Below are 72,089 nucleotides of genomic sequence, written 5' to 3' on the forward strand. Positions count from 1 at the left end.
TTATCATTAAGAAATTTTGCCAAAAGACAGTGTGCAAAACTGCAAATAAATTATCCTAATTTTGGCATCTATCAATCTATAATCAATCTAAATTTCTTATGATTAGAGAAGTGAAGAATTTTGATCAGGCATAACTATGGAATCTATCAGTTCTACATAGGAGAAGTTTAATATTTTTGCTTTAAATAAACACGATTTCAAAGCTCCTTTTCATGCTACAGAATTATAAGTCATTCTTTTAGGAAAATAAAAGGCAATGCAGATACACTTTCATATGAAAATGGAAAAAAAAATCCCCTCAGATTCTGAATATTTTTTTCCCTTGGAGGCCTCAGAGGCTATTGTGACTAGATGACAGCTGGAAAAGTACTATGCAAAAAATTTCTCCTGGGACACCTCAATAAATTTGAATTTCTTTCATGTCCAAGTACTCAAATCACCAGAACTGAAGTTGAGAAGAAACCTTCCACCTGGAGAAAGTGGCTGGCAACTCTGTGTGTGTCAGTGAGAGGGAGGGAAGAAGTGAGAGGATAAAGGTGAGAGACTGGAGAAAGAATTAGGAGGCTCTGACAACGTGCTTTACATATAGCCACACTATTTATTGCCTTAACAAAATTATTTTCTGACCAATAAATTCCATAAAGTCTAATAACATCAATACATATTTACAATGTTACCTTTCTAGCAAGTTCTGCTCTTAGAACTGTAGTGAAACATAGCCTGGGCCACAGGAAATATTCCAGCCCCCTCCACTGAGAGCCACTGAAGAACTGCCTTGCTGGAGGGTGTAAGGAGACAGTGATGGTGCTTCCAGGACCACGATTGCAGAACCACACAATCACCAGGACCTGTGCCCATGCCGGGTTCAATGGGCTAATAGCCCATGGAGAAGGAGTCACCCTTATCAGTCTGGGCATGCAACACACATGGTTGTCCGCAATTATTTTCAGAGGATGGAAGTTCCACATTTTGGCAAGTGGTGAGCCTGCTAAAGATGCATCATAACATGATCCATCTTCAGGAGAGTGGCTGGCATGCAACCCTCATCCAACAAAGAGGGGTTTCTTTCCAGTATACCCTCTTGCTCTCCTCCTGCCAAGTCTAGAAAAAGGGATACATCTCTCTGATGGAGAAACTTGGTGCTGGCCCTAGTGTGCCTCAGGGAGGAGAAGGGAGCAGCAAAAACATCACTCACCCAATTAGAAAGCTGATCACCTAGATAGCAGGTTCCATTGTGTATTTGAAGATCTTGTGTTCTGCAGACTGTTCCATCGTGTAATGTCCAGGTAAATGATCCCTGCTTATGTGACGATGATCTGTACCATGGCACCATGCCTCTTAATGTTGCCATAGTATTTGAAGGCTCAGTTCTCCTATACTTGTGAACTTCGCATCCATCATCTGAACCAGCTGTTCTCAGGAGAATTGATCTCTGTAGTCTGGGCAGGAGCTGTCATTCTGGGGGATCTCCAGGACATACCTGGAGGCTGGCATCCCTGAACATTAATGGGGATCCAAGTCCTATGAGTCTCCCTTCCCAAGCAGCCTTTCCCCCCTCCAAAGCAGATATTTTCACCTGGGGAGCTGTTCTTTATAGTTTGGAGATGAGCTGGGATTCTGAGAAATCTCCAGGCACCACCTGGAGGTTGTCAATCCCAGGACTGGAAATATTCCTTGAGATTTGAAGTTGGGGACTCAACAGGGCATACTGCCTCACAATCACCCTCCAAAGCAGCCATAATCTGGAACTGAGCTACAATGCCACTGATGGGGGGTGGCCTGTGTCCAAGGCAAGGGAGAAGTGGTATGTCTGTGTCCCACCTGGCTGATAGGCTCTGGTCCACCCTTCAGACCAACTGCTACCTAGAGTCCATTGTTTTTTTTACCTCAATGGGCTTAACTGCTAGTATGAAATTCAGTTCCGTCAGGGGCCTTAGCTCCTCCAGGAGCACATTCCAAAAATGCCCTGGCCCTGGTTGAAGCCAGACATACTCCTTTGGGGCCTCCTTTGCTCCTCTCTAAAACTATCTTGTTGGCAACTTTGGCTGTCCATGGTATTCACAGCATTCATCTCCAACACCATAATTCAAAAGTATCTATTCTACTCCTGTCTTCCTTCTTCAGGGTACAGCTTTCACATCCATAGCTTGTCATGGGAAAGACAATGGCGTTGTAGATTCTTCCACATTAAGCTTCCGCATAATTACCTCTGCATAAAAGTTAAAAAGAAAGGGTAATAAGATACACCCTTGTCTCACTCCTTGACTGACCTTGAACCAAGTAGTGTCTCCATATATTGTTCGTACTGTTGCCTCCTGGTTGGTGTACAATGAACTGATGAGGTGGGTTAAGTGGGATGTAAGGCATCCCATAGCTTCTGGTTATCATCACAGTCAAATGCTTTAGAATAATCAATAAATCATCGATAGATGGCCTTTTGATATTCATGGGCTTTTTCAAGAATCCAGCGCAAATTTGCAATGTGGTCTCAGGTGTTGCGACCATGTCGAAAACCAACCTGGACATCCGGTAGCTGAGCATCAATGATTGATTTGATACAGTTCTGGATGATCGCCATTAAGATTTTACTTGTGTGGGAGGTCAGTACCAGCACCTTAAAGCAAATCTAGAATTCAACCAGAAGCCAGTGCAGCTGCCTCAGAACAGGTCGAATAGGGCTCCTCCGTGTTGTATGAGTGAGGAGCTGTGCAGCCACATTATGGACCAGTTGTAGTTTCTGGATCAGTGTCAAGAGAAAGCCTGTGTAGAGTGTGTTACAGAAGTCCAGCTTGGAGATGACTGTCACATGGATTATTGTGGCTAGGTAGTTCCTGGGCTAGACTGTTGGTCAAAAGACAATGAAATGAAACAAAAGAAATTTCTATGCTTCCAACTAGTTTCTGAATGTTACTATTTTGGATGTCAAATTTTAATCCTTTTAACTCTGCTTCCACATATGCGCAGATAGAATTATTGCAAGATCAAGAGTATTGTCATTATATGGTGGTGGTGGAAATTGCTGTCAAGTCACAGCTGAATTATGATGACCCTGTAGGACAGGAGTGGCCAAAGTGTGGCTATCCAGATGTCTCTGGACTACTGGCAGGAGCTCATTGGAATTGGAGTCCATGAACATCTTGAGAGTCATCTTGAGAAAATACAATATAAATGCTAAACATTATTATTATTATAGCTCCGTATACAGAATGGCACATATTCTTCCTTTTCAACATTACTGCACAAATGAAATATTTATGTAGTACCTTCATAGTATGGCTAGAGTAATCTTTATACCCTGCACGGAATAGAAACAGAAGATATCCTTTTGTGTAAGCTTGGAGCAGGCAGCAAGGCTGAACTGGCCAATGATATTTCCTTCTTTCCTCCCTCTCCCCCCACCCCCAGCATGCAAAGCTGCTACAAAATACTCATTGTGGTCAAAGACTTGCATGTTTAGCTGCAACATCTACACTTATTTGACAGAAGTTCTTTGTAGAAATGGCCCTTGGCACAGTTGGTGCAGCCAGATGGGCAACAGGAACAGCAGCTTTTTTGGCAGGAAGTACATTTGCAATTTTTGCATTGGCAGGAATCAGCACAGCTACAAGATCAGCCCCCCACACACACACACACACACACACTGGAATAAACTAATTAGCCTAGTGAATGTCAACAGCGCCCTCTGTTATCTAGGGGCAGTGTAGATAAGGGTCGTGTTTTTTCGCCTTATCTTGTCCCATTATAGTTGGTATATGTGTATATTGTTATTTTTGTATGGGTTTTTATTGGGGGTTTATATGTTGTGACTTGCCTTAAGCCTCTGGGGAGAGGCGAGTAATAAATCTAAATAACAACAACAGCAACAACCAGTAGCACAAGGGCAGTCCTGAGAACCCATGGCGCACAGAGAAAGTTTTGCAGTCCCCGGCAGCAAAGAGCAAGTAGCAGAAGAGCAGCACGATCACCTGTTCCCCAATGATCTTTCCTGTGGGGTGAATTGGTGGGTGATTAAAGGAAGCAGGGACATTTGGATGTAAGATTATGTAAATGTAAATTCTTCTATTGCCAGAATACTTATGATTTGGTTGAGGGAGCCTTTGCCTTATGTGACAAATTCAATTCATTGCTACAAAATCAGATTATAGGAGCAACGACATCTACAATACTCCACCTAGCGCTAATGTTTTCTACTTTCCATCTGTTCAAATGGCTTGCATGAACCCATGACCTAATAAACAGGGGAGGGCAGGGGCATAGAAATCTCTTTGGTTTCTTTATCGCCAAGCAGGGGATGAATATATCTGCAAGAGCATGAGTCACTTCATTTGTGAATGGGCACAAGTGAAGTATGACTCCCATGACAAGCCTTTTGGGAAATTGGAAGAATGAAAAGTGGTGACTATGACCTTCCTATATGACAGCTTCTGACAAGTCTCTGTATAGTGGTTGAAATTCACATTCATTTTACTTCCAGTTCATCGGCAATACGGTATTAAGCAGCACTTGCCCTGTACCAAGTACCCTTATTTCTTGCTAATTTCTATGTAAGTTGGAAACGCTTAAGAATATGCCCCGCTAAGTGTAAGACACTGTGTGCACCCATGAGTGCATCTTGTCTCTGATGTTAGGAAAGGGAAAAGCAAATATTTTTATTTGAAATTTTTAAGTGTCTCTTTTTTATCTTATATAAGTACCATACCAACATCCAGGAAATAAAATCTATTTCCAAGAGATTAATCAGAAATTCAAGTTGTTTTTACAATAAATAATAGAAAATGCAGAAATAATTCAGTGTCATCTTCCATGCTCACCTTCATTTATGACTTAAAAAAAATGCAATACCCAGATGATCTATTATATTAAGAAGTAGCATATAAAAGAGAGTTAGGTGAGGAGTCAGGAGGCTCTATGAAGCTCACAAGGTTTACAATCTGTCTGTTTACTGAACACTTTGCAGGGAGAACAAAAACAAAACAAATTAAGGATGTACAATTATTTAGATTGCCAAGACCTGAAAATCTCAGAAGCATTCTCAAAAACCCCATTGTGCAAATAATGGGATCCCATGCAAACTAGCCAAAGTATATTTGTTTTTACAAACACAAAAAGCCATAGATTTGTACCAGAAGACTGCTTTCCAATTAATGACTCCACAGGCATATAATTGTGGCTCAGGCCTGGAAAGGTTGACATCCACTCAACAGGTTTTTCATAAGTCTAAAATAAAAGCAAGGGAAAGAATGATAATGAAAGAATGAAACAAAAGAAGATGGAAACATTCTCCTGGTTGTAATCTATACATTTACTTCCCCACACCGCAGCTAACAATCACTTTGGAATAATAACTAAGAAATTTCTTTTGCTTTCTATTTTCTGAGTTGTTTTGTGAGTTATCTCCATGAAGAATCATTTTTAAATGACTAATGTCCACAAGACCACTTTCAGAAAATGCCATGGGCAGCTGCTGCTAGACAAGGAAGTTATGTCAAAGGGACCAAGCTACTATTTAAACAATAATGTTGCTGAGGGCACCTGAATTCAAGAGGATGAGTTTCCAGCATTATTTCACTGTCTTCATAAGGTAGTCACTTAGCATTTGCACATATGATGTGCATTCTAGCATTCTAAGCATATTCCAGATTGCTCTGTATGCTACTGACTATGGGGCTTGCCTTGCACTAAGACTTGGACTTTGCTATGCTCTGGTGGGATCTGTCCTTTAAATGTTCCCTGTGCTTAGCACTAATAGGGAGAGGCAGAGAACTCGGCCTTCACAATTTTATACACAGAAAAGGTACTTCTAGTAGAAAATGGGCCTTCAGAGAGGCACAGTAGTAGAAGAACGTGTCATCAAGTTGCAGCTGACCCACGGGGTGACCCTGTCAATGGGACATTCCAGGCAAGAAAAGAGCAGCGGTGGTTTGTTATTGCCTTTCTCTTTATAGTGACCCCAGTCTTCCTTGGTGGTCTCCCATTGACATACTGACCGTGGCCAACCCTGCTCAACTCCCACACACTGACAAGCATCACTTGTAGGAAAAGATCCTTTATTTTTATCTGTCACTGATTCTCACATTTAAGTATCTGCAGATGAAGCCACGCTGAGAATTAAATATGATAATTATTTACTTCATTTCCAAGAGTGTCCTCCATTTTATCCTTACAACAATCCTGTGCTGTAGGTTCTGCTGAAGGTGTGGAAGTAGCACAAGATCACCTAGTAAGCTTCCATAGCAGAGTGGAGTTTTGAAGCCAGATCCTAGTCTGACCAGTGTAACCAGTCTCACCACTTTAACCACTGTACCAGTCTCATCACTGGCTGTTATATTTTCTTTTCAAATTATGTTACAGCTAACATTGTTATTCCACTTTGAGAACCTTAATTACAGTGCCTAAAATTATTTATTTTAAAATCACTACCCTACTTGTTAGCATGCCAGATTGTACAGTTTGTCTGATAAAAGTTTAAATGCACAGTTTAAACGAACCGCAAACATGCCTAATATCTGTGATATAAGCAATGACACTCTCTGTGACCTGATTTTTGCTATCTGAAAAACAGGAAACAATAAAAATTGACAACAGAAATCATCATTTATTATTTCTTTTTATTTTTTACATAGAACAGACAAACAAAGGAGGCTTTGACTCGCAGATGCTTATACCTTGAAACTCTTGTTGAAGTTCTTGTCTCTGAGGTGTCAGTGAACTCATATCTGTTCTAGTGCAGACCAACATGGCAATCCTCTGCATTTTTTTAAACTTAGAAACAGTGTTACCAGTTGCCGAGGAAGTAGGCCACAGTGACGTCATAGGGAATGAAGAGGATTGGCTGTTATGGGTGCTGAAACAAAGATGTTAAAGTCTCTTGATCTGAAGAGTTGAAGGTGTCCTCACAGGCCCTCATCCAGTTGCCAAGTTATTAAAGCTTTATTCCTGAGAACAATTTCCTGAGAGTAAACCACACTGAATAAAACAGAGCTTCTGAGTAGACCTGCTTACAATTACTTTATTAATTATTGATTGATATCGTTACTCATAGTCTACATATTATGAATGTAGTATACAGTAAGCCCCTTTCTCCCTTAGGTATGATCTTAGGTATCCTTTTGTTCCCACAAACTAGTTTTTCTCCCTAGAGTCAGCCCCACTCACTGAATATGGATTGTTATGAGGAAAGGGAATCTAGTTTCTGGCCTCCCCTGTATACATAGAACATTTTGCTCTCTCTATTAAAAATATCTCCCATGGCACATGCTGTTCACTTTATTTACAACCCCACCCATTTCTCAGCATTCATTTAGATTTATTTTCCCTTGTATATCTTGGCTCAACGCAATCAAAGCCAGTACAGGGATGACCATGAACCAAATAAAAGAGGCAGTCATTGACAGAAATGAATGGCGAAAACTTTCCTATAGAATCGCCATGGATCGGACACAACTGAATGGATAACATTATCGTCATCGTCATCATCATCATCATCATTTTAATCACAATAATCTACTGCCACTAAATGAACTGTTAGATATACAGACACCTTTATGTTCATCTGGAACTTTTCTCTTGATTAAACTCCCCCCCCCCTCTGCCCTGGTGATGATTCATGAAATCAAAAGTCTGTTCATGAAAAAGTTATTTGTCCAGAAAAAATCATTCGCAATTAGTACAAGGTGAGCTTTGAAATTAATATCTGAAAGCCTACTCAAATAAAATATTATATCTCAAGTTTCATATTGGTCTTGTCAACTTGTGATTGAATCAACTAGTGCTCTTCTTCCAAGATGTTTCTGCCTTGAATGTTTTGCATTCAAAAGCAGAGTTTTAGGCAGATAAGAGCAAAACTGATATAGTTCTTGAAATTCCTGTTCTATTGTTCATTCAGTAGAATTGTCAATGATAGCTTAACTCTACATTTCTGATATTACTTAAGTATGCTAATTTCATATTATAAAATAAGTATTCTTAATAATTTCTATTAGTATCCCTACTGACGAATTCTTGAAAAGTTTAACCTTTGAAAAAAAGACACCAGGAGCCATGTTTTTGAGGGGGATCTCCCTTTTTAAGCTTCCTTCTGGTGAAAAGGATCAAGTTTATCTTTAGAAGCTTATTTGGTTTTTAAGATTATCCTCACAAGAAGATGATGAGCTCTTCTTTATGATAATAATCTTTTCGTTTCTTAGATGTTCTCTTCTCAAAGAGCATAAGTAGCATTAATCCTCCATTCATTACAAAATGAATACAATGTAATTCAAAATTTAGATGCAAAAGACAACCAGGAAATATTATTTAGATCCAATTTTTAATAGTATGGAATACATACATGAAAAAATGATGAGATAATATTTGAACATTCTTTGATACTTAGTTTGTAATATTTTACTGTTTTCATGTTTATATTAAGTAGAAACTCTTGATCACACCTTTGGAATGCATTGTTCTTAAATTGCAAGTAGGAATCTTAAATCTCATCATATTTTGAGCGTTTTCATATGTTTGAAATTATATTGAAAATGTTCTCTATATGTGCATTTTTACAAATGCACCCAGTCCATCAGGCTGCCCTGTAGATGTCCCCCTGAGGAACTGTTTTCTATAAAAATGATCTTTTGAGCTAGGGGAGGTGAGAATTTTTGCCACCAAGGGGAAGGTTTTATATAGGGTAGCGATCCCCAACCTGTGGGCCACTTGTTTGTCTGTCCAGCAGCCAGCCAATTGCCTTCCATCCCCCACCCCTGACCACCCCTTCCTCCTTCCACTTCACTCCGAGGCTCCGAGGCAGCAGATCCCTGCTATGTGAGAGCTGCACCTGCTGGTGAGTTCCCTTACCTTCCAGCTTGCATCCTTTCCAAGTCCTGGGGGGAGGGAGAGGCCATCCACAGAGTTCTTCCACCACCACCCCAATCTAGCATCCATTGTATTCCTGAATGCAATGGGTTTGACCATTAATATATATATAAATATTTATTCTATGTTATAATCAGTTTTTAAAATGTTGCCTTAATCCTGCTCATAGGATGTGGGAAGCTTGTCCATCTAGCATAGCCCATTTGGCCTGAAAAAAATAATGGCTGTTCTGATGGATTGCAAACACTTTGCAATGCCATCCCATCTAGTCAACCAGAACATTCAGCATGAAAAATTCTCACCTTACAAACACAGTGGGTTCCCTACTCCTACTGAGCTGGGGAAGCTGCATGGATCATGCATCTGTCTTTTCTACTGAATTTCAGATTAGAGTGTGGTCATGCCTGTTTTTATTTTTTGGATTTACACACTTTAACACTTCCATCCAGAAACAATAGTTTAGTCCCGTCAGTTCAAAATATATACCAGGATGATTCTACTGAGTAACACTACTGACTGAATAGATACAAATACAGCACATGCAATGACATGATTTCAAATGATGTAAAACCTGCCAGTGATGTAAAATGATGTAAAACCTGCCATACCTAATCCAAGCATGTTACTAAATTCTGAGGGTTCATCAACAATAACTGATCAGGCAATGACTACACATTGTGCAGACACAGAACTCTTTGAAATGCCGTGCATTTCACACTATACAGAAATTGTTGATGTAAGTCAACAAAAATGGGCATTGTGAACTAGATATGTTTCCTGGTACTAAAAGTTAAGAATGAATGTTTACATTTCTGTCATATCTAGGTATTTCTAGATATCACCTAATAGTCCATGCATGATCAAATGGTGCAGAAATATACCCAGTACTGATGTTTTTCTGCTACCTTTCAGACTTTATATTGTAGAGGGTCAGAAATTAATGTTGTCAAAGAAGTAACAATCGTAATGCCAAGATAGAAGGAGAAATTACTGCAAAATAGTGGTTTGATGGTAACAGAGCCATTAGCTAATTGTCTGGGAGGTGTCAGCTTTATCCTTCTTTGTCAATAAGCTACATTAACTAGAATTCTCATCTTTATTCATTTGCATTGTTTATAGTCTGTCTTTTTCACTTCAGGAACAACTTAGAATGCAGGTTGTGCTTGGAGTTCTCAGCTTCTGTTTTCTTTCCACTTACCCCTTTGCAATTCAACAAGTGAGGGAGGAAAGAATGTAAGTTTGCAGATTATGAGCTGAGAAAAATTCATACTGAGTTAGGCTCAGCTTGTAGTAACTAGTGATTTCCAGATGGGAGGATTATTTCTGAACTCTTCCCCTATTTCCAAAATTCTTTTCCATCATTACTCTTGATGAGTAAGACGGACTAGTCTCAGTGTACCAAGACTCTTGAATGATTTCAACTGAAAGAAGAAACATGTATGCCAGGGACTCTTGCATAGAATAAATGGTGTCCTGAATCTCAGTTTCATTATGTCTATGGGCTCCTCACAGGCCTTTCTTTGCTTACAGGCAACCCTCCAATTTAAAACAGTTTCTCACTAACAAACATAGATCACCCAACACAGACATAAGCCCAGGAAGTAAACAGACCTAGATGCCAACTGTTTACCCTTTAACCTGCATAAGGAAGCAAAGAAAACAAAATCCAAAGTTTTCGACAAGAAGAATTATTTTGGTTCAAGACCAAGTCTCAGTGTTCATTGAGACTTCCCAAGTCAGAAACCTACCTTGCAGTGTAAGTTGTTGTACATGGAGGGTGTAAAGATAGCTAATTTAGTTTGTATTAGTTCCCTCCCTGTATATCCCTTCAAATTTCAGTAACAGACTGCAAATAATTAGCTGCTCTCAGTGAAACATAGATTAAATGCCAGCTAATTTTTAATACAGAATAATGATTATGCAGGAATGCACCAATTAGAAAAGACTATATTCAAATGAATTCTTTTCTGCAAGATTCCAGATGTCACTTTGTACACTATACACATTTCTTCATACAACTGCACCCCTTGCCGATAGAATATAGTCTAAGGTAATTCTTATTCGTTAATGAAGAAGTAATGAAAAAAAGGGGGGGAGAGGAATCAGATAATTAGTGATATAGCCGTGTCACAGAGGAGATTACTCTAATTCCCTTTGTCAAGGAATCTTAATTTTTTTCCATATCTTAAATTCAGCAAACAAAAATATGGGATATTTCCCCCTATTCTTGGCAATGACATTCGTAGTAAGTTTAATTTATAATATTGTACCAAGTATCCACTTCGATACTGTCACTGAGATTATTGAAATGATAGTTCTGCAAGATAATCTATCAATCTGAACTGCAGAGTTTTGGCCAATCTCGTCTATATTAAAATTACCTTCCCTGTAAGAAAGCCATAATTCTTTTCCTTTTTCACACAACTTTGCTTTCTGTTTTGAGTTTTATGAATAATTGCTTCCTGCTGATCAAAAACAAATTATAATGTACTACATATACTGCAATTGATCACTATAAGTTCTAATGTATAAGTAAAAATATGTTTATGTTTCACACTAACGTTGACATCTCTATAATAAGATATCGTACACACCAGATAGCACATTCTCGGCCATGCCAGAGACTGAGTATGCTCCGGTTATATGAGAAATTTGCCACATTAAAAACAGGATGTAATACTAATAAAACGATGTTAGTGTATCTAACTGAAGACTGAGTGGTTAATTTTTTTTACGGCTGTCTATCCATCCACTGTAGATATTCAGGATTGCTTTACTGATCATGAAACTGTGAATGCAGGCTCCTGAAGTACTCAGACTATGAAAACAGAGCTTGCACACTAACTGTAAGGCATCCCTTCTAATTCTAGATAGAGAATAGCTGGGAATAACCCACAGAGAGAAAAAAAGGATTCTGTATCTACCCAGAAGCAGAGTCCATTCCAGTCAGTTTATACAGAGACAAAGATACCATGTAAAACATGAAGTTTAGGGCCAAACCAAATAGTGGCAAACCAGATAGTGGCAACAATCTGGAATGCTGTATAAAGCAGGGAGGAGACTGTAATGTTTAGAATAGACGGAGTATGCTGAACTCTCCTGCATTTCTATTTAACTAGCCCATTTTGTATCCTGCAGTATACACGGTTCTTCCATCCCAATTGCATCCTCACAATAACCTTACATTGAAGATTAGTTGTGAGCTGTATGACAGGCCAAAAATCACCCAGAGCAAGACTTAGTGGGGATCTGAACCTACATCTCTTAGATATTAGGTCAACATGCTAACCATGACTCCCCACTGGATCTTTGATGCTTACCTTCCACATACCGCTGTTGAAGTACTGTTTTCACTTCTGGTATCAAGACAAAAAATGCCAAGGACTGACAGATTGTACAGGCATTAATGACACTCAGGGGGACACAGCTGAATGCCACTATCAACTTCATGCAACATTTGCTCTTTACAAAATTCAGACTACTGCAAATATACCACCCTACTTTACACATCATTGAGGTAGACTTAGGTGCCAGTCTACATTTCGTTTGGCTCTTAAATTGCAGAGCTTGGTGCTGGTATTTGCAAAAGATTTTGCCAGAGGATCTCATGTATTCTGATGGTAGAAATGATAAGATTGATAAGTAGTTGGCTTTGAATTCTTCTTTGTAACTGGGAGCCTCTGAGAGATCTCAGATCTCACTCTCCAGGACCCATTATGCACGGGGGTTTTAGCGCACATTCGGGGTGGAATGGCGGCGACTAAAATCACTGATAACGCATGGAGCCGGCTGCAACCGGCCGCAGCTTCGGTGCATGCCGCCGAAAAAGCCGCGTCAGTGAAACGCGGAAGAAAGCGCAGCTTCCAGGTGACCGGGGCGCAACCAGAAGCGGCGCCCGGATCGCCGTGTGCATAATCGGTTACTCTGGGTTTTGCCGCCATCGCGCCCCGCCCCGTGCATAACCGGTATGCGTCGCGTCTTCCCCCTCCGCGTTTTCCATGTGACCCGAAATCGCCGTTTCGGCGGCCGTGCATAATGGGCCCAGGAGAGGACAGTATCAACCCTCCCCCCCAAAAAAGTTTTATGAAGAGTGAGCATTTTTATTACCTTCTGAATTGCCTTCAGACCAGGTAAGTCAATTAGAGAAGGAACAAAGACAGAGAGTGGGCCATAGGTCTGCTGAAATCCCTCAAAGGGGCTCTGAAACCAAAGGGGGTTCCAGCTCTTTTGCAGGAGAGTCCCAAGGCCAGGAGAGAGGAATGGGTTGAGGCTCGGAGATGAGGCTTGAGAAGACTGGATGGCAAATTTGGATTTTCCTCTGAATAATGTGAACAATGATCAAGAATGATACTATGTGCCTATAAATATTAAACATGCACAATAAAATATGCTTCAGTATTAACCAATATGAGGTTTGTAGAATTTATGCCAGGAAAGGGGAAAGTAATATGAGTACTGTTGAAAGGAACAGTAAATTGGAGGCTGGTCTTACTCCAAATACTAGAAAACAATTGTCCTCAAGCATTAACTAATTTATACTTCTATTCTTATAGATGTTTCGGAGAAAAGTTCAATCGATTTTAATGGGTTTAGAAGCATGCCGAGATACTTCTGCCTGGTTAAATGCTTGAGAAGGAGGGAAGGGTGAAGTCACAGTCCATGACACTCGGGCTCCAGAGACAGTCTTGATCCTTCTTTGTGATGCATAAAATACGCTGCCACATACATCATCCATCAGGGAATGCTGTCACTTGCTCTTGCTGTATTGTATCAGGACTCGGGCTGAAGATACATAGTAATTGTTGGTTTTATGGGATGGGTGGCTGTTTAGGATGACCCCCGCCTATTAAGTCTATTTCCTTCTTCCCAATTTATTTCAAAAAATAAAAAATAAAAGGAACATTAAGAAAATACAATTGATGTAGAAGATGCATTTTACTTGTAGTACTTCCCAAAAAAATTGACCCTAATGAATTTCTTCATGGCCAGTATATATATATATATATATATATATATATATATATATATATATATATATATTATATATATAAAAATCCATTTAATCCATTTAATATGGATTGATATATGACGGTTGTGTTTTTATTATTTCTAAAGAACACAGTGAAGTGAATATTCTGAAAGCATCTTTTCAGCATCTATGCATTTTGCATGTAACAAGCTGTGGATATGTCACAAACAGCTAACTTTAAAAGTGGAAATTTCCAATAGCATTGTGCATTTCTCCAGAGGACTGTTACTTTGATGTGATTTCTGCAATGTATCCACCAAATGTTAGTACAGATTCTCAATCTATACCTTGAATAATCTTGGTGATTAATAATAAGTATCTATAAAAGACAAAACATTCCAGGTTCACAGGTTGGAGAGGGGTTAGTTTTTCTTTCGTGAGAATCATCTTATTAACATATTCATCAAAATAAACAAACACAGTAATTGCTGAAATTGGGTTCGTGGAATATAATAATGTTGTGCCCAGTTAGGTTGAGCCACATACAAATTCATACATTATTTATTGGACTGCAAAAGAACTGCCTGGGATCAAAATAACAACTGCCTACTCATCCTTTGTGCAACATTTACAGTACAGAGCATATAGTGTTTGGATAAAATATGACATTATTTTGAACACGGGAGGTTGAAGGTTCATGGTCATGTTGCCCAGAACCCTACTTAGTTTGTAATATCTATCACAAGCCTTCTTTATTAAGGTAGGAAAACAGCAACTGAGTTCTTTTCTCCCACGTTAATTAACTGAAAGCTCTATGACCATTTGTAGTTTCATTCTGGATCTTTTTCTTACGGGCATCATCAAATGTTAGACATGATATGTAGAAAATAAGTGAACAAGGATGTTATTTTGAATATACATTTAATCTGAAGTATCAGGTCTCAACAATAAAAGATGTTTCAGGATTATTATGAAGGCGTTTCAAACCTCTGTAAAGCTATTTTAGTCTTAGCCTTTGAAACCAATGGGGTTAGACTGGAGGATTTATGAGGGAGCTACAATGGGTTTGGTCCTGCAGAATGGGTTTGACCCACACATTCTTTCGCTGATATCCTACATTCTTGCATGGAACATTTTGCATCAGAAGTGTCCTTATGTCTGAGGAATATGCCAGCTTCCACAGACATATCCAACCTAATGTCTGGATCATCAGGTGAAAATTTACCGAAACTGGAAATGTGAACCTGCTGGTGTGCATATTTGGTGGCTGTGCCTTGTCATGAAGGATTCTTATAATGGGTACATAGGAAATGTAAATACTATTGCTCATGGGAGACAGGATATGGACTGTTACACAATAATGCTGGCTAAAGTATAGAAAATTAATAAGATTAAATTTTGTCATCAGAGCAAAAAAATGTTCTGTCCATGCAGTGGAAGGAGGAAGCAGTACTAAAGAGTGGCTGATTGTCAGCCAAATGGGAAACTATATTAATGCAGGCCACAAATCGAGTTTTTTAATACAATTTTGGTACAAAGCATACAGTGTGAACTCTTTGAGCATAGTTCTTCTAAAGCTAAGTACTTTTCAGCTTAACTCATAACACTAAAATCAAGGAGACTTAAAAGTGCTGGAATTTGTCAGTATCACGCCTGTTATGTTAGTCAGAAACTGATTAGGATGAAATGCTTTGCAGAGAATTAACATACAGTGCTCAACAGGCAAAATCGATTAGGAGTCTGCCATCTGGCAGAAAAGTTTCTGCCATATGTTTTGATCAACCTAGCAAAACAAAGGATTTTATACTGTCACCACCTCCAGTTCTGTTTTATAAATTACATTCCATTTTATTATAAGTATGAAAAAGATTAGGGAAGGCTTCATCTATGACGGCCTGCCTAATTGGAAAACAGGCGCTATATAAAATTTTAAGAGAGGCGTGCAGTGAATAGGGATCGGTTTGAAAACCATTCAACAGCTGTGTGTAACAGGGGTCCAGGAACTGCTATAAATTGTTTATTATGCAGTTCTTTAATTCTTAATAAGTTTTATTCAAATAATTCTTTTATGTTCAACATTCATAGTTTATCCTTGATAATGACCATTGGAGAAATTGGAACACAAGATGGGGAAGGGGAGAGAAAAGGGTGGCAAAATTCTTCTGCAATATTAAAAACAAGCAATATCAAAAATGTATTCAGCAGGAGGGTTTATTTTAAAAACATTATTTCATAAAGAATATATTTTTAAAAAATTAGTTGGGTGTGTGTGTGCATGTGTGTGCGTGTGTGCGTGTGTGTGCGTGTGTGTATAGGTTGCCTGTGGAAAAATAGCATATCAAGTTCAAATGAAATTTAGGAATGTTAATCTCTTTTGCAGCTGCTATTTTTGTTTTATAGTATTGTTACAGCTGTTTTTAATTTCTTTTAAGAAATACTAAACCTTTAGGAGTATTCCCAAGCGAAACACCACAGCACAGATAATTGGTTTCATTGCAATTCAGATTATGAACATCATTTTTCAGTTGTTACTTTCAAACTATGTACATGGCTAAATCTGTAAGCCATTTTCTTCATTTCTGCTACTATTGAAAATGTAGGAAAGGTTAACAAAAAGCCCAGGGAAAACTTCACAGAGTTTTGGTCTATGCCTAATGAGCCGATGTAATGTTTGAAAATATTTATGGATCAATATCCCATGCTGACGATGTATGCATAAACGTATTGCAAAAGCATTACTGATTGTGACACACGTACACAGAGGGCCAAATTCATTAGACTATCATGGGAAATTTTAAATTTACACCTTTGGGCAGCAGCTGTGCTTCCGGACCCCTGGGTTTTGTGCTAAGGGAGAATAATAGAGGATTTGCATTCTCCTTAAAGTGTAAACTTCAGCACCCAGTTATGGCTTTGAGGCTGTAACACATACTCCCTCATCTGTGCCCTCTAACATGGCTATACGATAAAGCAGACCTTGCTTTCATGACACTGTTTGACCATACTGTGTTGTACTCCTAGAAAATCCATGACTAAAGTGCTGTAATCTACATCACAGAATGATCCTCCATGCTACCAAATAAGGATGAGGTGAAATTTCTCAGATTTCATATCCTGCAAAGAATTTGGCTGTCTTGACTGCATACATATCGGGAAGCAAGAAAGAGGTTTATTTTAGGAATCTACAGGAATTCATATCCCTGCTGAAGGAAAAAGAAATACTCAGAGATACGTCCTGGGTGGGTTTCTTTTTTTCTTTTCAAGAACAGGGAAGTTCTTATGCCTAAACACTTAGTCCAAATATTCACCTCTCATTGGACTGCCCAGAAGTCCAGGGTAAATTTTGCTAGTATATAATATTTCATGGTTTGGGAAAAACAAAGAAGGACCAATAGATGGGGTGGGGGATTCTGTTGACTGGCAAGATGGCATAGGGCCAATCAATACGCGACTCAGATCAATATTTAGTAGTAACAAGGCCACAGTTTTTATTGATGCCTACCTTAATGTCTGAAGGTTGGCCTGCCATGTGAAAGAGCAATCCCCCTCCCAGCTGTCCAACTGCTACATGGCTACAAGGGCACCCTGGGTTCCCCATTCTCCCAGCTGGGAGGGTAGGTCCCCTTGACCCCAGAGACCCTTCGTGGGGGGGAGGCTTACAAATGCTTGCCAGGCACCCACCTCATTCAATTATCGCATCATCCTGGCCCCAGGCTCCTGACCTTCCCAGCTGGGTAAGGTTGCACCTGGTTGTGGCCAATCTCTTACAGAGACCCCCCATCCTCAGGGTCCCAGTGTGCAAACTGATCCCTGGATCAAAAGCACTGACTCATGTCCCTTCCCAACACAGCTGTGACAAAACAGAAAGAACCAAACAGCAACATAATAACAGGGTGGGTGTGTGGGTGGGTAGCTCTCTGTCTGGTGACCTGCAGTGAAGAGGGCCAGGCAACTGCACATGGCACTTTAAATAGGCACCTGTGACCCTGCCCCTCACGCCACTGCCGTGCACACCAGCATGCTCCCGCATCTGGGCACAGCCACATTTTCTTGGCCCACCCCTGTGGCGTCAACAGCCGGACCCAGGAAAGTCGCTGCGGGTCTTTCTGCTGCAGTGTGAAAAGAAACATACGTTTTGCTCTACTAACTACTTCCATAGTAGATGGAGAGGAGAAAACACTGCAGTAGCTTCAACTGGTTTCGAATATGGCTGCTGTATTTATTACTGGCTGGGGTTAATTATCATTACTATATCACCCCAATTTTAAAAAATCTGCATTGGTTACTAGTTTAACTCCAGACCGAATAAATGTGCCCAATCAAGCCCTTTACTGTTTGAATCCAGAGCTCTCAAAGGACTACCTCTTGACTATAATTTCCCCCTTTGGCTGTGGGTTCCCTAATTGGATTACTCAGGCACTGTGTCTACAGGACCACCTCTCCCCATATGTTCACCCAAGTGCATTCAGATCAAGTAGTCAGAATCTACTTGGGGTCCCCATCCCCAAAGAAGTAAAACTGGCATCAACCAGGGCTAGGGCTTTTTGGATCTTTCCCCAATCTAATGGAAGGTTCTGCCTTAAGCTTTTCCAGAGGGCCTGCAAGATAAAGCTGTTCTACCATGCCTATGGCTAAAGCCAGGAAATAAGGCTAACAGTTGTTGGTGCTGGAGTTGTCTCCTTGCAAATAAAATGCTGATATTTTGAACCAGCTGCTGAATGGGCATGAGAACAACAACAATGAAAACAACAACAACAACAAATTTATTCTTATAACTTGCCCTTTCCTGTTTGGCCTAGGGCAGGTAGCAACAAATCATAAGCAACTCAATATAACAAACAGGTTAAAACAGTTAATATATTAGATAATTTAGGTTTTAAAGACTGTCAAAGCCACTTGTATACAGTTTTCCCAAGGGTGTTACCTTGCTGAAGAGCTTTTCCTGTTTTGCTGGATGGGTTTCTAGATAGAATTTTCAAGGAAGGAGGAAGGTCAGCATCTTCACAGGCAAACTGGAAACTGAAATTAGGGTTCTATCAAACAAAGTCACAGAGATATTAGGAGAGGATAAGAATGTTACACCACATATATACAATAAAGATACCACAGACTACCTAATAACTGAAGGAGTCATTATAGGTCCTTCTTGGCATCTGTCCTTCAAGCCCAGTTAGGAAGATTGACAGAAGACAGTATGTTCTCTTCTGTTGCCCTTATCTCTGGAATGCCCTTTCATTGAAAGCATACACATCTTACTCTAACTTTTTTTTTTGTTTGGTCAAGGATTTTGCTGAGTGCTTCCCCCACACCTCTTTTGGGTCCTCCCTCCTTCCCTTGCTGGATGCTTTGTGCTGTTAAGGGAAACTTTGGTCCCATGGGACCTCTATGCATTGTCAAGCCCTTCCATTTTCTGCTCAATGTGCGTAGCAAAGGGGACGGACATACGTCTGCTCTGTCACCATACCAAGATGATTGCCAACCCAGTAAGTCAGCAAATAAAGAACAAACAAGGCATTTCCTCAGTGTCTTCCTGAAATGTTCATCTAACAAATACATCTCTAAAAATAAACAAATCATAGCATTCCTTGCAGCAAGCGATCTCTAAAAAAAAGGAGGGTTGTTCTCAGTGCCTGAATATTCTCATATATTTCAGTGGATACATACAGCATTTCTATGGAGCTTTGATTAAGAAAATCCACAACCACTAGATTAGCCTCTCTTCCAGTGCTGGTGGAACTGGTGCTACTGTATGGATCTAAGAGTGCCAAGCAACTAAGTAGATGAAGCTGTGGTTCTTGCCTGTCAAATCTCCTCAAGGGACACAAGCATTTTTTTGAGACTGCCAGAAAAGCTTCTGCTTCCAAACTTCCAAGTTTCCAGTTCTGTTTCATACAGTCTCTACCTGCAGGAGGAGCAAAGTTCCCTATGTACAACAGAAAGCTTCACACACATACAGAAACCCAAGCACACTTAGTTGTTAACTCTGTATGGATGTATACAATTTATGTAGGAAATCTAGTAAAGAACTACCACTCACTTGGAAAGCTTTATTGCATCTGGGATTTGGTTAGGGGCGTGGGGTGTTGGCCTGTATTATTATCAGCTGTGCTCAACTTGGCTATTTTAACACATAATGTTATGCTTTTGATGCTTTCTGAGCAGCAGTGGCTCACGAAAGACACAGTTAATCACAATAGTAACTCCCTGTGCAATGCCAGAGCTCCCTATGTTGGAGTTCCCATGAGGTGACAGAAGAGACATGGGCATGTTATGGCTTAGTTGTTAGCAGTGCCTCGTGTAGCCACAGACCATGATGCCCTGAATACTGCTGTCCATTAATCAAATCAAATATTGTCCAGTGCACAGGTAGCAGCTCTCTTGCATCTTGCCAGTGGTTCATAACAGTTTTCAGTCAGAAAATTGTGTTCTCATTCTTTTTGAGAGTTGTTCAATGGCAACACTCAGAGATTTGCCTCATGCACCTCTGCTGTTCCGAGGTACATAATGCAGATGTGAAACCTACCTCAGCTAGATGGTCATTCCATTTTGAAATCATTCTCCTCACTGGACCATGCCCCTTCAAATGACAAATGGAAGAATATTTCCTCTCTCTCTCTCTCTCTCACACACACACACACACACACACACACAGAGGGAGAGAGAGAGAGAGAGAGGGAGGGAGGGAGGGAGAGGGGGAGAGAGAGAGAGAGAGAGAGAGAGAGAGAGCACATTCCCTGAACAAAACAAAACAAAAACAAGCACCACCATTGCATGTCAGACACTAGAATCCTTCTTCTTGACAGGCTTGTTTTCTGTGTGCTGGAGGAAAAGAAGATGTAGGAAAGACAAACAGATTGAATTAGAAAAAACTCTACAACCTGATTCTTCTGGGGACTTGGCTCTAATTCTATAACGATGGTGTTTTTTTCTCTCTCAGGCCTTTGCAATGCTATTTTTGTAGAGGATCTTGTTAGTCCTGAAAGGTCTCCTGGTCTCATTTTGTAATAACTCCCCTACTCCACCACCCTTCACACACACACACACACACACACACACACACACACACACACTTCTACCCAATGAATTACTTCATCAGTTTGATGAAATGTGTTCTGGCTCATGAAAGCTTATGTCACAATAACTTTGTTAATCTTCAAGGTACCTCAAAACTTGTGTTATTTTAGAGGAAATGGTGCTTCTCAGAGGATGCCAAAAACTGGAAGTTCTGGCATAGCTTAATGATCTGAGGAACAATTACCATCCTCTGTGGTGTTGGTGTAATTTACTTGACTCCAGCTGACCTCAGAGTTTTTTATTCTTGTCATTGGGAAAAAATGGGTTTTGGCTTGCAGGAACCAAAGTGTCATTTCCTAAGAATCCATTATTCTGTTTATAGTTTAACACCTCGTGAAATGGAACAAAATGAATCAGATGGGGCAGAATGTTGTTTTGAAGTCTTTTAATAAAACATAAGTGATATGATATTCTTGTGCATCTGGAATTGTGCACACTGACCAATTTTATTCACTGAAGTGCATAATAAGCTGAAACCATGAATCACACTTTGGTAGCTGAACATGTGAGGTTATGTTGGCATAATGTGTGAAGCGTGCTCTAGCGTCAGTCCGCTCCAGCGGTCTGTTCCTTGAGTCGACTAATGGGGTGTGTCCCAAATTATTTAAATTTATGTGACTAGGAATGATTTGTTCATCAGCATGTGAGTCACTTACAGTTAAAACAGAGAGGCATCTTCCTTTAGATAATTGTTTCCTAGAACATTGATCTCTTAAAATACAGTGTATAAAATAACTGATGTGTATACACATCACATATACACAGAGAGCAGAAAAGCAAAAACACTCTGATATGAAAATAAAGAAACTCAAAGAAATCAAATCCAGTGCATAGAAAAATAGGGTTTTGACTGAGTGAAATCAAGCAAGCTTTCAGACTAAACCTGCAGTACCATAGAGATTTTGGGATTGTCGGCACAGGGAGAGCCCCAAAGGGGATCTTATGGATCAGGATTGCCACTCCCCCTCCCTGCCCAATGGTCCATGACTGATGGTGGACGAAGAACCCGGCAGGGGCTAGCTCTTTAAGGGCTTATTTTCAGGGATAAACTGCATGTTATATTTGTTCAGTTGCTTACAATGGTTTTCCCATTTTCCTTACAGCCTCAGTTTGTAAACGAATGTAACACCAAATGTGATCAAGTAACATGTAGTTGACTCCTTCACTGGTGCTTCAACACTTTTGCCTTGGCTTTTCTCAGTCGATCCTTGAATTTAAGATTCCTTGTGTTATTTAGAAAGCTAATAAGTTCAGTGTAGTGATAAGAATGTTGGATTAAGGTCCAAACCAGATATTACATCTGTCATAAATTGGGATTCTTCTAAAACAACTATGCCAAAAATGATGATGGGGAATCAATGTTTCTAATTTCTAATTGCACTGCACCCTGACCTGGATAGCCCAGACTAGCTTGATCTCATCAGATCTCAGAAGCTAAGCAGATTTCTTCTTCTTTTTATCCTTTAACTGGTGATTGGTGGAGCAAGTTATCCTCTCACCCAATACGCTGCCGTAGGTGCTGCTAGATTTTTGGCCTTGTTTATGTTTCCACTCTTGGCGATTGGTGGCAGTAGTTTTGGCCATATGGAGAGTCAATCCCTGCTTTCTAAGGTCTTCCTCTAAGTCATGTTTTCAGAGTTGTCTCTGGGAAGTATTTGGATGGTTGCAACACAGAGGCAGGCAATGGCAAAGCACTTCTGAGCACCTCTTGCCTTGAAAACCCCACAGGGTTGCCATATGTTGGCTGTGATTTTGCAGCAAAATGAATAATAATAAATATTAATTGCACCAGGTTTGCAGCATGAGAGTGAGGAGAGTCCCATGTTGTTTCAGGTCAAGAAAAAAGTGGAGAGAAAGACTGAAGGGGCCTCCTCTCCAATACCATCGTTCCAAGCTATGTAAACATCAGAGACAGACAGGGGAAATCCTGACCGGGCTCCTACCAGATGTCAAGTCTAATGTGGGCCTAATACTGGGGCAACCCTGGTTCTAATCCCCACTTACTCATGAAGTTCACTGGGTGACTGAGAAGGGTGACCTTCTTTTTCAGCCTAACATGGAAGAAGAAAGGGCATGTATACTATCAAATTCTTCTGAGTAAGGATGGCATAAAAACACAACAGGTAGATTTATATTCAACAGCCTGCTGGACTTGTACCAATGCTTTAACACCACCATTTCTCCTTATTTGCAGTGTAAATTGGTCCAACTCAAACCCATATTAAGGACAATTGTTGTCTGCACACGGAAATACCCTTAAAGTAGCCTGTGTAAATAACATTGATAGAAAACAATTTAGCAGTATACAAAGCACAATGTTTCACAGAGCAGAAAAGAATAATAGTATACTGTCAAATTATTATGCAAGATAGTTATATCTGGTACAATACTGGAGTATTAAATAAATGTGCCATATCAGTTGCAAAGTGCACAACTTTTCAGTGTGTTGCCCTTAAAACACCTATGAGCATTAATCACAGAAGACTCTCTCACAAACACACACACACACGGATATATTTTTAAGGAAAGCATGAAAAATTGCATGTCTTCTTTTCCTATGGCGCAGCGCTGGAGTTCAGAAATATATTTTAAAAATGCATAGCCTGCAACATCCTATGTTTGATGTGGCTTGCAATAATCTTTAATATGAATTGTTTCTGTATACTTCATTGTAGAGGAAATTCTAGGGACATACTTCATAGGTCTTTGGAGAAGGCAGCTAACATAATGCAAAGATGATACTCCCAATACATGTTTGCCTTAAAAAACTACAGTGGAGGAGAGAACATTTACCTCTCTTATAGCATCTCTTGGTGTCCAAGCATGGGGCAGGGAAAGGAATATGCTTTGCCACGGCTGAGAAACATGGGTTGAGCAGCCAGGACTGCAATGGCATTCGCTTGTATGTACAGGATGGAATCATACAAAAATGTTAATGTGTGAGAAGATGAGGCTGTGTTGCAGGCCCAGAGAACTATTCCTTGAGCCTTGCCTCCTAACTTCATTCTGCAAATGACCCACTAGGCTTTTTCTAAAACTGATTGTACTCCAGCCAGTCAGGAGGCTGGAAGAAGCCAAGCTGCAGGAGAGAAAGCCAGTGAAACTGTCAGGGGGAGACACTTGCTTAAGACTGATGGGCTGTGGCTCAAACCAACAGTGTAATCTGAAGCAGAATTCTACAGTATGAATCTCATCGAAAGCTGAACCCCAAATCAAAGTCTGTTTTATCCTATGAAATCTAAAATATAAATGTGATTTTTTGAGAATGTGAGTCAAGTGTTATTAGACTCGCCCATTTTTTTTATTAGACCTGTGCATGGGTGTTTCTTTTTCTTTCATTTTTGTTATTAATTCCAAAAGAGACTGTTTGGTTATTGGTTTGTTTTGTGAAGTTTTGTTTCATTATTGTTTCTTTCGGTTTGTTTTGATTGTTCTGTTTTGTTATTATTTCCCATTCGTTTCAGTGGAAGACCCCTCCCGCCCCCCTTTTGTTTTGTGTTTGTGGGCCAATAAAGGTTTGCTGAGTCTGAATCAGTCTCAGGTGTGCACTTTCATTCTTTTTCGTCCAAATTGGACAAAAACTCAGACAGACTGAACTAATCTCCTGAATCCCACACTGACAAAAGAAAGGGTTTCCTTTTTGGAAGCTATGGAAGGCAGCACTGCTTGACTGACACACCTACAGAAGAACAGGTAGCAAAAATCCTAAACTGTCAATACAGGCAGCACTGAAGGCAGCGACTTCGCTTGGCGAACAGGAGCACAAGGAAGAGACAGACGGAGGAAGCAAGAATCCTCAGGGGAACAAGAAGTGTAAGGCAGCAATAGGCAGCAGAATGAGATTGCTTGGGCAGGGGCAAGAAATCAAAGGTGTGCAGACTGCAGGGGGCAATTTGGCACAGCAGGGCATGCACTGAGAGGAGAGCAGAATGCACAGTCCCACCCATGTCCTTCAGGACTGGAATGCCTCATAAATCTATGTAATCCTAATGGCTACAGTTTGCAGTCAATCAAGAAAGCAAAGAGCCTGCCTTCCTCATTGCCTTATGGAACACTGTGTTCTTTCTATGCCCTTAGTAGGAAAGTGTTTGTCTTGTAAACAGAGTCGGAGCAGGAGTCCGTGGGGGTGGGGGTGGGAGACAGTGGTTAGCAGAGGTGTGATGTCTCTTCCAAGTTTTCCTGGAAGTGACAGCATGCCAGGGCAATTTATTTTAAAAATCTTCTTTCTCTGGTTGGCTGCTGGAGTGTCAGGAGGAAACGCCTTCCAGGAGGAGGCAGCTCTTGTGCCTCCAGCAAGCACATGGCAACACGGCTCATAAAAATGAAACCAGTACAGATAGAGGCAGCAATAATGGAAAGAAACCAGAACAAAATGAAAGAAAATCATGTGTGTGTGTGTGCCCCACCACCACCATTATAGGCTGTTTAGAGGGGGGGGGGTGTTCTCTTTTCATATTAATTAAAATAAGATAATTCTGAACCACCCCATTTTCATAATTAATTCATATTGAAAGAAATTCAAAATTTTACTAGCTAATCTGAGCAACACAATATATATATATACAACATACATTGTATATATATATATATACAATGTATGCTCTCAGTTATTGGATTATCCACAATTGCACATAATGTGCTGAGAGGTGCCAAGTATCATTCCCGCCCCTGGAGTACTTCTTAGCAGTTTTGGAAAGAAGTTGCTCAGTACCAAGGGCCACTCCTTTGCAAGCTCCACATTATTGCAAAGCCAATGATGTCCTGGGCAGGACATCATTCCTGATGTCTCAGCATGCTTGCTGATCATCCCTACCCATTGTGAACAACCAAGAGCCAACCTGGTGTAATGGTTAGGAGCACCGATTTATAATCTGGTGAGCCGGGTTTGATTCCCCACTCCCCCACATGCAGCCAGCTGGGTGAACTTGGGGTTCTACCTGTTCTACCTGAGCAGTAATATCAGGGCTCTCTCAGCCTCACCCACCTCACAGGGTATCTGTTGTAGGGATAGGGAAGGGAAGGGGATTGTAAACCACTTTGAGACTTCTGGTAGAGAAAAGCGGCATATAAGAACCAACTCTTCTCTTTTTCTGTTCTATCCCTGCCAACTAGTTATGGCCTAAATAGTCAAAGATCAGGACAATGAATATTTTCAGTGGCATCACAAAGCAGACAAAAAAAATCTCTCCCCCCGCCAATCTGGAGTAACCTAAAAAAAAATCCTGCTTGGTAATTTCAAAGTAACCAGCTAATCCTACAATATCACACGGGAAGGTGAGGGGGACAGCAGTAGTCCTGACATTGCTGCCCAAAGCCTAATTTGGCAAAAGGGGCCAGGGAAGATGTACGCACAGATGCTAATGTTGTGAATGCCACATTTGTAAAAAGGTATGACCATATGCCTAGAGATAAGCTCTATTGAACAAAATGCATAAGATTCTACTGTATAAATTTCAAACTCTCTGCATTTTCTATTTAGGACTGTGTCTTATAAAGCCCTCTTGAACATGGATCCTCTTCTTTTGTTTTAAATGTCTGTATTGTTGCTACTGAGTACATATTGTTGCAAACTATCTCAAGCCCATATCTGCAAAGAGGCGGCGTACAAATATATTTGTAATAAATAAAGAGATGTTGTGTTAAAACGTCTCATAGCTGAAGCTAAACATCCAGGTTTCCTGTTGCATGTCGACATTTATCTACACTGTGAGACTTTCCTCAAGGCTAGGTCCCACATTACTTTTAGATGACCCATCTGTGACTTAAGATCCATGGAAATGTAATCTAGGGACTGTAATACATGCCTCTCTACCAGATGCTGAGGATTAACAAGGGGTGAGTTTTGCCCTCTTACCCTGCTTGTGAACTTCCCGGAGGCATCTGGTTGGCTACTGACAGTAGACGGAATGCTGAGTGATATGGACCATTGCTTTGACCCAGCATGGCAAATTGTATGTTCTTATGCCTTTTCCCAAGAGCAGACAGATGACCTCCAGACAGACACACTTTCAGAAGTTCATCCTACACTCAGCAACTCTCAGAGAACAATGTGTCTTGCACTTCTTATGTTTCATGTCCATCTGTGTCTTCTAAAACAGCACAGCAAGTGACCTTAATGACCTCTCAGCTAAAAATCCTTTCAAAGCAGCAAACAATGAAACCACAGTATCTTAAGTAGGCATTAAGGTGAATGGAATGTCTATGAAGGATGATTTTACCAAGCATCTATTTTACCTTGGGTTGTGGTTCGATGTTGAGCACATTGGGTATCTGAATATTAAATTTCCAAGCATGTCAGTTACACTAAGCATAGGTTCTATGGGGCACAGATATCTTCCTCTGGGCATGCGAAAAATCCTAAACCAAAGAAGCAGAAAACATTACTCACAAAGATATAATTCTGAAACCACATCATCTCAATCATCTTAATGTTTTCCAGGGCTCAGCTGTATTCAGTCCTGAAGGTTAGAACACTTACATTGGCTGAGGGTAGAGATGCTAAAGAATCATGAACACACTGTTTTAGTTTGAAATTCCCAGCTTCTGAAATGGGGATTTTCCATTTGGGACAAAACTGCAATCATCTCCCCTCAACTATATTAATTTGATAGAATCAGTGCTACTGTGACTGACAGTCAATATTCTATCAGTTGCATGTAAATGATATACAAATGATGCTCAAATGCCATAAAATGATTGATTCAGGAATCACAACAATTGTAATAGGCTAAATAAAAAAGGCTCATAATGACAACACATTAAATTTAAAAGAAACAAAAGAGCATGATCATGTATCGTAAGCTGATTAGAAGTTTTAAGATTTGGTAACCACAGCCAGTTGTTACCCCTTTAGGATTTAGACAGAGGACTTCTTAGTCAAATGGTTCATCTTCATGTGAGATTAGAGTCTGAGTACTTTACATTTTAAAACACCTTATTCTATTTAAGTCTCACTGAAATCACTGGGTCTGTCTCTGAGCTTGTTCAGGGTAGCAGCCTAAAAGTTTAAGGGAAACTGCGCTAAAATGTTTGCACATTTCAAAGAAATGATGTGACAAGTGGTAGCGTTCTGAGGAAAGTGACAGCTGATCAGAGCCTGGAGTTTCTAAATTCTGTTGACAGGACAAAGAAATGAGAGGAAAGATGGTGCGTGCCTTGATTTAACATAATTCTTGGTACAGGCAGGGTTTGAGCATATTGTGGGATGTGGTTCTCTCAGAGGGTTAAGTGCTTTAAATGGATGTGAAATTTGAGCACACTCCTAAAGTGGGAAATCTCTGGAGGGAACTTCATGCATTTTTTATTTCTCAAGTAAAATATAAAAAAAACTCTGAAGTTTGATTCAATATACAGATGTTTTCCTCTTTGATGTTTGAAAAGCTCTGGGAAAACACATCTAACAGCTCTCAGCTGTATTTGTTTAGCTCAGGTAGCTGGAGATTTACGACAACATGCAGTTGAGAGAACAACTGCATTGCGATCGTAATTGTTCTGCAAGAGACTGAGCAGTAATTTCAAGCCAAATAGAGCTTCAAAGTGGAAATTTATCTGTGGCAAACGTGTCTTAGCTTCTATGTTGATAATCGAGAGTACTGATTATTCTCCCCCCCCCCCAACATATTCCAAATCTTGTGAGATTATTTAGTAGTCTAAAGCTTGTACCAAAGGTGTGGAAGAATATCATATGCAATGCTTTCATGTTTGGAGGAAGGAACAGGACATTCTAGTCAAGCGTTGTCAAGTCCACATATTTCCCTACAAGCAAGGATGTATTTCTTTTAAAATAATAGGTTAATTTTTTAAAAAAAAATCTCTTCTAGGCAGTTGTCATTTGGTTGGGTGTTATGCTTAATCCACCTTTTCTGGGACTACTGCCTCTAGCAGTGAATAAAGATTGATAACCCAATCAGGGGGAAAGCACTGAATGAATGAGCATGACTCAGAAACTGCGATAACACATTGCTGTGTCTATAAAGAAACAGCTTCTGAGGGGGAAAAGTATTTCGATTGTATTCTTTTTATGTAAACTCTCAAGCACTGATTTATGGTGGCAACGTGGGGCAGGGGCTGGGATGAGAAGACACTATAAATAAAATGATTAAGCACAGTTGTAGGAAATGGTCTGTGAATAAATCCATGCATGTAGTATCATACACTGTTGTAACATGTTATGTATTTATATCAAAAAGGCAACATAATTAGGTATAACTGTATTGATCAACACACGTTTTTATACCATTTAACATCATTATTTTCTGTGGTACTGGGCCACCATATTCACAAGGTCACACAGAATGTTCACACACCAGAAGGGGTAGCTTTCATAGATTTGTAGAGATCAAGAGTCAAGGAAGTGGCCCAGGATAGGACAGTCAACTATGCTTCTTCTTTAGCGGTGTCTCTAACAGGTAATATAGGTTTAAAAGTTATATGAGAGTTTTATGATGTCTGTAAAGAAGGGACAGCAAGATCTCTTTTTAAGAGAACCTAAAAAAATACTGCATGTGAAAATTTGCTGAGCCACAACATGTAATGTAAAGATCACAAAACCTATATATAAAAGAAGGGTTCTGTCAATGGGAGCTCTGTTTGTCTTCTAGTGGAAGAACAGAGTCCTGTGTCTTTACTCCCCTCATATAAATTGAATAAATGTCACTCCTGTTGAAGAGAAATGAAGAGTAATTGATTTTTCACTATATCTGAGTTCAGTGTAAGTGGGTTTCAATGTACGTGGAGTTGTTTCCTGCTACCAAGCCCATACTTTTTCCAAAACAGACAGATTCTGTTAATAACAGGTCCCTAACCCAAGCACATGAAAGCAATTAAACAGTAATTACACAACTAATTAGAAAGCCTATAAAGATGCAGGCCTGCATCTAAACAACATCATTAACTAGAGACCATAAGCAACATAATTACTTTGTTGCTGTTTAGCTGATTTGGGCTATTGCAGTTGCAGAAGGAGCTCACAAAGATGAACAGGAAATGATAACAACAAACACATTTTATCAGTAGAGATAAAATCATAAGGTGTGTGTGTACTCCATCAACAAAAAGGTAGATTTCCCATCCAAAGCAGTGGACATGGATTAATACACAACAGAGATACTCAGTTTTTAAACTGTTTCACTTCTTAAGGAATTTTATTTTCTTTCCCATTGAGATTGCCTATCTTCCAGTTTGTTTTGCTTTTTTCTTCTTTAAGGGATGTCACAAGCATGGAAAAAGGGGTTGTGTGGTACAGCACACAGAATTCAGCTCAGGAACTAGTACTTGGCTGGCACCAATAATCTAACTAAATGATATGTTAAAAGCAATAGTAAAGTTAAAAGTAAAATAGTAAAGTAAAGGTTAAAAAGGTAAAAGGTGTCTCATTTGCCCACCTAAAGCAGAAAATTACCAACCTCCTGCCACCCTGTCCCACCCCTGAGAAATTGAGGACTAGGAGGAGAATGGCTTCTTCCACATACTGATACTCTAGGGGATTGGATAAACATATGGAGCAGATGTCCATCAGTGGCAGTCACAAGTCTAGATGGAACATGATAGATGGGACTGTGATGCATTCTTGGTGCTTGGGGTCAACAGTGGGAGAGCTTCTGGAGTTCTGGCCCTGCTGATGGACCTCCTGATAGCACCTGTGTTTTGGCCAACGTGTGACACAGAGTGTTGAACTGGATTGGCCATTGGCCTCATCCAACATGGCTTCTCGTATGTTCTTATCAATTTCCTCTACTCCATGTAACCTGCCAGCTATGGTTGGAAACCTTATTCAGAATATCTATGAGATGACCTTCAGCATGTTTTTATTAGTAAATACCATGGGGGCAGAGGGTTAATTTGAACTAGGAGTGTGGCACAATCCTTCACAATATATCTTAAAATATCATACAGCTCCCAAAGCTGCTACTGGGGCAAATACACAAACAGTTGTATGTTCTCTTCAGAGGAGCAAATGGCAGCTCCATAATAATGAAGCAGGGAGCAGGATTTCCACCAACCTCATCTGGATCTGAATTCTGCTATTTACACACACACATAATCCTCAGCTCCTGCAACATATTGTAAAATTAAGCTGTCAGCTTTCTTTCTTTAAAATAATGCTCCAGTCATTCCCGCTGAAATATTAATCCTGTTCAGATGTTATGCTTTGGTATCCAACCAAGCATACTGGGAGTATGTGCCAGTTTTGTATGGTCGCCATTTTGTCTAAATAAGGCACCATGTATATTTTCCAGCTTCACACTACATGAAACTGTGATGTTTGAGGGTTTTTATTTGCACGTACTGAAACTGGAAAATATGTGTGGTACCCAGTGCAGACAAAAAGAGAACTGTTTATTGGAAGCATTGTGGGTAGCACATACTCATGGCATGCATGGTTGGATGCCCCTAAATGTAAGCAGCATAACTGTATAATTTACATCATCACAGACTACAGTACCAAATTTGGATACAGTGGTATAGCAATTTAACATTTTATCAGAAAATACACACAGTGCTGCCTTTATATGTAAGGAGACTCTCCTGTCACATGGGATTACTTCCCTGTATGTCTCCTATGAATTATTCAAAAAGTTCGCGAGGCCTTGCTTCGCAATATTGCAATAGCAGCAGTTCCATTTCAGCTGAGCAAATTCATTACTTCTTTATCTCATTTTTGCCCAGGATCCTTACTTCTCCAGCTCCATCACCCTCAAAAATCCAGAGGTTTCCTGCTTTCTGAACAGACTCCACCCTTCCTCTTTTACTGCCTTCCAGGATACATCCATGATACATCCTGCCTTCCAGGATACATCCTCTGTCACTCTCTTCAGCTCTTTCCTCAGAACCAACTTTTGAACTGAACTTTTTGCCAAACCCTTTGCTCTAACAAAACATACCCTCAGCAATTCTCAGTGCTATCCTAAGAACGCTTTATTGCCCCACATTGACCTTGAGCCACTCATTTTCATAACAGCAATGTGAATGGAAAATGGTGTAACCAGCTCTTAATCCTTAAAATTGCAGAGCAAATAAAAGTTTAAATAAGCAATATCAACACCTAGACCAGTCATCCTCCACCAAGGTGACTAGTATGATTCTCTATGATTCTATGATTCTATGGTTCTATGATTCTAATCCCCGGGTTACTCCAGAGGCTGAGAGGGGTTACTCCAGTTGGGGGGGCAGTGTTAATTTATAGATATATAAAATTAACTAACCTGGGGGGGAGTCAGGGGGACGGAGAAATGTTCTGGTCATCTGTCTGGTCTGCTGTGACCTTGTTGAATTCACATACAATGGAAAATAAACAGGAGGGAAGACCTGAATCTGTTGCACTCTCCCCATTGCCTCCTCCTATTTCCCCTCTCTCAGAATTTCTTCTCACAGTCCTGCTGGCAGAAAAGGGCTGGAGGAAAGTTGTTGCAAGGAAAGGGATTCTGATATTCAAGCAGGAGAAGACTTTGTCCTATACCACAGAGTCTACCCTCCAAAGCAGCCACTTTCTCCAGGAAAATTGAGTTTTGTAGTCTGAAAATGAGCTGTAATTCCAGTAGATCCCCAGGACCAACCTATCCGTAACTAAGAGCTACTACACCTGGATCCAGTGCAAGGACTGTGCACAGCCTGCATAAGGATTCCTTTCTTATCAGGTTTCCCCTTGCCCTGGCAGCCATTTCTGACCCTGGGAGGAAAAAAAAATTAAGGTCTTGCTAGAATTGCCAACCTCCTGGTAGTGCCTGGAGATCTCCCATAGTTACAAGTGATCTTCAAATCATGCACAACATTTTCCCTGAGGAGAATTGCTGCTTTGCATGGCAGGCTTTATGACAGCTTTGTGCAGTGGTTAGGAATACCAACTTCTAATCTGGTGAGCTGGGTTTCATCCCCACTCCTTCTCCACATGCAGCCAGCTGGGTGACCTTGTGCTCGCCAAAGCACTGATGAAGCTGTTCTGACTGAGCAGTGATATCAAGGCTCTCTCAGACTCATCTACCTCACAGGGTGTCTGTTGTTGGGAGAGGAAAGGGAAGGTGATTGTAAGTCGCTTTGAGCCTCCCTCAGGTATTGAAAAGCAGCATATAAGAATTCTTCTTCTTCTTCTTCTTCTTCTTCTTCTTCTTCTTCTTCTTCTTCTTCTTCTTCTTCTTCTTCTTCTTCTTCTTCTTCTTCTTCTTCTTCTTCTTCTTCTATACAGTCCATGATCAGATGTATTTAACTGACCTTTACCCTGGCAACATGAAACTAGCATAAAAAGGCACCCTCCACAGCCAATTAGAAGAGTTCCAAAAAAATTCATCTTGGTTCCCAATAGTGATGGGCTAATCCTGCAATGCCTAAAGGGATGTTGGGTGGACAGCACTCAACAGGAAAAGCCTGCTCTGAGAAGGTGCAGCCAAATAAATCAAAACCAAATATGCCTCATCATTGGCTGAGAATCCATTTTACTTACGCAATGAAGCTTCTTGCCTCCTTCAAATTCTGTTGGGCTAGGGAAAACTGCTCCCCTGCAACAATGCCAGGAATTCTACTCTCATGCTCCTTTATAATATGAACTCTTGTTGGAGTCAACAAGTGCGGTAGTGTGGGCCTGAAATGCACCAGTTGGACCAGATCCATCCTTGTGCATAATTTTAACACAAAGAAAGAAAGAAAGAAAGAAAGAAAGAAAGAAAGAAAGAAAGAAAGAAAGAAAGAAAGAAAGAAAGAAAGAAAGAAAGAAAGAAAGAAAGAAAGAAAGAAAGAAAGAAAGAGCACTCATTGAACAATTTGCACTTGGCAATCAAAATGTGTTTTCGAAACTCAGAAATCCAGCTCAAGTATAAGACATGCCCTGAATTTCTCATGAGCATTGGATCTTCTGCCCTGTTCTTGGTCTATGAAGAATACCGCTGGAAATGACCACCCTCTGGCCTGACAGTTTAAAATTAGTTCCTCTTTCTTCTTTTTACTTATCCAAGGGGCATCAGTCCAGAAAACTAACTGTCTGCCTAATGTCTGGAAGCCCTGGTTTTAAAAGGAATAGTGGCCTTCACGAGTGATTCCACTGTCAACAGCTTCAGTGTTGGGGTGATTTATCTCTATTTTTGTCATGTCTTCTAATAACAAATCTCAGACTCACTGCGTGGTAATTAAATGTTTATTTAAAATATTCAGGAGATCTCAAGAACATATGGGGACTGTAACTACCCTGTCAAAATTACCAGAACTGCTGCCGCATTAAATTATTCATTTATTCAAGGAACAGAATTTTAACAAGGTTTCATATTGCATTTATCTTGATTGCATTAAATCAATACCACCAAACTAAAATCATGTTTTAATTTTTTTATCGAACCTTTGTTGCCAGCAACTTTCTCGCCTTTCTCTTTGCATCAGCAGATACACTGTCATGCAGCAACTCAGCCCTGCAAATAGCACTGCTGATAGCCATAAAAGGACTGAGTTCTGTTTGCAGGTTCTAGCTTAAATGCAGATACCTGATTTTTAAGGGGAGCTTACCAACACTACACAGCAAAAAGATGATTTCCAACAAACGTTTCCTATGTGGATCACCACTTAACAACTTGCTTGCTTTAATCTAACGACATGGAATGTTGGTCCTCTGGCCATGAAGAAGCATTACTATGCCTCTTCCTCCCCAAATAGTTGTGATAGTAGTTTGTGGTTCCACAGGGCCTGCAACATGGAGCTCTTCCTCCATGTCTTTGGTTGAGGCCAAAGATCTGGGGGCCCTTCTACTTTACCGTATTCTGTACTTTGATAGTTGGCACCCTGAGAGTGTTCCCTGAGATGCTGGCTGGGGGCAGGAGGGGGTTGGTTTTCTTTCTATTTATTATTCTTGCCGTCAGACTATGTTAGGGTTTTAATGTTTTATTTGTGGGGATCTTTTATGTTGTTACCAGGCCATGAGCTGACTTGTTTAATAGCGGTGGGTAATACATTGGATAAATTAATTAATTAATAACAGTCATTTCTCCTTATGGTAAGGACATAGACAATTGCTCTCCAGAAGCTAGAAGTAACAAACAATACTTCTTTAGGTAGTTGAGATATAATAGGGTTAAAGGTAAAGGTATCCCTTGTGCAAGCACCAGGTCATGTCTGACCCTTGGGGTGACACCCTCTAGCATTTTCATGGCAGACTCAATACGGGGTGGCTTGCCAGTGCCTTTCCCAGTCATTACCGTTTACCCCCCAGCAAGTTGGGTACGCAGGAAGCCTTAAGCTTCCTTTTCACCTCACAGCAATGATGCTGATCAGAATCTGGGACTCTGTGCTTGATTTTTAAAGAAAAATATACTTTCCCTTTGAACTCCATTTAAAGAATTCCCAGTATCTTATATAGTCCGTTCCTGAGGCTTGCACAATATGGTAATGGCTCGCTCCAACATTAACAGAAGGTATGAATGGCAGGATTTTTAAAAATGTTTAACCTGAAATATTTCTGGAGGCTATCAGGTATAATGGAAACCTTTAAATTGATTGTGATAAAAGTGGAAGAACAATATGGCATCCTGTTAAAAAAAAAAAAGAGCAGGTAATCATTCTGGAAGAAGAAAAAGAGCTGGGTTTTATACCCTGTTTTTCACTACCTGAAGGAGTCTCAAAGAAGTTTACAGTTGCCTTCCTCTCCCCACAACAGGCACCCTGTGGGGTCAGTGAGGCTGAGAGAACACTAAGAGAACTGTGACTGGCCCAAAGTCACCCAGCTAGCTGCATGTGGAAGAACCAAGCCCAGTTCCCCAGATTAGAGTCTTTTGCTCTTAACCTCGTGCTGGCTGTCACTTTGAACTCCATTCATAGGTGGTTTGACAAGCACACAGTTAAGAGGTGTAGAAATATGTCCTTTTGCATAGAACCAAAAAATAGTGAGCCTTTATGCTTCAAACCTTTTCATGGCTAGTGTTCCTAGCTAATGGATTTACAGCATTTTATTCCACTTATGTCGTGGATTCCATAGGATGAAAAGCAAACACACTGTCATGTAGAAACAACAACAAAAGTCATCCTCAATAGAGGATGGCACAATGGAAAAGTAAGAACTAAATGGAAATCTTTGGCATCAAAAGCTGGGGCTGCAAAATATAGTAGCACCCATATATGACTTATTTGGCTGCAAGAAGCAGAACTGCACTGGGTAAAGGCACTGTTGCTTCTTTCAGGATAGCAGGCTGTGACATTTAACATAATAGCTCTGCATCCTTCTTTCCCTGTGGTGGCATAATGCAAAGATCTTCCCCAGGTTTCTCAGGCTGCTTCTGGAGAGCAAAAGGGCCTTTGCTAAAAGGCTCCAATCTGCATAATGACTAGTGCATTGGCTTTATTACTGTAAGTGCTCCTCAGGTGCTTCCCACTAGAAACTTGTCTTGAGTACTCAGGGCTTAGCTCACAAAAGACTATCAAACAGCCATCAACTGTCGGAGATTTCAAGTCACCAGCAACCTGAAACTTAATTGAACCAGTGACCTAAGGGTGAAAGGGTCTGTTTCCCATTATCAGCTCCCTCAGTGATTCAGTCACAGTGTATTTTTCTTCAGTCTACAAAAGTATCAACAGGGCAAATAAAAATGCAGTTGGTTCTTGGCCATTTCACTTCAGGTAGTTCCTGTTAATTTCTCAGCCTCAATGTTCATTATGCTTCGGAATTCAATCACTCCTTCTGCTCTTAGTGTTCAGCCCAGGTGAGGAAGAAACACTTTCCTCCCTCATTCATCTGTACGCTCATTTTAGGATGCTTTACTTCTTATAATTATAAACCTTGCCTTCTGTCCAAGTACTCATGGCATAGGGAAATAAAAGCAACACTGTCATTTGTCCAAGAAAATAAAAGGCACATGCATACACATGCTGAAAACTAGGTAAAATAAAAACAGACACAGTGAATTACCTAGAAAGTTGCATGTGGGTTCAATTCTCTTCCTGGATTCTCATATCAAATATGTAGGTTGAGGGGGGCTCCAGGAGTGACTCATACCATATATTGTCAAGGCAAATGAGTTATGAGCTCCCAATTTCATCATGACCATGGACTTACACACCCAGGGTGACCATGGCTAGCATTAGTAACAGTCTTATGCTCATTGTTACCCACTTGCATGACAACATAGACTGTGTAATACTACTGGACAATCAGAAGTGAGGGGGGCCCACCTTAAGTGCATGCTTAGTTAGGCCTGAACCAGGCTAATGCAGCATAGTTCCTAACTGGCTGACAAGACAATCCTAAGTGGAGATACTTCCTTCTAAATGCACTGAGGTCAATGGGCTCAGAAGAGTATAACTCAGCTTGGGACTGTGCTATGATCCACTTTTTTTGTTTTTGATTCACATGTAGTGATTGTTGGCAGAGTTTAAATAGACCAAAGAGTAAATCAATGGTTAAAGAATATATAGTGTATTGAGAATTGAAACAATTTTGTAAGGAGAGAGTCCTAGCAGTCTACCTGACTGTTTTTCATCACCTGAAAGCAAATAGGGAGGAAGTGCATTTAAAAGAGCAGGAAGTCACCAGCTAAGCCAATCAGGACAAAGGAAGAAATTACTTGAAAAACACCAGGAAGTTTATAATTTAAATATGCTATCTATACATCTCTTCAAATGTTCCCTGTAAGATAGTACTCATATCCTTCTGAATCATGCACACTACAGATTTTGCATATTCTAACAGTAGTAACATGATTTCTCCTCCCCCTTAAAAGATGCTTGAGTATGCAGTGATTGGGATTGGAGACATGGAAGCCAGTGTAAGGAAAAGCTTCTGCAATTCCAGTCCTATCCTGCTGATGGAGCTTTCATCATTCATTTATTTATACTTATATTTATTGACTGCCACTCCTGGCATACCCAACCAATTTAACAAGGTCCCAGATGGTGGAAAACTACTATTTACAGGACCCTCCTTCAATCCCATACATGTACAACCGTCCCCCCATGTACTACCGTCAGCCCTCCAGGCGGTAGCTTCCACGAGCATCCGGGCCAACAGCTTTTCCATATGTCCGTGAGGGGAGGGAACCAATCTTCCTGACCTGGTCTCAGCCAAACGCCTGGTGGAAAAGCTCCATTGTACAGGCACTGCGGAATGTTGACAATTCTGTCAGGGCCCCTAGCTCTTCAGAGAGCTCATTCCACCAGGTTGAGGCCAGGACCAAAAAGGCCCTGGCAGCTGCATCATTCACTTCAACCATTCTATAATTACAGTAATTGTGTGAAGTAGGATACACTGAGCATGTGTGACTGGCCCCAGATCAGCCAGCAAATTTCCATGGCAGAACCCAGGTCTCCTTGACATACTAACCACTACACCGCCATGTCTCCATCATACATATCCATAACATATAATTGGACACTTGCTAAATAGCTTCATGTTTGCCATCACTCTTTCAGACTCCACCCTCCTCTCCCAGAAGTATGTGGATAACACCAGCCTGTCTTGCAGGTCTGGTGTACACATGACTGAAAAATTAATGTTTGTGGATCACTTCGAACACTCTGAAGTGCTCTATAACCAACTATTGTTGCTGTATAGAGAACTGTGGTCTCAATGTGACGTTATGTAAGCAAACATCATCATCCCAAAGAAATATGTCAGTATTCCTGAAGAAGTTGTCCATGTTGATAAGGGTCACAATATATATATTTTTAATGAAATGTTTGCAGTCATAATGGAAATACTGCTAGAAAGAAAACCAGCAACCAATCCCATTCTTGAGGGACTTTCACAAACATCATACGGAAAACAAATTCGGCGACGCTCTCAGTGTTGCTTCTTTCAGTCCTTTCTGGAGAAGTCATATGGGGATGGCCACAATCCAAACTTCGTAAATTACTGTTGCATTCATAAAAGCTGCAAAGAGCAAAGGGTTGACCACTGACAGTATTTCTATATTATATGGGAATGTAATGATGGGTTGGTATTAAAGCAATTTTACTTGGACTAAGAAGGGGAGAGCAATATGTTTTGTGGCAGGGAGGGGGGAATACTTTCTGAAAAACTCAGGCAATAACTTTTGGGAAAGTGGACTGGCTTGATGATAATTTGGAGGCCCCGCAAAATGGCACAAACATGTTTTACATTCATACTGCGGGAAGGAAGGAAGCTTTGCTCTTATTTTGTTTTTAGTTAACAGCGTTCTCACCTAGCCACATATGGCAGGAGGGTGCCAAGATGCTATCACACTGGCAATGTGATTTCCAAATGGTTGGATCACATAGCCAGCAACAAAGGATGCTCTGAAACAAAATGGCATCAAAGCAGCTGGCAGAGGTGATGCAAAACTGACTGGAAACTACAACATTACGAGTGTCATCAAAAAATGCTTTCCCCTGAGATTTCAGCTCAGCCCTATTTTCCTCAAAGTTATTCTCACTTGCTTCCACATAGATATGTTTAGTATTATAGTGGAGGAATGAAGAATTACATTTGAAAAATCTATCAAAGATCACTTGCTTTTTAGTGGTCTTCAAGATATTCTGCTACATTTAAGGGATGGGGCTGAAGCTCAGTGAAAGAGCTTGTGCTGTGTTTGTAGAAAGTTCCAAGATCATTCCATCTCACCCCCAGTTAAGAAGAATCAGATAGTAAGTGGTGGAATGGACCAGTTCCTGAGACCATGGGAAGCCACTGCCAGTTAGGGAAGTCAAAGTCAAACTTTATTGCGCTGGGCCATAGGCCATCGCAAGATCAGATAACAGTAAAATTGTTAAAAACAAATGCAGAATAGAGACCCTGATAGTCCACTGGCCTGACTCAGTGTAGGGCAGCTGGGGGTATTCTCCATCAGTCAATACTGCATTTACTGTCATGATGCATACAATGCAGCAAGATTTCAGGGTTTGGGGATCTCACTGATTTCAATACAATTTCAGTACACACTTACATTTCTCCCATTCAAATCAGTGGGTGCTAATTTTGGTCGTCATGAAAATCAAGTACCCCTGCATACTTAGTAAGGTGGGATGGTGGCACCCTTAAGTTCCTTGTATATTCTAATAGAAAAAGAGTTGGTTTTTATACGCCACTTCTTTCTAAGGAGTTTCAGAGCAGCTTACAATTGCCTTGCCTTCCTCTCCCCACAACAAACACCTAGTGACATAGGTAGGGCCAAGAGAGTTCTGAGTGTGAAACCATATTAAGTTCTCTAGATTAGAGTCCACAGCTTGTAATCACTACACCACATGCAGCTGCATGTGTTCTCTAGATTAGAGTCCACAGCTTGTAATCACTACACCACAGTGGCAAAGTTGGCTACATCTAAGGATACTTCAATCCATCGACTAGAACTGTGAATAGACAAGAAGGATCTTTCTATAAACTTGAAAAACTTCAGGGTTGCAGAAAATGCTGTGAAAACTATATTGGGAGTTTTTTTTAAAAAAACCCAAATGGTAAAAGGAGTGTATGTTGCTTTAAGGAATAGAAACTCTCAGTGGCAGCTGCTAGGCAACCAAAGTATTCTAGGCTTGGTTTCACACAATAAAGGCAGCTGGAGGGGGCATGGCCTTTTTCCTTGAGGGGGGGGGGTGGACTTTGAGAGAAGACTCATCAGTGTCAGGCTTGGAAATAACCACTGCATGACTTCAAATGACATGAATTGCATGACTAACCTTGGCTGGGCTGCTTACTATTGTTCAACAGCAGACATCCTATTAAAGCTCCAATAGTTACAGCTCCAATGTAGGATCTGGAAGTCCCAGGTCTGAATACCCATCTTGCTGTAGAAACTCAAAAGGTGATTTTGGACTGCTATGCCTGTGGACTTGGTCCAGCATCAGCACTGTACAGCTGAACCATAGTTTTCCTAGGTAGAAGATGGAGACAGATGGGCAGATAAATGTAGGTGGGGCAGATAAATGTACATGGGAAGAGAGAAGGATCAGGAAAAGATGAGAGACTATGGGGGTTTTCAGGGAGGGGAAGAGGAAAATGAGAGGCCCCCTGCAAGTTCAGGTTACCACTTCTCAGTTCTATTTAATGCCTTGTCTCAATACCCTTGTGGTGCAAATTAATTGTGCATCCTATAAATACTTGCAGCTCATGTTTTCCTAGCATTTTATTCCGAGAGATCAGTTCTTGCTTATCAACTTTTGTGGTTTTATACAGTCTCTGTTATTGTTTTCATCATACTTCTCCATTGTCTACCTTTAAATGACATAGTCATTTCTTCCAATGACGATAGTGGACAATTTTCTATTGATTTATATAGAATGATTGTGTCATGCATTGTTAGCAACACAAATAATTATTGATGCACATATGATATGTTTTGTCACCACTTCCTTCTTTGCTGCTTTCAGATATTGATGGAGTAATGAACTGAATGAAATATCCATACATGTCAGATAAGGTCAGAAGCACTGAGCATTTCTTCTGTTATATCTGTTGATAAAAAGAGAGCATAAACAATTGGAAATTAATTTATTTTGACTTTACACAATGCTAGCAAAGAAGAACATGCAAAACTAAGAAGGAGGAGTAAAGAGATCAAGAATCCTGGTTGGTTTCCGTACTTGAAGTTTCACACCAGGCTTCAGGCTGGAGTTTGAGCTGGTGCAGGTTGCCCTGGCTCTTCCTGCTCCTGCATGGGGGAGCATTTGGCCTGGAACACCTTGTCCACCCTAGATTTGTGCTCCTGTGTGGGAGCCAGGGCAGTGAAGTTCCCAGTTCAGAAATAGTTCTGAGCTGAAGGAGACTTCAAGGTAGTGAAACTCTGTAATTTGTAATTTCCTAACCTAAGCAGTATATCCTATATTTTAAGATCTGGTAGGGCATGTACAGAGAGAGGAACAGAGGATTTCCATTTTTGCCAAGAGTTGTGCCATCCCTGTCCATTTTTTGTCTTCTCGCTAACAGTTTCATTCTTTAAACATTTCTAGTTATTATTGTTTCCATCTGCAGCATTGCCTACTGTTCGGAGTGTTAGACTTGGAATGGGCATATCCAAGTTCCAATCCCCATCCTGCTATGGAAATTTGTTTGATGAACTTGGGCTAGTCATTGTTTTTCTGCTTCATATAACTCATAGGGTTGTGCTGGGACTGAAATTATAGAGGGCTGAATTCTGCTTCCCTGAGCTTCCTGGAGGACAAGTGGGATAAAAATATATTAATTAAACGAATACAATTGTTTTCATTATTACATCTGTTTTTATTTTCTATTGAATCATTAGGAAATATATTTTCAGCTATCATTTATGTTCACTAACTTGGCAGGAAGTGTACTCTTCATTCAGTGGACCTTCCCTACACAATATTAGACCCACATGTGGTGCACAAGGAAAACAGGCAGCAGTAAAACTAAACAGAGAGTGAATGGGACCCGTGAGCCGAAGAAAACAGACAGTAGACTTCCCTGACTGATGGAAACATGGGGGGAGGGGGGGGGGAGCAAGCAAACACAGCCTCTTTTCCATGGCTGAATCTGCTTAACTATGAATATCAGGTCAGCCTGTTCACATTTCTCCTGATTCTTGCTCCTCCCTTTGGACTCTCTAAACATATAGAGGGAAATATTGAAATAAAAGTTATTCATTGTTATTATTCTACTAATATGAGAATGGGGCTTTTCGAGTCTCCCCCTCACCCCAATTCATTGTGAAACTCCTCCCTTGAAATACATTCTCCAGAGATTTCTTCCACTCACTCTGCTGCTATGGTGAAAAATGTATTTAGGGAAAGGAAAAGGGATAGTGTTGGAATGCAATAGCAAGGTGGACTTCATGGAAAACAGTCTCTCCAGTGGCTTTCCACAAGTATCGTTGCATGCACAAATAAAAAGTGAGGCTTATTTTTAGTAGTCACTTAGAAAAAGATATGTAAATCAGGCCCAACTGGGGAGACTTTGGCCCAGTACACACATCCATCTTACTCCAGATTTTCAAAGCAGCAAGCCTTTAGTCTTGAATTTGGATTATGTGGCCACCTTACACACCATTATTTTTCTCCTGGTTTATTTATTCTGCAGCTACACCTTTAAAAATGCACTTTTCTAAATTGGGGTGGGATGTCACTTGTGCTATGTGGGGGGTTGGTGTCCCCAAAAAAGTACACATTTGCCCTATTGCCGCTGTATAGTAGAATCCAGAAAGCATCTTCTATTTCAATCCTCACAGTTCAGGTTTTGTGCATGCATCTTAGTATTAGTTCATTCAGTAAAAGGAAACAGAAATGAATTCAGGTAAAGGAGGAAACTCCAATTTTGAAACTGTCCAGACTTTTTTGAAACTGGCAAGCAGCTGTGAAACCCCATTTTCCATATTGCCGGGCACTGGGGGATTCTCGGCTGTGTTATCAGCCACTGTGAAAAATGGGAGTCACGTGATCTCATAAACTGGGGGAACATGTTGAGTGTACAGAATGCACAGTAGAACCCACTGACACTGGCATTGATCAAGTCAATACCAGCAGAGTACTAAACCTCATGCAGCTCCTTATAATCTTTCCTTCATCATGTTAGGTTTTTTTTTAATTCAACAGTTTGAGACTACTGATCATCTCATGTCAGTGGACTCATGATGTTTATTAAAAGAAAAATTTTAAAAATTAAATGAGGAGTAAATGGAGCTTATGCACCAATTAAAGGGGGAAGATGACAGAAGGTGCAGAGTGGGCAGAATGACCTTGAGAAAAGTGGGCATTGACCTGTGGGGGCAGCAAAAGGGTGGAGAGAAAATCTGAGGGAATCTGTGTGCATTTGAATTACCTTTGGCTTGGAAATGAGATAAAGGAAAAATTGGCACAAAAGCATTCTCAGAAAACCCAGGGAAACAGATAAGAAAGCGAATTGAGTTCTGAAAGGAAGAAAATCAATGCAGAATGACAAAGAAAACCTGATGGACATGCATGGTAAAACCAAGAGAAAACACCCATGTATAATAGTAACTGTAGCATCTACAATGTTAGTATCAGAAATATATATGCTGAGGAATAAGCTTTTACCCACTTATAATGACCAGCTTTCTTAAATAAGTAATGCCATGCTTTTAAAATGATTAGTATTATGAATGAGTTTATGCAGACAATATGGACATCAAATATAATAGAAAATTAATTATTAACACTGGACTAAAATCGTTAATAAGCTACACTCACTCTAGGTGACCACATCTGCGTGAACATGTCTATGTGGGGGAAGGGCACGCCATCCTTTAGCTACTTGCTCACTGCCAATATGATAGGGTATTTAAAGGAATTTAGGAGTAACTGTAGGTTATTTCAGCTTCCACGAAATAAAATCCACCCACTGTTGGGCCAGAGTTGACATCCAGTCCTACTCAAGTCACCATCTCAACTCATCTGGAAAAGGTGCCGTCTTATTGAGATGGAAGAATGAAAATGTTGGTCATTTTTGCTTGGGTTTTGTGCTTTTGGACTTTCATGCTATTACCTCACATTCAGGCTTCTCGCCTATTCCCTTATCCAGGCAACAGAATGAAAGGAATGATGAGATTTGGTGAGGGCACAGAGGGAAAACCAAATCCAAAAAAGGAACACAACCCAAACTTTACAGGTAGGAACTCAGAAGTTGAGCTGTACAATAAAATAATGTAAAACTGGTAATTATTGATTGTAGTGCACAATTAAAAACAGAATAAAAACTACATAAAATTATGCAGAACTAACTGCAGATAAGACCAAACGTGTTTCGACCGTACTGGGTCTTCCTCAGTGGTCAGAACTGTAACAATACACTCTATATAAAATGTCTAAACTCATTATAAAGTGTAGCTGAGTGGTTGAATGGGATCTGTAAATTATGGCTCCAACCAATATATGTAAATTTTAGACTTTTTGAAGACCACCTCCTATGGCATATGCCTAGGCTCACCACTCTTCGCTATTATATAGTTCTGTGCTGAGAGTATATCTCATGTGCGTCAGAAAAAAAGTCAAAAAAATTTTTATATAGAATGTATTGTTACAATTCTGACCACTGAATAAGACCCAGTAGGGTCGAAATGCGTTTGGTCTTTGGTCTTATGTGCAGAGGGTACAGAGGGACCTCAGAATTCACAGTTCCAGAATACTGCTGATAGAATAAGTCAGCCAGCCTTTTGCCCAACTGGGACAGCTTCCGTACAAATAGAACATTGATTTAAGAGTATCCCTGTTGGATTCGTCACCTGTAGGGGTGAGATGGGCAGAAGAGCAAGAAGAGGCAGCTGGACTTCCCTTTGAGTCCCAATGGGAACACTCTTTTGGACCGATTATGCACTGGGAACTTTACTGCCCCAGCTCCCGTGCAGGAGCACAAATCGGGGCTGGATGAGGTGCACCAGGCCAAATGCTCCCCCGTGTGGGTGCAGGAAGAGGTAGAGCAACCTGCCACGACTAAAACTCCAGCCTGCAGCCCGGCATGAAACCTCCAGTGCATAAACGGTCTTGCTGGTACAAATAACCTTTGCATTCAATTCACATTCCATTCTAACCTCAATTCTACCCATTTATGCTTCTCACACCAGTGGCAGACTTGACAGATCTGCTGATATAGCAGTGTGCTTCCCATTGGCAATCCCCATTGTCCCCAAAATATCTGACATCGCTGTGTCACTTCTGGGTACCTAAGTGACAAAGGACAGCTCTAGGAATCAAAACTTTATGTTAAAACAGAGCTTGCCAGCATACGCGGAAGTGATGCCACACACAGAACTGTGCTCCAAGTCCTCTCACTGGCTGCCAAGCTCAGCTTGACGACCTAACCAGTGGTCTCCCATTGGCATAGGAGTAATGCAAACAATCTGGAACTGCTGACACAGCGGTAATGATACGCTGGCATTAATCCACAATGCCGGCCTAATTTTGTGTTCTGTCAGTATAGTAAGAGTTTGAGAATGATCCTATTTCCACTAGTATTTATAATTTGAAGATAGAATTGCACTGATAGAATTTTTTTCAAAAAACTTTAAATGCTGATAAGCAGTGAATATGCATCTCTCTTCATTCTCACACTTTTTATCAAAGAGAAAGAGGAACATACCTTCATGAAACATGAACAAAAAAAAAAGAAACATAATAAAACATAACCCCTCCTGAATGGCTTCTCCTGTTAAATTGAACACTGGCATTGCTAGAATGACAAAAGAGGCATCTGCTTGAATATGCAAGGATGAATCTTTATCGGCTTGCTAATAGCCTGAATCACAAAATCAATTTCTGTCTACATAAAAGGATGATAATTCTTCGGCATTAACTACTGTGGAACATCTTCATGCAACTGCTGACAAATTGGTAGTCATTTTCTTTTCTGCAGTGTAATTGTTGATTTTACTACAATTGCTTTGTATCTCTGATAAGAGAGCATATAAAATCTAGAATCCTTTTACTTCTATCTTGAAACATGCAATCATAAGATCAGATAATTTAAGACTAGATTTAAACTTTTTGAATGGCACCCGCAGTATTAATTAAAGCCTGTGATGCTTAATCTAAAACGTTAAAAAGATCAAATATATATTCAGTTCTCCAGATAACTGCAATGTTTTCACATCAAGCTATAATAGAGACCAAAACTGACAGTTAAAGGTTAATAAGAATTAAATATGAGAGAGTGAAAAATGAAATTAAAATAAATTCTATAGGTTATAAATGTATTGTATTGCGTCTTGATGGAAAGCTGAATTGTATGGACCAAAAAAGAAAAGAAAACCCTCACTCAAACGTATCCCAACTGGTCTTCAGTTAAATAAAAGAGGAAGTTAGGCTCACCTTTACCCTCAACTAATTTGCTTTATAAATGATGTTGATGGAGGGATTTTAAACTGATAGGTACCTAAAATATTCTATCCAGTTTCTCGCTCTCCTAGTCCAGAGGTCCAGGGACGAGTTGCAAGGGCTGTCTCTCTCTTATTCACTCACACACCTTCACACAATAACTTTAATTAAATTGATTCAATTAAAGTTATACCAGATCTGCTTAATTTTGGTCACTGAATGCCACCCCAAGTTTTATGGGTCTTTGTGTTGGTCTTTGGAACATATCTATGAAAAGTGACTTCCACAGGTGTTGTCCAGGATCGGGCCTTTGCAGCCTGGGTCCTTCCCCCCTTCCCCCGAGTCCCCAACTCTCGGGATGGCCGTGATGTCAGGGCTTTTTATTACCTTTATGCTGTTAGCTTATAGTGCTGTTTTCGCTGCTGGCTTAGTTCATTAATGCTGATTGGGTGTTTTTTTATTGATTAGGACTGGTGGTTTTCAAGAACTGGTGGTTTTGTTTAGTTTTTGTTTCTGCTTTTGTTGCAAGCCACCCCCAGAGTGTCTTTCTGGACATGGGTCAGAATTAACTTTAAAATAAACAGGACTTTGATATACCCTTTATATCATAGTAGCCTGAGAACAATACTGGAATATAAATCCTCTAGTTACTGTAATAGAAAGAACAGATAAACCAGGTGAGTGTTATTTTTAGATAGATTATGCCTTCTATTTTCTTGGGTATGGTGAAGATAACTATTGCTATGGTAACTGTACATCTATTGAATTACTTTATTAAATGAGTAACAGTGTAGACCTCTTTCTGATTTATATCCCTAGGTGGGATAGGACTAATCCTGGAAACGCACAGCATAAGATTGGCAGAAAGCATTTATATTAGTGCAGTACCCCTATGCACTGGTGAGAGTTATCATCAGATTATCTCTCATGCCTCAGTCAAAGCTGGAAAACAGAATGGATTTGGCAACATTGCAAGGGAAAAGTAAAAGCCTGCCAAAACACTGTGGTCACCCAGAAGTTTGTTTAGCCTGAACAATGATTCAACATAACATTTGGAATAGTTGTGATGCAATTTAAAATAGTCCCCTTTGACTCAACCGGAAGCCCAGTTATAGAGCAAGATAATATCCTTAAAATATTTATATTTGTCTCACTGGTTCTCTATTTTTAAAAAGTAAAATGGGAATGTGACTTTTCAAAGATATCCAGCAAGGATGGAATTATTTCTACTTAGATAATGTATTTTTAAGTTTTATTTTGCAGATTTACACCCTGCCTTTCTTCATTCATAAGGGACACAAAGCAGCTAACAAATTAAAGTACAGAAAATAAAATAACTTCTTAAAAACCATTAACATGAACAGAAACACATCTTTAAAAGAATTAAAACCAGAGCTAAAGTTACATACAAAGACATACAACAAGAACTAAAACAGTGGGCATATGCTTTAATCTTACTTTGTTTCTGATTTTATTGCAAACCACCCATGGAACTTCTTTCTGGACAGGGGTAAAAATAACTTTAAAATAAACAAATTAAACATACATACATATAATAAAATCAGAGTCCAGTAGCACCTTTAAGACCAACAAAGATTTATTCATGGCATCAGCTTTCGAGTGCAAGCACCCTTCGTCAGACTGACAAAGGGTGCTTGCACTCGAAAGCTCACCCCTTGAGTAAATCTTTGTTGGTCTTAAAGTGGACTCTGATTTTATTGTGCTACTTCAGATCAACATGACTACTCATTTGAATACATACATATAGAATCTCCTCTTTGAACCCACAGCCCTGACAAATTAGAGAAAGGTTTTATTGTTCAAGTGTATTCTGAACAGAAACAGTAATATTTAAAGATATGTTAGAGTACTGAGAAACTCTGATACAGCTAATCAAAATAGTTGGGATATATGCATGAAGAAATGTGTATATTCGTTTCTGAATCAATCCAGTGGTTCCTGATACTAAAAACAGTAGCCAATAATTTTAAAAAGTTTGAATAGTATATTTTCCCCTCAAAACAAGTTGTTAATTTGAAAAGAAATTGATTAACTGTATATTTTAAATTGCCCGTTAAACTTGTACTGAAGTGTTATGCACTCAGCAATTTGTCCCTAAACTAAGACTTCATAATTAGCTTATGTAATGCAATTACTTTATACTCAGAGGTGTACTTTACAGAATAGTTCTTAGTGGGTGCAGAATCAACTGAAGTAGAGGTAGATGACAGAGTAAAGGGATTGTGGATCATCCTACTTGGTTCTACTGATGATGTTATCTATTCAGTCATGTCCAACCCTCAGCAATTCTATAGGAAAGTCTTCGCCATACATACAGGAGTCAATGACCGCCTCTTTCATGGTCCATGGTCCATGGTCATCCCTGCATTGGCTTTGATCGTGTCAAGCCAGCATATCCTCGGCGACCACGTTTCCTTTTGCCGCTGACCATGCTGAGCATTAATGATTTCTCCAACAAGTGAGACAGGAGAACTGGGCAGGACTGAGTGGGTAGGAAATAGATGAATCCAACCTACACACTTGCCGAAGGACACCTAGCAAACTTCGTATTAGCTTCAAAACAAGGTATCCAAGACCTCTAACACTTTAAACAGTAATGACAGAGTGGTACTATGATTTCAGACACAATGTGATTCTGTTTTGGACAGAAATAGACAAGGATACTAATATTCTCAATTGGATTTCAGAGATTGAATCTGGAACCTTCTGCATGCAAAGCCATTGCTTTAGCACTGAGTTAGTCCCTTCCCACCTTAGCCTTGCCAGGGCGTGACTGCCATGAACAATTCTCACTGCTGCCACTTGTGTGTGCTTCATGTGGCAGCATGTTTAGGGAGAAGATGAAAGAAGAATTATTTGGCCTAGAGGCCTGAAGCTAACCTTGCAAGACTGCCCAAACAAGAAATGCTAGACACAAATCTTGGAGCACATGGAAATATATCTTGTGTAATTATTTTGCTTGTGACAAATGTGCAGAGTTTTGTTTTCCTGGCTATAGGAGTCATTTTTGACATGAAATGAACCATAAGATCTTCTATAAGGAGCAAAATAATACTGTGAATTAACCAAATGCCACATTATATTTCTGAGAAGGTCTCATTTCCTTAAGATGTGATTATCTGCAATTGACCCTGATGTCATATTATCTGAGCACTGTCACTAACATTATGCTTTGCCATTGCGGTAAATATTTTTGGCTTTGACTGCATGTATTAATTACATCACATGGCAAGTCTCAGTATTAAAGGGGGGGGGAAGCAAGAGCTTATATAAAGAACCCATGCAAAGCTTTAGATAAAAGATACAGAAGTATGGAAGTAAGCTGAGAAGAGTGTTCTTATGAATGCTTTAATTGTTTGGGGGCCAAAGGAAATGAGAGAGGGGGAGAGACCCCAATCTCACTCACTTTTGTTCTTTGATCCACTGATTAACATTTGCAAGCACTAACTCACTTTTCTGATTGAGGCGACTGTTGTCACTTCGTGCTGCTTCCAGAGCCGAGCGCAAAGTTTCCAGCTGTGGATGCAGACAGATCAAAGCTTATGATGGACTCCCTAGAACACAGTCTATCTGGAATACTAATAATAGTCTGTACTACTTGTAAAGAATCAAGTCATTTTTCTCCACTCTTTCAAATAATCAGGGTTTCCTTGTACATGCTATTAATTGATTCAATATGCTAGAAGGAATGTCTGAACTTTTCCCACGCCTTACATTTACCCGTTTATTATAATATACATTAGTCTACCTCCAGAGGTTGTTTTAATTGAAATCAGGTTTATTTTATAAAAATGGATTGATTACAACTTTTCATTTTTGAATGCTGTGTTCTTTGTCTCTCTCTAATACATGGTTGAATTAATATATCTGAAGGTCAGTTTTTGTGCTCATAGTTCAGTAGTACAGTTGAAATCTTCAACAAAACACAGAAGGACTAGGGAAATAGTAGTAGAGGAATACATTATAATTGACCAAAAGTTGCTACCTTTCCCAGTAAAGTAAGGGAACAAATCCTAAGCAAGTAAGTGCCATTTTATTGAATGGGCCTTACTTTCAGTGAAGTGCTCTTTGGATTGCAACCTTTATAACCAGATAATGCCCAGAATCTTTAGACAGGTTCTGTGGCAATTGGTGCAAACATAAATGGACTCCGGGGAATGGTAGAGGACAGGAAGGCCTGGAGGATCATTGTCCATGGGGTCGCGATGGGTCGGACACGATTTCGCACCTAACAACAACAAAGTGGCAATTGGGTACTCCCTCAGGAAGCATAGATACTTGTTAGTAATATGAACTATCAAACAGCTCATTTGCATATGAAGTGTCAAAAAGTTCCTAAAGATGGCTTTCCTTCTTTCCGCTATCTAGACTTCTTCAAAGAGGGTACAATTTTTTTTTTCAACAGGCCTGCTGTTCTTCTCATTTTTATGGATTTGGTGCTTTTCAACCCTGCCTGCAATAATTTGGTTTTAAACTTATACTTGCCTTACTCACAAAACAGTGATTGAAGTTAACCAAAGATTCAATGATTTCAGTGATTGAAATAATTGTAACTTTCCCTTTTTAAAAGGATTTAACATGTAAAATGATATAACAGGAAGAAACTGACACATTAATTTATATTAAGAAATATGTTGCATAGTGCACTATTCCTTTTTAAATTAAACAGATTAAATTTTTATTTCATTTCAATTTCAATTTGCATACATACAAACATAGAATACAAACTATAATAATATGTATTCAAAATCATACATGTACATAGAACTTACCTAAATTTACTTAATTTACTTTCACTTTAATTTATCTTTTCAATATATCTTCATATCTAATAATATTCTATTATAAAGCAGTACTTTGCCTTGAAAACTGCAAGTTTGCCATATGTTAGCCCATCATACCACTCATGATCTGAGCAGGCACGTAGGAAGGCTTCTCCATTCTGAAACCAAAGAGAGAGCTAGGAGTCTGCCTTTATTCTAATTTTTACTAACTAACACTAGCCAAAGCTTCACAAAATAGTGATGGCAAGATTCACCAGGTCAGATATGAAGAAACACACTAATCTCCCCCCCCACACACACACAGAAAGAAGGTGTCCACTTTCTCCATTGTTTCCAAAGGATTAAAGTCAAACCAGAGAATCTTTGTAACAGAAATTGAAGGGGGGCATTTTTTGCAAGCCCAGTAGAACCAGTGCAATTACAGGGTGCCCAGCAGAACCCAGTGCCATTACAGAAATGCTAGCTGATATCAAGAACAGAAATACAGTCCAAGCAGGGAAGACAGGGTGGAAGTCCAGCAGAACCAGTGCATTGTACACGTCCAAGAAAACCCTGTGCCATTGTTGCATTGCCAGCTGATGTCAAGCACAAAAGCACAGTTCAAGCAAGGGGTGGTTAGAAGCTCAGCAAAACAAGTGTAATGGTTACTATATTTTGAAAAACAAAAAAGAGGACTTATTTCATTACTGATTACATCAAAAAGCTAATCACTATGAAAAATCTCATTTTAAATACCCTTAGTATTTAAGTAATAGTCACTGAGGGAATATAGGGCAAAAAAGGCTCAGTCTTCCAATTCAAAAAAGAGATCTAGTCTATATTTGGTCCAAAACAGTCCCACTAAATTTGTTGGGTATAGGAGGAAAAGCCCTATGCACTATCACCACGAGTATTGCTATAGTAGGGCATATGAAATAATCTGGATCTACCAAGTGACAATATATGAATTTTACCAAACTATATGTAAAATTTTAAAAGTATCAACTTTTCACTCCCAAATGACAGCAGGTTCTTGAAACAAAGGCATCTCTGAATGTGAACTCTTTTTTTTTTAAGAAGTTAAAAATAGCCAAAATAAATCTCTGTAAAACTAATGTAATTTCTTTCTCACATGGTTCAAAATACTAGGATGAACTAGTGACATCTAAAAGTTTGGAGTGCAACAAATGTCCTAATATTATGCATAAAAGCCTCTTACAGTATTAGTGTGGGTAATATATAATGGAAGAGACAATATATATCTAATTAAAATCAAATCAAAATAATACCCTCTTTACTCTTCTGAGAGCCATCTGTTATGCATATTAATGTTATATAATAGATTACACTAATGCTGCAGAAGCAATTTACTTTTTCTGAAGTATCTTTAAAACATTACCATGTATTATTAAACCAGACACAATTCATTTCTAGTTGCTTTCATAATTATGTGAAATTAAAAAAGGGGGCTTAGCATATGACAAGTTATGATTACCTGATATACTGAAGAGAGAAGATAAAATATGTCACATCAAAGTTGACACAAATACAGTGATTGCTAAATCTGAAAAATGTTATCAGTATGAGGTTTAGTAATTTCTGAGGTACTACCTTAAACACCTGAAATATTTATCTCAAAAATTGTTGCTCTTTACCACTCCCTTTAAAATGAATGTAGAGGATACTGGCATTATGGAAGGAACATGAAAGAACTCAATTAATGACTATCAAAATTTTAAATCAGGAACTTTTAAAAAGTGCATCTCCAGTACTTGGCAGGGAGGGGTATTGTTCACTTTAATATTAATCACTAATGTAGCACTCATGCATCATATTAAGTCAATACAGTAATCTCAAGTTGCAGCAAAGAAAACCACATAGAATAGCCAGCTCTGCTGACAAGAACAAGGAAGTATAGTAATGGAGTAATCCAAAGTGAGACCATTCAGTGGGCTTTGGATTGCCATGTAGGCCTAACCTTAAAGAAGAGCAAACTTAAAATTTCAAAAATTGTGGGCTTCTGTGGAGCTAAAATTTTTAAGAATGTAACAAAAGCCATACTAGATGAGACCAAATGCCGATCCCATGAAACATTCTAATGGCCAACCAGTTTTTCTGGGAAGGCCACAGGCAGCACAACTGTACCAACATTCTCCCATCTGTAGTCCACAGTAACTGATATCATGAGGTGTACTACTTCTGGTACTGGAGAGTATAGGCATTTATATTATTAATTTGATTAATTTGATTTCTTGACTGCCAATCCTGGACTAAGCCAGCTCATGGCAGTTTACAATAAAGCCCCCAATAAAACAGTAGGCAAAACAATACAATCTCCTGGCAGTATAGAACCCCCACCATAAGCCTCCTCCCAGTTTACAAGACCAGAATAAACCAATGTGGCCTCCCTTACATCTGTACCATCTACAGGCCTTGGGAAAATATTCAAGACGGCACACCTCCAACCAAGATCTTCTGGGCCTTTCGGAGGAGAGATTAAAGTTCTTCAACAGCCTGGCCTCAACACAGGATTCAAACCCACGGGGCAAAGAGCCCAGTGGGGGGCATAAAGAGACAAGGCAGTCCCTCAGATATGTGGGGCCTAGACCACATCTGGACTTGAAGATCAGCACCAAAACTCTGAACTTGATCCAGAATGCAATCAGCAACCAATGCAGCTGCCTTGGCTGGATATGGGTCCTCCAAGATCACCTCTTGAGGACCCTAGCAGCTGTATTTTGCACCAACTGTAACTTCCAGGTAAAGGACAAGGGAAGGCCCTTTATTGAAGTCTAGCCTGGTAGTGACCACCACATGGATCACTTGGCCAAGTGCTCTGGGGACAGGTAGGGCACTGTTAGCCTGTCTTGTGTAGATGGAAATATGCCACATGGGCTGCTTTGGTGATCTGTGTCTCCACTGATATGAAGACATCAGATATCACCTCCAAATTCCTGGCTGTGGACACAGCCTCAAGCTACACCCCATCCAGGAAGGGGAAGAAAGCTTCCTGATCAATCTCCCTCTTACCCAGCCACAGGACTTCCATCTTGGAGGGGCTGAGTCTCAGGTCACTCTGTTTGAGCCATCCAGGGGGGAGTTTCTGGGGGAGGAGTTTGGTCATCCGTCCATCAGGAGATAGAGCTGGGTGTCATCCACATATTGGTGACAACCCAGTCCAAAGCTCTGGACCAGCTGTGCCAGGGGATGCATATAGATGTAAAAAAACAGGGGAGAGAGTATCGCCCCCTGTTGCACTCCACAAGGGAGTTGGGAGGGGTGCAATAACTCCTCCCCCACAGCCACCATCTGTGTCTGGTCCTGGAAAAGCAGACAAGCCACTGCAAGGCTGTCCCCTGAATCCCAGTCCCTGTGAGATGGTGGGCTAACAACTTGTGGTCCACCATGTCAAATGAGGCCGGCAGATCTAATAATACAAGGATAGCTGAATTGCCCCTATCCATCTAGCACTGGAAATGACCCATCAAGGCAACAAGCACAGTCTACACCCTGTGGCCAGGATGGAAGTCCAATTGGTATGGATCAAGTGTTGAAGTCCAAGAATGCCAGGAACTGATCCACAACAGCCCTTTCAACCATCTTCCCCAGAAATGCAAGATGTGAGATGGGGTGGTAGTTGGTGGGGTTTTGCAGATCAAGCAATATTTTTAGTGGAGGCCAAACCATCACCATTTTTTTTAGTAGAGGCCAAACCATCCCGGATGTCAGGGAGAGAGTTATAATATTCCTCAGGGGATCTCCAATCCTCTGGTTGCGCAATTTAAGCAACCATGATGGACAGGGGTCTAGAAAGCAGGTGGTTATCATCACCAAACTTTTCTACTTAGGTTAAAGAGAGCTGCTTGAAGCCATTAAACATCATTCCCCAAGATGGCCAAAGGGCTTCCAGCTCACATTCGGTATCAATCGTGGCAGAAGGGTCACAACAGAGCAACAAGACTTTATCCACAAAGAAGCTTGCTAATGCCTCACAGTTCAAATCCAATTGACTACTATTTTGGCACCCTTCCTTGAGGGCAGTAAGAGACCGAACTACCCTAAACAATTGTGTTGGGTGAGAGCTAGCAGATGTGAAAGAGGTGGCATAAAACTCCCGTTTTACCACCTTCACCACTATCTCATACACTTTCATAACCATGTGATAAGATGTCCCTGTAGCTCACAAGTCTTCCTCCACACTCACTCTAGCCATCGCACTTCTTCCTTTCACAAAGCTCCTGGGAATACTAGTAAGTTTGTTTGAGATTAGGGTGGAAAGGGCATCAGGGAACAATCTCAACAATGGCAGCTGACAGGCACGACTACCAGTCCTCTACCACAGCCGCCAATGAGTCCCAGGAGAATATCGAGTCCTGCAGAACAGTCAGGAATCCATCTGGATCCATAAGTCTCTGCAGGTGGGCTAAAATACACCTTCCCATACATATCCATCATGGCTAGTAGCCATCATAACTAGTAGCCATTGAGAGTCTCATCCTTTATGAATTTGTCCACTCCCCTTTTCAAGTTACCAGCCATCAACACAACCTGCGGCAGTAAGCCCCACACTTTAACAATGCACTGTGTGAAGAATTATTTCCTTTCATCTGCCCTGAATCTCCCACCCTTCACCTTCAGTACATGATCCTGGATTCTAGTATTATGGGAAAGGAAGCAAAGCTTCTTCCTGTCCACACCATGTATAATTTTATAACCTGCTATAATGTCTTCCTTTACTTACCTTCATTCCAAGCTAAACAGTGCTAAATGTTTTGACCAATCCTCATAGATCAGTTGTTCTAGCCTCCTAGTCATTTCAATAGCTCTTTTCTGCAACTTTTCAAGCTCTGCAATATCTTTTTTCCACCGCAGTGACCAGAACAGTAGTTAGTATTCCAAGGGGGATCTCGCCATAGATTTGTATAAAGGCAGTATGATAGTGGCAGTTTTATTCTCCATTCCTGTTCTAATTATGGCCAGCATGGAATTTGCCTTTTTCACAGCAGGGCACCATTTTTCCTTGTAATTTTAAACAAGATGCCAGAATGAGGGCAGAGGTTACTACTTTCACTCTGTTTTGCTTCAGACATAACCAAGAAGTCAAGTATCATTGTGTACATGGCTGCGTCATAAAATGAAATCAACATGAGGGCAGAATAGTTTGCCTTCTCTTTAGCATTTTGTGCTTAAAAATAGAGGAAAAAATGGTGGCCTGTAGCTAGCAGGTTAATTGCTGTTGTTGGTAAATGGCAAGTCCATTTGAAGCATTTTCACAACCTCCCTCTGAAATCACAGAAGGGGGGGGGGGGAAACACTTTACAACCAGAAAAAAAATAGTGAATACATAGAGCGAGTTTCCAGTCCTATCATAAATATTCACAAATAAATGGGAGGGGAAATTATTGTGTTGTCTGAACAGTCTCACTTGGGACTGTTTACTGCAGCTCTTCTCTCAATTCTTTTCCTTTCTTTTATAATATCAATTATTTCAATAGCATTCCCCTTTCTACAATTTTTATTCCATTAAACATTACAAAAAATCTGGTGAGTTTTGTAATCCAGAAGATTTGAACTTGGGTCTGAACATCTAACAGTCAAGAGTAAATTCACTATATAAAATAACTGTATTTAATTTTTTTTCAGAACTAGAAAGTGGTTTAAAATTCTTGATTTTAGCAGGCCTAATCAGAAACATTTTAGCAGATAAAACTAGGAAACTACTATATATACAGCTTTGAGCATCTAAGTTCAAAATACCCTCAATCACTTTTCTATTATCTTTAGAAAACTTTTTGAAATCTCAGAAAAGATAGTATCCTTTTTCAAATGATAAATGTACAACCATTTGTAGAATTACTTTATTATGGGGCACTCATAAAAATTATTGAAGTATAAAATATGACTTGTAAAGAATTACATAATTTAATAATGAAATTTTTGACTCTAGTAATTACTTACTTTAAATCACAAGCAATGTATCACCAGTGCCATGTAAAAGTAATTGTGGAATTAGTAATTCATTACTTAGTGAAGTGACACTTAAAAAAAAACTTTTAATGGCTCAGATTGATCATTTTAGAGAATGATGTAATGCACAGAAATAGTTAGCATTCTGAGAAAACTTCTTATGAGGGAGTTTGTTAGCTGATGTATCAAACAGATTTTGGAACACAATCCTCACACAGGGGTGATGGGTGAGTTGAGTGCATGGCTATAAGCAGCTTTCTCATCCAAATGAATAAAAATTATGCTGGAACACAGATATGATATAGCACCTGCTCATTCTACCTGAGGTTGCATTAAAAAAATGTTGGATTATGTTCCTTATTACTTCTATCTTCCTTCAAAAAGGATAGTAAAAGTGCATATTATATATCACACAAGGGTACAGCCCATTGCACCCAGGATTGCACCAGGCGCTAGGATGCACACCTGCACTGTGTCCTTCCTTGGTGCTGGCCCTCCTCCCCCTGCTTGATCTTGTGATCCAGCATAGTGAAGTGGATAAAGAGTAGCAGACTCTGTTCTCAAGGGCTGGGTTTGATTCCCCACTCCTCCTCAATGTACAGGCAGCTGGGTCACCAATATCCAGATGGGAGCCTGGAAATCTTCAGGGATACCAGCTGGTCTCCAGGCAACATTTCCTCCGGAGAAAATAGTTGGAAGGTACAACAAAAAAGGAAGGAAGGGCGAAAGGTAGAGGGGGAGGGGGGAGGGAAATAAAAAAGAAAAAAAGGGGATGAAGGAAGGAAATAGAAAGGAAGAGAAAAGGAAACTGGGAGGGAGAAAGAGAAAGGAAGAAAAGAGGACGAAGGACCAGAAGACAGAGAAAAAGGAAGGAGGGAACTCAGCGGGGTGCAAAAAGGCTGTACAGGCCCCTTTGGGGTGGTGCACAGACTTGTCAGTTTTTCCCATGCCCCCTCTGCTAGGGCAGGGGCAGAGGGGGTCTCAGAATGGCTGTGCAGACCCCTTTGGGGGAGTGTGCAGACTTTCCAGAGTCTCCCCCAGCTGGGGTAGAGGTGCAGAAGAGTGGAAAAAAAAACTGCACAGGACCGCGGGGGGGGGGGGACATGCAGCCTTTCCAGTCTCCTGCATTTCCTACGGTTGGGGCAAGGGAATGGACAACTGCAAAAAGGGGTACAGAGTAGTGAAAAAAAGACTGCACAGGCCCCTTTGGGACAGCAAGAAGCCTTTCCAGGATCACCTGTAACCCCCACCAGCTGACTCAGGCGGGGGTGCAGAGGAGCATGCCAAGGCTGCCCCAGGCCCTATGGGGCCTTTGGATGGCCTTTCCTGGACATCCTGCCTCCACTCCATGGATCTTGGGCAGGCAGCTGTAGCGGCCATGCTGAGCTCTCTGGGGCTGAACAGTGGCCCAGCCTCTCCTTCACACCGAGCTTCCCCACTCTCTGGATGGCTTATCTTTCCAAGGTGGGCCTCCAAAGAACTGGCCCTTCTTCCAGCATGAAGAGGAAGGGATGGGAGGAGGCCAGGAATGGGGCTGTCCAGCCATTGACCCTTTGTGATTGCATGAATAATCCCTATTGGGGGCTCATGCCATGGAGGGACTACTTCTCTTGGTTAGATGTAGTAGTAGCATGTTTATTTGGTCAATTGACCCATTGGTTAGAGATGCAATTTACTTAATTTTCTAATATGTTTGACTAATATATATTAGGATCAAGAGCAGTTTTAGAGAGAACCTATGCCCAATAACTGAGTACAATATTTAAGGATGAGCATACTATGATACTTGGACCAGTCTTAGTTGTGATAGTGTAAATTACTTGTGGTTTTATAGCAGTCTTCTTTAGCAGCCCCGCATAGACCACATTATCATAATCCTATGTAGATGTTACCAAATCGACACTGAAAGGGTGCAGCTGACATATCAGGTATAGATCGAAAAGTCACTCCTTTCCAAAGTTGAATATCGTGTAGTAATGCTAGATCAAGGAGCAGTCTATGCTCTGAACTTGCTTTTCAGAAAGGACTATAATCCCAGTTGGAAGGAGACTATCCATCTGATAGCTCATTAAGATTACCAACATCAAAATGTAGGAACATGAAAAGAGCTCTACTGGATCAGACCAGTGGTCCTCTAGTCCAGCATCCTGTCTCCGACAATGGCCAACTAGTTCCTATGGAGATCCAGCAATAGGGTATAGAGAGTGATGTTGTTTCCACCTGATGTTTTCCCCTTGCACTGGTCTACAAAGGCATGCTGCATTTGAATGTGTAAATTCCCTTTAGTCACCATAGCTAGTAGCCACTGATCAACCTAGTCTCCATGGATCTGTCTAATCCCCTTCTAAAGTTATGTCTGTGGGAGTTTATCTAGGCTAATCTTCAGTTTGATGTCCCTGATCTTGTTCTCATTTAAGTATTCAAACATATAATGTTCAGGGATTCCAGTACCTCACCAGGGTTTTAGAAAAAGAAATATAATTATTACTGCAGTTTCATTACCCAAAGATTCTCATCATATCTGATCTTCAGTGAAAGGGGACTCAAAGTTTGAGTCCATTGGCCCTTTAAGACCAATAACATTTTATTTTGGCAGTAAGTTTTCATGTGCACACACCCAGAATAAAACTCTGTTGATGTTAAAGGTTACACAGGACTTAAAAACCTTGTTTCGTTGCTTCAAAGCAACACTGCTACCCACTTGGATATGTGTCAAGTTGAGTTTCAGCTGTATAATGCTATGGAGTCCAGCCTCCAAATCTGCCATTTTCCCCAAGGGAACTTATCTCTTTAATCTGGAAATGACCTGTAATTCTGAGAGATCACCAAGTCCCATCTGGCAACTGCTAACCCTAAGTCAAGTGATTCAACTTGACTCAACAAGTCAAGGTAATTCAACAGATTATCTGGACACTCTGGTAAAAACTCAAAAACTGAAAAGTCAATGGGAAAATGAGGCCTGGATTACATCATGTCCTAACAAACAAACCAGGTTATTATTAGAGATGGGCATGAGCCAACCCACATGGCTCCGCGAACCCACGAACCTCATGGGTTGCGAACCAGGCTCATATGGGCATGCCTCCAGTGACTGTGCATGACCACATATGGGGCTTGCCCTTCTGTGTGCATTTGCAGGATTTTTTGGGGCCGGAGTTTTCTCACTCGGTGCATGCACGTTGAACATGTGAAGCACGCAAAAAACTCTCTTCCGGCATAGATGGAGCTTGAGAAGGTTTTCTTTTCCTTTCCATGACTATCCAATGTTTACCATCATAAGCCAAGAGTAGTGCTTCCTTTGGTTTCAATGGGCATGCCTTGCCCACCCAAGAGTTCATTGTGTTCTTTTGCTCTTGGTGGGAGATGGTGAAAGGGAGACACGCATAGCTATTTGGAGATGAAGAATTTTGGGGGATAGGTGGGGGGTTTAGAGAGAAAGAGAGAAAGACCTGTGGGTCTTCACCTGCTCATTTCTGGCTGGCTTACAACCCCCCCCCCCAGATGATTGCCTGTCAATCGGAGCCTCAATGAGTGCAGGCAGACGTCTTTTATCTTTTGTCTTTCAAAGTGGGAGATTTTGTCTTTGGAAAGTGGGGGGGATTTTGTCTTTGAAGGGGGGAAATTTCCTGGAAACATTTTCTGGATTAACTCTCCTAATTTTCTTTCTGGAAGTTGGGTAAAGTATCAGAAATAAATCCTGATTTCTACTTTACTGAACACATACCTGTTCACACCTTGGCACTCGGAGATGGTCAGGCATCTCTGCCTTTGCTGGCTACCCAGTTGCCACTCATGCACCAGAGTTCATCATGCTGACTCCTGGGGAGAGAGGGGCCACTTTGTCCTCTGCATGACGATCTGGTGTGTCTACAGAGCAGAGGATGACCAAGAGGTTCTACAAACTTGGAGGGGCCATGATGTGTTTAGCTGTCACAGCAGTCCCTGGGTCCCGGGTTCAGTGCTCATAGTTAGTCATGGTCAACAGGTGTTAGACAGATAGGTAGATGGTGTTGTAAGTGGGCAGGTTAGGTAGGCAGGTAGGCAGTTGGGTGGGTAGGTAGGTAGATAGCTGGTTAGAAAGGCAGGTGGAAATAGTCTAGGTAGGTAGTTGGTTAGGTAAGCAGGTAAACAGTTGGTTAGCTACACAGGCAGAAAGTTGGTTAGGTTGGTAGTTAGATAGGTCAGAAGTCAGAGCACCTGACCCAGGACCCTGGGAGCATGTTGAGAGCTACATCCCATCCAGGCCCCTCCAAACTTGTGGACCCTCATGGTCATATGTGCGGACACCACTTGGCCTCAATGGGGGTTCCCAATGCCCATTTCAGTCATCAAACATTATAACATGGGAGGGTAGGTGGGTGAATGACCACCACCCAGGGCCAAAAGGGAGAATGGTGGACACTGACAAGACCCACAAATGATGTCCACAATGAGGCAATGCAGTCAGGGGGCTTCACAGTTAATTCCACATGTATAGCACTCCAGGAAACAGCTAAACAGTTAACAAACTCAAGCAAACCCAAATTTTCATGAACACAGGAGGGGCTGTGCAAGTTCAGTGTTCGGGGTTCATGATCTCCCCCTGACCACTCACAAATCCAATGAACTCCCATTTTTCAGGTTTGTGCCCACCTCTAGTCGTTGTTGTTGTTGTTGTTATTAAATTTATATCCCACCTGCCCCTGGAGGCTCGAGTTAGTAGCAATCAGCAACCTCTGTAACATCAAAAACACTTTGTCTACTTGCTATGATTCACTACCGATGCTCATGTAGCACAAGAAAAAAACTTTTTGCAATCAATGCTTTTGATGCTAATTTATGCAGTCCTTTAATTCCTACAATTCTACTTTGGCTACTGAACTATGTTCTCAATAGTGATTAATAGAGGTATTGATGCTTCCTCCTAGAATTTTGATCCCACGTGGTTTTAATTCTCTTTGTTCTTAATCTTCCATTTTTTATGATCATATTTATTATGTATTATCTGTATTGCCAGCCATTATAGCCATACGCCAAAAACATCAACTTTTTTTTGTAATATGTGTATTTTGGGAGGGAAGGTCATGTGGTACAATCCACTATTATCAGACCTCAAAAGCTAAGCAGCCCTGATTGGTACTTGGATGGGAGATCTCCAAAGAAAACTGCAGAGCAAGGCAAAGGCAAACCATCTTGACTATACCCATGCCCTGAAAGCCCCTTGCTGGGGTTGCCATGTCAACTCTGATTTGACAGCACTTCGCACACACAGGTATGTATTTGACTAATCATTTATACATAGAGAAATTTGGACATTGGATGTACACCCAGAAATGGAAAAAGAAGCAGGTGATTGTGGAATTAAACTACACTTTTCTGACAGTGCTGCTCTCTCCTTTCTGATTATACTAATCTTCATTATTCATTTTGGAGAAATGAGAGAAAGAACAGCACCTGAGGAGGCATTCTGTTGCCTCTGCAAACTATTTCGCTTTAAACATCAATATATTTTTTCTTTGCTACAGTGCTGTGGGGAACAGGGATGGAAACTAAGTCATAATTTGCCTGCATGGCTTTAATAAAACCCAGGTGTCCCAGCAAGCTCACTGAGAAAAATAACAATTTCTAAGTCACTTTCCTCTGCATCCATAATGCAGTACTAGATTCACCTTCTTCACTAAAAAAGTTCCGCCGCAAAGTCATGCTGTGGTTATAAAACAAAACTGAAGAGTTATAGACATGCATCAACACTGGGAGTGGAAAATAAAGTACTACTTTTTAATACTGTAGCATCAAGTTTTAAATCACATAGTCCTTCAACGCACATCTATAAATACTTCATCTGAAACGTCCAACACAGAAATACAGTTGAAAATATCAGGGCAATAATTGTTTGCTTAGCAGTGAAAGGGCATATGAGGATTTTTTTGGTGTTTAATCTTTAATCTGGGATTGTGTGAATGAAGTAACTGAGGTAATTGATATTAGTTCTTGCTAATTCATTCAAATATGCAAACCTAAAAACAAAGCTACACGTTGTTGTGTACTGTCTCTTTAAGAGCTTATCCCAGTAGGCCTCAGAGCAACCAGGAGGTTAAGATGGACTCAGTGCTTTTCTTCCCACTCTCCTTCCTAGTAGCTTGCAGGAGTGCAGGGCATGCTAAGAATCTGCAGAACCAGGCCTGGAGTTCCAGAAATAAGTTAGACAACTATTGTTATTTCTTGTTTCGATAGCCAAGTTACTTTCTCTACAGTTACTGTTAGTAAAGAGACCTTCAGCCAAACAGAACTGGGTGTTTGTTGTTTGCTTCATTACAGAAAACAATTATGCTTAAAAAGTAGATAGTAAACCAGCTCTGTCTACTTCATACTGTGAAGGCTCTTTTTGGCAGGTGTGGAAAACTGGAAAAATTTGAAGATGTTCTGGCATTCAAAGAGTAGCCTCTGACAGCCTTTCTGCAGCTGAAGATATGAAAAGGTTGTATATTAAGACATACCACTTGTTAAGATGTTTAAGCAGCTGAGCTACACCTTTGTGTTCTCTAGTGCAGTGGTCCCCAACCTTTATGAGGCTGGGGACCGGCAGGGCATCGGGCCGAGCCCGCGGGGACCGCGCCCACGCGGGCCATGGCCATGCACCGAGCCGTGCCCGCGCGCCGTGCCACGCCTGCGGATCGGGCCAAGCGGGCGTGGCCCGCACGGGCGCAGCCCAGCCCTGATTCCCTCTCCCCGCCCTCCCGCAGTAAGAAGCTTCCCGGGCCGCAAGCTTGCGGCCTGGGAAGTTTTTTACTGCGGGGGGGGGGGGGGCGGGGAAAGGGAGCCGCGGCCTGGCGCCATGGCCTTTGCGGCCCGGCACCGGGCCGTGGCCCGCAGGTTGGGGACCACTGCTCTAGTGGCATCAAGTAGTCATTGAAGAGATTATGGGGCATTCCAAGCCATGTGCTTTGCGGGGATTCCTTTGTTTTAGATGGGCTACTGCCCATTTCTTCTTTCTTCAGGTAAAAGATCAGAGTGTACCTTTACTCAAACAAGGAACAGCAGCCATTAGGCTCAGAGCTCTCTCTCCATTTGTTAATGTGTGGCAGCCTAGCTGCAGAGGCTTGGAATGTGCTGCTTTTGTAACTAGTTTCTAAGCTTTTATGCACTGCTTCAGTAAACAGATGAATATGATATTTCTGTATGTTTCCAGTAAAGATTATTCTCTCTTTTAAACATTAAAGTGCTGTGAGTCTGGATCTGTGCCTCATCCACAAAAGTAACTAATAACTGTATACTTTCAAAACTCTGTTATTCTGCAGCTCAATTTCTCTGGAGGGACTCAGGACCAAGCCAGGTCTAAAAGTCCCAACAATAATATCTAATGAAGCTACTTGGGGACAAAATCTGCAGATTCTAATAATCATCAGTATGTGGATGACAGACTCTCTCATTTACATCAATATCTAGGGAAGCTGAGGACAAGATTAACTGTGTCTGTGAGAGAGAAGTTGAGAGTGAACTAAAATTACATCAAGAGAAGAGGTGAACTGGGGACCATAGTGGTTTATGCCTTGGTAACATCAGGGCAACATAAGGGTTTGGATGACTGTATCATGCTGTAAATATGGATCTGCCTTTGAAGACTATTTAACTCATTCTGAGCTTGGTAGTCATGGTAGAAGGAAAGACTGGTTAGAACTAGCACAGTACTCTTTTATCTTGTTTGATTGACTTGCTGAATGCTTCTAGGCTCAATGCAAACTGCTGGGGCCATTCCACACGACTTTAATATAGCACTAGTCTTGCATTTTGTTTTCACCACTAAAACTACGTTCCGCATGACGTTGTGAGCAATCTGCAACACTCCTGAAAACACTAGCGCCAAAATCGCTTCGTTGTAGCGATTTCCGGAGAATCGGGAAAAGTGGATTCACCCTCAGAAAATCACTACACTCTTGCCAACAACCTGCAACACTTGCGAAAAAGACCTGTGCGTTCTCAATGTAGCGGTTGCAACAAAGTCCCTCCCCCTGGCTCTCTCCTCCCAACTTCCGGCGAAGCGATCGCCATTTTTTTTCCTCGGAGCGAGCAGGGAAAGCAACGAACCAGCGAGGCTTCATTCACCCAGCAAAGCTTCTCCGGCTACAGTCCCTCCACAGAAGTGCTTTAAAGCTCCCCTAAGTCCCCAAGCACAACACAGTCCCCGGTTCGCCAATTCCCTTTAATTTTGGCCAAAAATCGCACCCGTGCGGGGGGGGGGGTGATTTTTTTTTTCCACTCGGGGGAGCATGGTAATGATAAATTGCCAGCTCACACGCCAGCTAGATGGGTCTCTACGTTGCGAAGAATCGAGGCATATTAGTTGCAACATGTGTGTTAAAAAAAAAACTGTGCTTAAAGGGAAAGGCTTTTCGGGAGCATGATAACAACCGCCCATTGACTGTTCCATTTGATTGACGGCCAGGGGCGGGAACAAGCACAGAAAAAAATTGCTTCCTTTCTAGAGATTCCTGCGAGACCGGAAACCTGTGGGGAACGAATGAAACGCTACTGGATTCCACTACAAATGAAGGTATGCGGAACACTGAGATTCAACTATTTAAAATAGCATTTCCGCTTTGTGAAAGCAATTGGCAACATTGGTCCTTATGCGGAATGGCCCCTGGTGTTAACCTTCAAGATCTTAAACAGCTTGGATCCAGGATAAGCTGTAGACTGCTTCCACTTGAACATCCCAGTCACATTCTGAGACTGGCCAAAGAAAATTTACTGTGAAAACTCCTGATGGAGAAGGGAGGTCAGGACTTACCCTGGGTACAATTTGCCGCTGCAGGGAAGCAGTCGCCTAAAGAACACACAGGGAAGGGGACTACAAGTCCCATAAGCTCCTGGGGATGGCAGCAGTGCTGATTGGTGGGCTGGGAGGTAAGGGAGCGAATCAGCTCCTCCCAGCTTCCTCTTGACACCCCCTATAAGGAGGAGGCAGAGAGGCATAGGCCTCTTTCCCTCTTCCCTGCTGAAGGAGTTGCCACCCACCCTCCCTGTTCTTTATGGTTGTGTGTTGTTAAAACATTGTTGTTAACAGGGTGATTTGTTAATTATTTTTTTAAAGGAAATATTGGTTTAAATAAATTTATCATCACAACTTGCGTTTTCCGGGCATGGGGAGAAACCATTGTTTGAGCAATCCCAGCCTGTGTGCTGGCATGCTCTAGTTGGGGTGCCTCCATAAGAGGCCGTGGGTAAGCTGAGCTGGGTGGCCATCACTCATGGAGGATACCCCTGAATCCACATCCTCATTTCTGGGTGATTTGGAACCCGGCAGAGGTTCACGTGTCAACAGGTTTCATAATTTGGTCACCTCCCTGTAACATCCAGCAGGTCATTGGAGGCACGGGGAGCCCGGCGAGATGCCGGAGGGCCCCATGCACACTTGCAGGATTAATCTATTGCTGCCTTGTGGCTCGTGAGCCACAAGAGGGCTGGTTCCTAATTCCCCATGCTATCCAATGCTCAGTAAAATGTTGAATAAAGTTGTGGCCTGTTTAAAGCCAAATAAAAGAAATGTGTGGTTCTGTGTCTCTGCAGCAAGAAAGTCTTCCCCTGCAAGGCAAAACTAAGGACACAAGAGTTTTCTCAGCACCTGTTTCTGCTCATTAAAATTTACCTTGCACTGTGGACAGGTTCTTCTCTAGATGTTTCTAGGCATGGCCCAAAAGTATGTTTATTCTGGAAGTCTTTAAAGCTAAATCTTTCCCATGTGTTTGTAAGCTTGAAATGGCTATTTATTTTAACTCTTTTCTATGGATTATAATGTTGAATATTTATTTGTATGCAGAAAGAGGAGGTATACATATTATAATAATGAGGGGGGAAAACATCCTTAATTGGAAATGCCTGAAAGTGAACTGGATACTTTTTCTCTGTAAAGTATGTGCTCTGCCACTGAGCCCAGTTACTTTTTGCTTATGTATTTTTATATTGTGGTTTACAGATTTGGTCTGTTAAAATTCATTCCCCATCTTGCTTAAAAATGCAATCGACTACAATTAGTGAATAAAACAGGATAAGGACAGTATCAGATTGCATGCCAAACTGATAATCTCTCTTAAGTCGGTTTGGTTTATGGCCAGTGTGGACAGTTAGAGGGTTGGACAAGAATGTGGAAGACACGGGTTCGAGCCCCACTTTACTATGGAAGCTTTTGGGGGGGGGCTCAGACCAGTTTTTTGTGAGGATAAAATGGCGGCGAGGAGAACAAAACAAGCCACTTCAGTCCCCAGTGGGATATAAAAGAAGTAAATAAATAAATACTCTGGGATGAACTTAGTGATCACCATTACTTATTCAAACCTATCCCTTGTTCTAACTTTTTAAATGTCAAAGTCTCACTTTAAATAAATAATTGAGGACATCAGTTGTTCTTCCTGGACTAGGCTTGCACTGCATGCACTGAAATAAGAGTTGCTCTTTTAGTTCCTTCCAGCCACGTAACACTTCTCAGTCCTTGAACACTCAACAAAGGCTTCACATCCTACAGAACAAGCAAAGCCATGTGAGGCATACAGTGCACACCGTCCCTCCTTAATTTTCTAGACTCACTACTGGGGTTTAAAGGTGTAATTTGCTCCCAACTTAAAACAAATAAAAGCTGTTGAAAATCTAATATTACACAAGACACAGAAATAGGATTCTAAAATATAAATGCCATGAATCATAAAATATTTAAGAATAAAAAAATATACCATTTTATCTATTTAAATAGAAGCCATAATCACACAGTGTTCAGCCTCAATGGGCTGCTACTTGCTTGCTATCAAATGCAGAAGTGACATACTACATGGACCGTTGCTGGAATTGCTTTGCCAGGAGACCTACTCCAATTTCTTATAAGGGGGAAAAAATCTTTTTAAAAGCGTATTATTCCTGTCCTCCTGTTTCTGCCTGCCTGCATTTAAACCTGAGACGGGAAACACTGCAAAGATACTTACAAAAAGGGAAAGCTTTCCAAAGCCATATAATGGCAACAAGTACTTCTGACAGCATCACAAACCTTTCATAATCAGTCTCAGCATGCCTTGCTGTTGTCCTCGCCCATTCTTTCTTACTGGTATAAAATAGGCATTGCATGATGCACACAGCACTTTAGAATGTATTTAATGAAAAAGGAAAAATAAGTGAGTTGGGCCATATATTCTCTGCGCAGTGGCCACATACAAAAGCATTCAAAGGCTGAAGAAAAGTAGCTCAGGTTGCTATCATTTTGACACTGTGGTTTGAACTACGCTGTCACAGTCTGGGTTTCTATGTCTTATGCAGCACTCAGAGCTTTTGAACATAAAAAGACTGGCAACACTGATGAAAATCAAAATTCTGCACTCCCAACATTTGTGCATGTTATGACAAGCTCTGAGACAGGAGCATCTAAGGATGCCTTAAGAAAAGGTTTTGCAAACACAAGTACGGGTTCTCTGGATGCATGGAGGGGAGTTTGGAGGGGAACAGAATGGCAGAGACATTGTCTTCCAGTAGCCTCAGGGATATTGAAAGAGTCTCAAATGCCAGAGGGATGCCCAAGTCTTCCTATGCTGTTCTAATCTAGAACTGACTTGCAGCTCATGAAGTGTTGGCACTTCAAGCAGGGTCTAGCTCACCAAAGCTTATGCTCCAATACATTTGTGAATCTTGAAGGTGTTTTCATTGTTTTGGTGTAGCTTTGAAAAACACCAGTGACCAAGTATTTTGAAAAAGCAGAAGATGTTACAGGAGGAGGAGCGGTCCATTTTAGGGTTGCCATCCTCCAGATGGGGCCTGAAGAATTATGTCTCAGACTACAGAGATCTATTCTCCTGGAGAAAATGGCTGTTTTGAAGGGTAGATTCTATGGCAGGATACCCTGCTGAGATCCATCTCCTCCCCCCAAATCTCCAAAGACTTCCCCATCGAGAGTTGGCAACCCAAGTCCACTTGCTCCACACAGGATGCCAGTATCTCTGTTGGAGTGCAGGTCTATCAGTTCAGGCCAACTGCTACTGCAACTGTTCTATACTTTGGGGTATGTAAGGTATTTAAATAGCTTGCACATTTCTTAAGTCCTAGAAAATTTAGGCTCAAGTTTAAAGGTGAGCAAGGCCTTTGTGCCAAGCTGTATATGTTCTTATCATCTATATTGCAAAAACTTTCCTTGAGTAAAGTTTTGGCTATTTCCAGATTCTATCACTGCAAAGAAAGGGAGAAAATCCTGCTCTATTAATTTCTTGGGTTATAGCTTTCTTTCATTTCCTAATAAATGCATCTTTTCAATTATTCAGATATCAGAGAGGAAGTGTGACTACCCTACTGATAGTTGCACACTCACAAAGGAATCTGGGCGTGATCTATGACACCACTTTCTCCATGGAAGATCAGGTGCCAAGAGTAGCTTGGCTAGTGTTCTTCCACCTGGGTCAAGCTAAGCTACTAGCATCCTACCTGGCCCCAGAACACCTAGTCACAATGACCAAGGCAATAGTCACCTCTAGGCTAGATTTCTGCAATTCACTCTATGTGGGCCTACCCTTATCCCTGACCTGGAAACCTCAACTGGTCCAGAATGCAGCAGCCAGGGTTCTCACAGGAACACCTTGGAGGGCTCACATCAGGCCAGCACTACAACAGCTGCACTGGCTGCCAATTGACTATCATACTCTATCTTCGAGGTTGCTCCTTCATGGTTGCTTTGAGGTTGCTCCTTACAACTTTATTCAGTGCAAGCTGAACATCTTTTCCTAGATCAGCTTTATCATTGGTCCATATAACTGTCTTACAGACACAGTAAAAAGAGAATGTCTTGAGTACCCTATACATACTGGTAACAACTCAAATCTCCAGATGATCTCTCCCCACAGTTTCATATAGATGTTAAAAAGGTATGCTGGTTACACTCCAAGTTGGATTCCCATTACCAAGTGTTTTTTTAATGTTACTGTCCCTGGTGATAAATACCTAAATCACATAAGGAATGTCTCATATTAAAAATGCAATAGAATTTAAAGACAAAACCTAAATGTTCACATTCATTTCAAAACTATCAGAAAAAATTATGGAAAGGAAGGGGTGACCAAGATACTGGTGCAACTTTCTATAGCTTTTACAGACGGGTAGCCTAACTCTCTGATATTTCTTATAGGTAGGACTGAGTCTTTAAGAATATCTTCATTAGCATTCCTACTGAGCAAGCAAAGAAGAAATTTTAAGCTGATAAAACTGGTGATGAAGCTACAGGTTTACTTGGAAATGCTGGATAGGCCATTAGAACAGCTAGGTATAAAACAGCTTCATAGCTTTATAAGCCTTTCACAGAACTTTTCTAAAATATAAAATATGAGACATTCCATGTGTGATGTAGATTTATGTGAAAGGAAAATAATATGTCTCTTATTTAATATATGTGGCTAGCAGAGTTGTGACTATATAGGAGCAGACCAGATTGCATATCAAATCACTGAAAGGAAACGAGTTTTTAAGATATTAGAAACACCTGCTTTACAAAAGTAACTCCATGCATATGTAAATACAAATACTTTCAAAGATTCCTTGACCTTGTTTTTTGAAACAGTATTTTCAGTTTGACTCCCACCTCAAGGAATACATACTTTCACTTCTAAAATTGTATTTTAGTCATCTTCAGTAGTAGTCATAGAATTATAGAATAGAAAGTAAGAATAATACATACCATGGGCTTAGTCCACAATAAATTTCTGCAGAAAGCGCACTGAACTCAGGGATACTACAAAAAATCCACATCTTAATGTAACTTTTTTTTTTTTGCAATGGCCATTTTATATTGAATCAAACATCTAATATAATCCCTTCAACAATTTGGCATCAATACAAAAGAAAATGCATTCTGAGTTCCTTTTAATAGGAACCCTATTAGAAGAGGTAGGTGCTATGAATGACCCACATTTGCCGTTCTGACGCTAACTAAGACAAACAATTACTACTACTACAACTAACACTCAGCAGCTGGGGACTTTGCCCACATGTGGCTATGATGTCATAATATTAATCACATTTGCTATCCTCTCAGTCATCCCCAGGATCAAGAAAAAGACATAAATAGTAAAAGAATAAGAATATGACGTGGATAGTAAGAATGGAAATTACAGTGTTTCCCATTCTTTCATTTTAAGAATATAAAATTTATGGAGCTCCAAGATGCCACACCCCACATTATAAAGGGGAAAGAGGGAGAAGGAATACAATTTCTCATTTCTCGTTGATTTAAATCACTGTTGGTCTGTTTTCAGTATACATATGGCTTTAGGGATTCTCCTTACAACCATGGAGAGTTTCCTGAATATAGACAGTAAAACTTTCACAACTGAACTCAAATTCATTATCTGGGATTGGGATATCCATGTTTCTGCTGCTTATATGGCTAAACATACCTCTGTTAATCGGTGATTAATGTATAGAAGAAGACCCTGTGAAATAACTTGAAATGGTTAAAAAAAGATGGATTTTAAACTGACTTTACCAGAACCTTTCCAAACCTGCAGCTGTTTGCTTTCATTTCCACCTTTCTCAGCCAATTCATAAATAGTAGCTCTTTTGTGAGGATATCTGGGAAGAAAATAAACACATTTTTAAAAGAAAAGGGACAGAATAACCTTATAGAGCCAGGCACCTTGGGTAGTCTTTCTTCTTTTTGTATGTCCTGTTCAGGATTTATTTGTGGGGGAGGGGTTGTTGGGGCTTTGTTGTTGTTTTTTTGCAAAATCAGGTTTGGCCAGAGTTTGAAAATTTCA

The 72,089-nt window shown here is 40.6% G+C and overlaps 1 long non-coding RNA gene across 2 annotated transcripts; it reads right to left on the bottom strand.

Annotated features, from left to right (window-relative positions):
• Positions 1 to 8,826: 8,826 nt before the first annotated feature.
• LOC143844319 (uncharacterized) lies at positions 8,827 to 36,836 on the bottom strand. 2 transcript variants are annotated; one of them, XR_013233951.1, is made up of 3 exons: positions 36,768 to 36,836; positions 18,744 to 18,852; positions 8,827 to 8,926 (listed from the first exon to the last, which is right to left on the bottom strand). It is a non-coding gene; the product is annotated as an uncharacterized LOC143844319 (long non-coding RNA). The 2 variants fall into 2 exon arrangements; XR_013233950.1 differs by lacking the exon at positions 8,827 to 8,926 and adding an exon at positions 13,540 to 13,632.
• Positions 36,837 to 72,089: the final 35,253 nt, after the last annotated feature.

Source organism: Paroedura picta, chromosome 9, assembly GCF_049243985.1.
Source record: "Paroedura picta isolate Pp20150507F chromosome 9, Ppicta_v3.0, whole genome shotgun sequence".
NCBI classification, from domain to species: domain Eukaryota; kingdom Metazoa; phylum Chordata; class Lepidosauria; order Squamata; family Gekkonidae; genus Paroedura; species Paroedura picta.